Source organism: Gorilla gorilla, chromosome 13, assembly GCF_029281585.2.
Source record: "Gorilla gorilla gorilla isolate KB3781 chromosome 13, NHGRI_mGorGor1-v2.1_pri, whole genome shotgun sequence".
In the NCBI taxonomy this organism is placed as follows: domain Eukaryota; kingdom Metazoa; phylum Chordata; class Mammalia; order Primates; family Hominidae; genus Gorilla; species Gorilla gorilla.
In genome coordinates, this window is record NC_073237.2 from 57,158,754 (window position 1) to 57,230,842 (window position 72,089).

The 72,089-nt window shown below is 39.9% G+C and overlaps 1 long non-coding RNA gene across 1 annotated transcript; it reads left to right on the top strand.

The window, feature by feature from the left end:
- The first annotated feature begins 36,340 nt into the window (after positions 1–36,340).
- Positions 36,341–39,526, top strand: LOC129524582 (uncharacterized). Its single transcript, XR_008668413.1, has 3 exons — positions 36,341–36,389; positions 36,600–36,694; positions 39,403–39,526. It is a non-coding gene; the product is annotated as an uncharacterized lncRNA (long non-coding RNA).
- Positions 39,527–72,089: the final 32,563 nt, after the last annotated feature.

Sequence of the window (72,089 nt, forward strand, 5' to 3'; positions counted from 1 at the left end):
TGACATGCTCCACCCATCCTGTGCCAAGATCCTGGTTCAGAGAAGCCGTCTTTGCTTCATGCCCAGGCAGATCTCCAGGCATTTAGAGCACCCACTCATCTGATTCAGCAGCCCATGCCACCTCACTCTTTCTGGACATAGATCGTGGTGCAATGAGACCCTCTCCACAGCAGCCCAGGCAGATCTGCAGGCATCCAGAACATCCACTCACCTGGATAAGCAGCCCAAGCTGACCCACCCTTCCTGTGCTGAGATACAGGCGCAAGAGGGCCCTCACCAATACACATTCAGGCAGATCTCCAGGCATTCAGAGTGTTTGCTTTCCTTGGTCAGCAGCCTAAGTCACCCCACCCTTCCTGTGTACAGATCTTGTTTTGGGGGCACCTCTCCACTCCACGTGCAGGCAGATTTCCAAGCTTTTCCCACTCACCTAAATCAGCTGCCTGACCCACCCCACCCTTCCTGTGCAGAGATCCTGGCACAGAGAGGCCCTCTCTGGTCAACGCCAAGGCAGATCTTCAGGCATTCAGAGCACCAGGTCTCCTGGATAAGGAGTCTAAGCCACCACACCCTTCCTGTGCAGAGATCCTAGTGAAAGAGGGCCCTCTATGCTACCTATATAGGCAGATCTGCAGGGATTCAGGTCACTTGCTTGCCTTGTTCAGCAGCCTGAGTTACCCACCTCTTCTGTGCAAAGATCTTGGTATAGGGGATCCCCTCTGCTCCACACCCAGGCAGATCTACAGCATCTGGAGCACCTACTCACCTGGATGAGTTTAGGCTGCCACCAATCCCTGTGCAGAGAACTTGGGACTGAGAGGAGTTTCCCAGTTCCATGCCTAGGCACACCTCAGGGCTCTTGGTGGCCACTCAGTGGATTCTTCCTCAGTTCTGGTGCTTGTGCCTGCCATTAACAGACCTGTAGGTGAGACTTTGCAGTCTTGTCCCACCATCTTGCCCCTGACAACCCCTTCACCCAACATACCAGGGAGCTTAGAGCATTGTGCACTCCATGAATCAGTCCATTGCCTGAGGCAATAGAGAGATTCTCCTGGTTATCAAGAATCAAATATATACCCAGCCATGTTGGCTGCAGCCAGCTTTTACCCACAAGCATCATCTACCAGCTTGTAGCTTGAACCACTTAGCCAAATATAAAACCTGCCAAAGGAAATACAAAGAGATATAAAAGCAAAGCCAAAAGATTCTACCCAGTAAAAGTAGGGGAAAGGGAAAGATAAGACACAGTAATAGTATAGGGGAAAGAAAAGAAAAAATCTTACCTACATGAAAATAATTACAAGAATTAGAATTGTCATGTCTCCAGACGTGAAAGAATTGGTGCAAGAATTCTGACATCATGAAGAATCTGAATATAATGACACCATCAAAAAAAAAAATCACACTAGCTCTCCAGCAGTGGTCCCTAAACAAAAAGGAAACTCAGAAAAGACAAAGAATTCAAAGCACGGATTGCAGGAAAGCTCAATGAGGTTCAAAACGATATTGAAAATCAATACAAAGAAACTTCTAAAGCAATCCAAGAAATGAAGAAAGAGATAAGCCTCCTAAAAAGAAATTAATCAGAGGTCTGGAATTGAAAAACTCAAACAATTTCAAAACATAACTGTAATATTTATCAATAGACTGAGCCAAGAAGAAAGAATCTCAGAGCTTGAATACAGGGTTTTTTTTTGAGCTAACTAAATCAGAAAAAAAAATTTTTTTAATAAAGAAAATCCTCACAAAATATAGGATTAAGAAAAGCAAACAAACCTATGAATTATTAGCATTCCTGAGAGAGAAGGGGGAAAAGTCAACAACCTGAAAAACATACTTAATAAAACAATTCAAGAAAATGTTCTTAATCTTTCAAGAGAGGTAAATATCCAGATACAAGAAATCCAGAGAACACCTGTGAGATACTATACAAAGTGAACATCACAAGGCATATTGTCACCACAGTGTCCAGTGTCAATGCTAAAGAGAAAATCTTAAAGGCAGCTGGAGAAAAAGATCAGATCACACACAAAGAGAACCCCATCAGGCTAACAGCAGACTTCTCAGCAGAAACTTTACAAGCCAGGAGATTTGGGGGGGCCTATATTCAGCATTCTTTAAAAGAGGAAATTCCAACCAAGAATTTTATATCCTGCCAAATTAAGCTTCATAGGTGAAGGAGAAATAAAATCTTTTCCAGACAAGCAAGCATGAGGGGAATTTGTTACCACTAGACCAGCTTTACATGACATATTTAAGGGAGTTCTAAACATAGAAACAAAAGAAAAAATACCTGCTACTACAAAAACACATTTAAGTATATAGCTCACTTACTCTATAAAGCAACCGCAAAATGGAAACTACAGTGATCAGCTAACAACTTCACAGTAGGATCAAAACCTCACATATCAATATTAACCTGGAATGTAAATTGTCTAAAGGCCCCACTGAAAAAGCAGTTGAAAGCTAGATTAAAAAAAAATAAGACCCATCCATCTGCTATCTTCAAGAGACCCATCTCACATGTAATAACACCCATAGGCTCAAAGTAAAGGGTTGAAGAAGGACCTATCACACAACAGAAAACAAAAAAGAGCATGAAGTCACTATTTTTATACTAGATAAAACAGACTTTGAACCAACACCTGTAAAAAAAAGACAAAGGGCATTACATAGTAAAGCATTCAATTCAACAAGACTTAATTATCCTAAATATATATGTACCCAACATTAGAGAACCTACATTCATAAAACAACTAATTCTAGACCTTTGAAAAGACTTAGCCACACAATAGTAGTGGGGAACTTCAACACCCCACTGACAGTGTTAGATAGATCATCAAGGCACAAAACTAATGAAGAAATTCTGGACTTAAATCAACATGTGATCAACTGGACCTAATAGACATCTACAGAATACTCCATCCATCAACCATAGAATACACATTCTTCTCATACACATAAGGACAATACTCCAAGATAGGCCACATGCTTGGCCATAAAGCCAGTTTCTACAAATTCAAAAAAATCAAAATCATACCTCTCTAAATCATTAGGCAAAGCCAGCATCACCTGGCAAAGACACAACAAAAAAGAAAAATGACAGGCCAATATCTCTGATGAATGTAGATGAAAAAATTCTCAACAAAATACTAGCAAACCAAATCCAGCAGCACATCAAATAGTTAATTTAACACAATCAAGTAGGCTTCATTCCTGGAATGCAAGGTTAGTTCAATGTACTCAAATCAATAAATATGATTCACCACATAAACAGAATTTAAGACAAAAATTATATCGTCTCAATAGATGCAGAAAAATCCAACATTCCTTCATGACACAAACCCTCAAGAAACTAGGCATCAAAGGAACATAGTTGAAAATAATAAGAGCCATGTATGTCAAACCCACAGACAACATCATACTGAATGGGCAAAAGCTGGAAGCATTCCGCTTGAGACCTGGAACAAGACAAGGATGCTCACTCTCACCACTCCTATTCAACATAGTACTGGAAGTCCTAGCTACAGCAATCAGGCACAAGAAAAAAAATAAAAAGGGCCCAAATAGGAAAAGAAGAAATCAAACTATCTCTCTTTGCTAATGATAATTCTATACCTAGAAAACCCAAAAGACTTCACCAAAAGGCTCCTTGCACTGATAAACTACTTCAGTAAAACTTCGGGATGCAAAATCAATGTACCAAAATTAGTAGCAGACAGAGGAGATAGAACAATATTGCCAAACAGAAACCTCCAGAGATCATTCCCTCACCCCAACAGGAATAACAAATTGAACAACTTGTCATACCAAAAAAGCACTTCTTGAGAACCCAAAATCAGATGAGGAATATAGTACGTGGTTTTAACATCACATTAGAGAAAGAGGTGCTGAAAAAGGTAGGAAAGACAGTCTTGAATTGCCTGCACTACCACTCCTCCATGCCCCAGCAGTGGCTGCGTGGTCCATAAGGAGAATCTGTGTGCTTGGAGGAGGAAGAGTACAGTGATTGTGGAAGGTTGCATTGGAACTCAGTGCTACCCTGTCACAGCAGAAAGCAACATGGGGTGGCACTCATCCATTGCCCACAGAGGGATAACTGAGATGAGCCTCAGCCAGAGACAAATAATCTATCCTAGTCATCAGAATCTGAGTTCCAGCAGGCCCCACCACCAATGGCTAAAATTCTCTGAGGTCCTAAATAAACTTGAAAGGTAGTCTAGTCCACAAGGACTGCAATTCCTAGTGCTGTGCTGGGCTCAGAGCCAGTGGACTTGAGGTGCATGGGACCTAGTAAGACAACAGCCAAGGCAATCATCGGAGTGCTTGTGTCACCATCCCCCAAACCCAGGCAGCACAGCTCACAGCTTTGAGAGATGCTCCTTCCTTTGGCTTCAAGAGAGGAGATAGGAGAGTAAAGAAGACTTTGTCTTGTAACATTGGTATCAGCTCAGCCACAGTAGAATAGGACATGAGGCAGATTCCTGAGGCCCCCACTCCAGGCCTTAGCTCCAAGATGACATTTCTAGACACCCTCTGGGCCAGAAGAGAACCTCTTTCCTTGAGGGAAAGAACGCAGTACTGGCAGGATTCATTACCTGCTGAATAAAGAGCCCTTGGCCCCTGAATAATCAGCAGTGGTAGACAGGCAGTACTTGTTGTGGGCCTTGGATGACACTGAAAGTTGTGATGGCTTCAGGTGTGACCCAGTACATTCCCAGCTATGGTAAAAATGGGGAAGGGCTCCTGCTTGAAAAAAGGAGAGAGAAGAGTAAAGGCAGCTGTCTTGCAGCTTAGGTACCAGCTCAGCCACAGTGAGGAAGACAACCAAGTAGGTTCTGGGGTTCCTGGGGTTCCCCATTCCAGGCCTGAGCTCTTGGACAGCATTTCTGGACCTGTTCATAGCCAGAGGAAACCCCCAGCCTTAAAGGGAGAGACCCAGGCCTGGCAGCATTCATCACAAGCTGACTGAAGAGACTTTGGGCCATGAAAGAACACTGACAGTAGTCAGGAAATATTCTCCATAGGCCTAGGGCAGCAGTGGCCACAAAGATACTCCTCTGCTTGAGGAAGGGGGAAGGAAGAATGGGAGAGACTTTGTCTTGTGGCTTGGATCCCAGTTCAGCTGCAGTAGAATAGAGCACTAGGTAGATACCTAAGGTTCCTGACTCCAAGACCTAGCTCTGGGATGGCATCTCTAGACTTGTCCTGGGCCAGGGGTAACTCAGCAACCGGAAGGAAAGGACAGAAGCCTGGATGGATTTTCTACCTGCCGACTGTAGAGCCCTTTGGCCTTGAGTCAGGAAGTGGTCACTGAAGGCCTTGGTTGAGACCTTGGCTTCAGGTGTGACCCAGTGCAGTCTCAGTGGTAGTGGCCACAGAAGTGCTTGTGTCACCCCACTTTCAGACTCATATAGGTACTACTTTGGTCATCCTGGCTAAGAGCCAAGAAATTCCTAGATTACCAGGCAGAGACTCTTTTTCTCTTCCATTATTTTCTCTAAAACAAATGGAGTCTCTCTGTCCTGAGCTGCCTGGAGTTGGGGAAGAGGTGAAACAAGACCACCAAGCTGGTGCCTCTATGAGTCTGCAAGAGTCACAGTGTTACTGGGCTTGGGGCATCCCCTAATGCACATATGGCTATCATGGCAAGACTTAGATCATAACACAAAAGTCGCTTTGAATATTTGGAAAGACTTCCCAGGAAGGACAAATACAAACTAGCCCAGACTGCAATGACTACAATAAGCACCTAAATCTTCAACACCCAGACACTGATTAACATTTCCAAATATCAAGACCATCCAGGAAAACATGACCTTACCACATGAACTAAATAAGTCACCAGTGACCAATCCCAGAGAGAGATACATGCAACCTTTCAGACAGAGAATTCAGAATAGCTGTTTTGAGGAAGTTCAATAAAATTCAAGATACCACAGAAAAGGAATTCAGAATCCTATCAGATAAATTTAATGAAGAGGTTCAAATAATTTTCATAAGTCAAGCAGAAATTCTGAGGTTGAAAAATTCAATTGACATACTGAAGAATGCAACAAAGTCTTTCAGTATCATAGTTGCTCAAGCGGAATAAATAATTAACGAGTTTGAAGATAGGCTATTTGAAAATACACAGTCAGAGGAGACAAAAGAGGAAAGAATAAAAAGGAATGAAGCATGCCTACAAACTTTAGAAAATAGCCTCAAAAGGGCAAATCTAAAAATTTTTGGCCTTAAACAGAAAATAGATCAGGGTAGAAAGCTGATTCAAAGGAATACTAACGGAGAACTTTTCAAATCTAGAGGAAGATGTTAATGTTCAACTACAAAAAGGTTATAGAATACCAAGCAGATTTAACCCAAACATGACTACCTCAAGACATTTAATAATCAAATTCCCAAAGGTCAAGGATAAAGAAAGAATCCTAAAAGCAGCAAGAGAAAAGAAACAAACAACATACAACAGAGCTTCAATACATCCGAAAGCAAACTTCTCAGTAGAAACTTTACAGGGCAGGAGAGAGTGGCATGACATATTTAAACTGCTGAAGGGAAAAAACTTTTATCCTAGAACAGTATATCAGCAAAAATATCCTTCAAGCATGAAGGAGAAATAAAGACTCTCAGATAAACAAAAGTTGATTTTGTCAACATCAGACCTGTCCTACAAGAAATAGTAAAGGGAATTCTGCCATCTGAAAGAAAAGAACATTAATGTGCAATAAGAAACCATCAGAAGGTACACAACCCACTAGTAAAAGTAAGCATACAGACAAAGAATGTTATACTACTAATTGTGGTATATAAACTACTCATATGTTGTGTAGAAAGACTAAAGAATGAACCTATCAAAAATAACTACAATGACTTTTCAAAACAGACATTATAACAAGATACAAATAGAAACAAAAAAAAGTTAGAGTGGAGGGAGGGTAAAGATGAAGTGAAAATGTATTTTTATTAGTTTTCTCTTTACTTTGGTTTTGCAATCAGTGTTAAGTTGTCATGAGTTCAAAATAATGGGTTATAAGATGTTTGCAAACCTCACTGTAATCTCAAATCAAAAAACAAAACACATACAAAAATAAAAATCAAAAGCAACAAAGTAACTCATACCAACAGAAAAAATCACCTTCACTACAAGGAAAACACAAAGGAGGGAAAGAAGAAAAGGCCACAAAACGACCAGAAACCAAATAATAATAGCTGGAGTAAGGCCTCACCTATCATTAATAACACTGAATGTAAATGGACTAAACTCTCCAATCAAAAGACAGTAGCTGAATGGATTTAAAAAAAAAAAAAAAAGACCCAATGATCTGTTGCCTACATAAAACACACTTTAGAGGGTGGGGCTAAGATGGCCAACTAGAAGCAGCAGCAATCAGAGACTTCCATCAAAAAGAATCATAAATAGCGTGTGAATCCTGCACCAGCAACCAAGGTATCCAGCTTCTCTCATCAGAAATGACTAGGAGGCTGGCATGATCCACAAAGAAGGAGGAAGAGCAGTGAGGTGCAGCAGTCCACCTCAGAGCCACATGGATCACAGGAGCTCCCATGCTGTGCATGCTACCCACCCAGGGAAATCGTGCTTTTTCCATGGAACTGTGCAACCCGTGGATCAGAAGATCCCACTCATGAACCCAAGCCACAGCAGCCAGCAGGGAAAGACAGCAGCCAGCACTGGGACTTATAACTGCCTAACACGCTAAGCTCCCTGGGTGTGGGAAGAGGAGCATCCATTTCTGTAGCTCCAGACCACACTTTTCCCCTGCTGGAGCCAGAGAGGCTGGATAGCTTAATCCCAAGAGATGTCCCCCACAGCCCAACATAGCAGCTGTGGCAGACTGTGGCCAGAGAGCCTCTTTAGGCCTGACCTTGACCCATCCTTCCTCACTGGGCAGGGCCTCCCTGCAGGAACTCCAACAACTCCAACCAGAGGTTCAAGAACAGAACGCTGATCTCCCTGGACCTGAACCCCTAGGGGGAGGAGTGTCCACAGACTCTGTGGGCCAGCAGACTTAGCCTTTCCTCCTAGTAGTTCTCAGGATCGGGCAGCCCAGACAAGTGGGCTTCTCCCCAGCAAAGTACACCCCCTCCACCAAGGGATAGTCAAAGTATTTTGTTAAACAGATCCTGTTCCCCGTGTCACCCAACTGGGTGAGGCCCTCCAACAGAAGCTGTCAGACACCCTGTACAGGAGCAATCCTACTGACATCAGCTTGGTGCCCCTGAGGTCAGAGATCCCAAAAGAAGGAGCAGGCACCCATTCTTGCTGTTCTCCAGCCTCCTTGAGTGACACCATGATTGCAGACAACATGATTCTATAATTAGAAAACTCCATCATTTCATCCCCAAAACTCCTTAAGCCAATAAGCAATTTCAGCAGTCTCAGGATACAAAATCAATGTGCAAAAATCACAAGCATTCCTTTACACCAACAATAGACAAGCAGAGACCCAAATCATGTATGAACTTACATTCACAATTGCTGCAAAGAGAATAAAATACCTAGTAATACAGCTAACAAGGGATGTGAAGGATCTCTTCAAGGAGAACTACAAACCACTCCTCAAGGAAACAAGAGAAAACACAAATGGAAAAGCATTCCATCCTCATAGATAGGAAGAATCAATATCATGAAACTGGCCATACTGTCCAAAGCAATTTATAGATTCAAATCTATTCCTATCAAACTACCATTGACATTCTTCACAGAAATAGAAAAAACTACTTTAAATTTCATATGGAATCAAAGAACACCCTGCATAGCCAAGACAATCCTAAGCAAAAAGAACAAAGCTGGAAGCATCATGCTACCTGACTTCAAACTATACTACAAGGCTACACTAACCAAAACAGCATGGTACTGGTACTAAAACAAACATATAGGCCATTGGAACAGAACAGAGGTCTCAGAAACACCACCACACATCTACAACCATCTTATCTTTCACAATCCTGACAAAAACAAGCAATGAGGACAGGATCGTCTATTCAATAAATGGTGCTGGGAAACTGGTTAGCCATATGCAAAAAACTGAAACTGGACCCCTTCTGTACACCTTATACAAAAATTAACTCAAGATGGATTAAAGACTTAAATGTAAAATGCAAAACCATCAAAACCCTACAAGAAAACCTAGGCAATACCATTCAGGACATAGGCATGGTCAAAGACTTCATGATAAAAAACACAAAAAGCAATTGCAACAAAAGCCAAAATTGACAAATGGGATCTAATTAAACTAAAGAGCTTCTGCACAGCAAAAGATACAATCATCAGAGGGAACAAGCAACCTACAGAATGGAAGAAAATTTTTGCAGTCTACCCATCTGACAAAGGTCTAATATCCAGAATTTACAATGAACTTAAATTTACAAGAAAAAAAACACACAACCCCATCAAAAAGCAGGCCAAAGACATAAATACACACTTCTCAAAAGACAACACTTACATGGGCAACAAACATGAAAAAAAGCTCAACATCACTGCTTATTGGATAAATGCAAATCAAAGCCACAATGAGAAATCATCTCACCCCAATCAGAATGGCAATTATTAAAAAGTCAAGAAACAGTAGATGCTGGTGAGGCTGTGGATAAATAGGAATACTTTCACACTGTTGGTGGGAATGTAATTTAGTTCAACCATTGTGGAAGACAGCATGGCGATACCTCAAGTATCTAGAACCAGAAATACCATTTGACCCAGTAATCCCATTACTGGGTATATACCCAAAGGAATATAAATTATTCTACTATAAAGACACATGCACATGTATGTTTATTGCAGCACTATTTACAATAGCAAAGACTTGGAACCAACCGAAATGCCCATCAATGATAGATTGGATAAAGAAAATGTGGTACATATACCCCATGGAATACTGGGCAGTCATAAAAAGGAATGATACTATGTCCTTTGCAGGGACATGGATGAAGCTGAAAACCATCACCCTCTGCAAACTAACACAGGAACAGAAAACCAAACACCACATGTGCTCACTCATAAGTGGGAGGTGAACAATAAGAACACATGGACACAGGGAACAATACACACGAGCACCTGTTGGGAGCTGAGGGGTGAGGGGAGAGAACTTAGAGGATGGATCAATAGGTGCAGCAAGCCACCATGGCACATGTATACCTATGTAACAAACCTGCAAGTCTACACATGTATCCCAGAACTAAAAGTAAAATTAAAAAATAGAAAGAAACACACTTCACCTATAAAGACACACATAGATGGAAAATAAAGGAATAAAAAAGATACTCCATGCAAATAGAAACCAAAAAGAGCAGGAGTAGCTACACTTATATCAGACAAAATTGATTTCAAGACAAAAACTATAAAAAGAGACAAAGAAGGTCACTATATAATAACAAAGGGATCAATTTAGCGAGAGGATATAACAATTTTAAATATATATGCATTCATTAGCAAGGCATGGTGGTGCATGCCTGTATTCCCAGCTACTTGGGAGGCTGAGATGGGAGGGTCATTTGAGCCTGGGAGACGGAGGTTGCAGTGGACTGAGATCAGGCCACTTCACTCCAACCTGGGTGACAGAGCGAGACGCTATCTCAAAAAAAAAGTATATATATATATATATGTATACACACACACACACACACATACACATATGTGTATGTATATGTATATACACACATATATACATATGTATGTATATATGTGTGTGTGTGTATATATATATATGCATTCAACATGGGAGCACACAGATGTATAGAGGAAATATTATTATAACTAAAGAGAGAGACCTTAATGCAATAATAGCTCAAAACTTCAACATTCCACTTTCAGCATTGGACAGATCCAGACAAAAAAATCAGGAAAGAAACTTTCGACATAATCCGCACTATAGACAAAATTAACCTAATATATTTGCAGAACATTTCATCTAATGGCCGCAGAACGCATATTCTTCTCAGCACATGGATCATTACCAAGGACAGATCATATGTTAGCCCACAATACAAGTCTTATTTCAAAAAAAAAGAGGAATTATATAAAGTATCTTCTCTGACCACAATGGAATAAAACTAAAAATCTCTAATTTTGGAAACATGCAAACACATGGAAATTAAACAATATGCTCCTGAATTATCACTGGGTTGCTGAAGAAATTAAAAAGGAAATTTTAAAGTTTCTTAAAACAAATGCAACTGGAAATACAACATACTAAAACCTACATATAGGATATAATAATAGCAGTACTGGGGAAAGTTTAAAAATTTATAGCAATAAATGCATACATCAAAAAAATAGAAAAACTTCAAATAAACAACCTGCTGATGACACACCTTAAAACGCTAGAAAAGCAAGAGCAATGTAAAATTGGTAGAAAAGATAATATCAGAGCAGAAATAAATGAAATTGAAAATTTAAGAGTACAAAAGATCAACAAAATAAGTCGTTTTTTGAAAAGATAAACAAAAGTAACAAACCTTCAGCCAGACTACCAAAAAAAAAAGAGAGAAGATCCAGATGAATAAAATCAGAGATGAAAATGGAAACATTATAACCAATAACATAGAAATCCAGAGGATCATTAGAGGCTATGAGGAGCAGCTATATCCCAATAAATTGGAAAACCCAGAAGAAATGACTAAGTTCCTAGACACATACAAGTTATCAAGATTGAACGATGAAGAAATTCAAAACCTGAATAGATCAACAAGTAATGAGATCAAAGCTGCAATAATAGTCTCCCAGGAAAGAGAACCTGAGGACCCAATGGCTTCACTGCTGAATTTCATCAAACATTTAAGAGAACTAATATCAATTCTACTCAAACTATTCCCATAAGTAGAGCAGGGAATACTTCCAAGCTCACTCTATGAGACCAATATTACCCTGATACCAAAACCAGACAAAGATACGTCAAAAAAAGAAAACTACAGGCCAATATCCCTGATGGGTATTGATGCTGAAACCGTCAACAATATACTAGCAAATTGAATTCAACAACACTTCAAAAGAGCATTCATCGTGACCAAGTAGGATTTATCCTAGGGATGCAGGGATGGTTCAACATATGCAAATCAGTCAATGTGATACATCATATCAACAGAATAAAGGACATAAACCATATGATCATTTCATAGGGTTCATATCAAAAAGTATTTGATAAAATGTAACATCCCTTCATGAAAAAAAAAAACCCTCAAAAAACTGGATACAGAAGGAACATACCTGAGCACAATAAAAGCCATATATGAACAACCCACAGCCACTATTGTGCTGAACAGCGAAAAACTGAAAGCCTTTGACCTAAGACCTGGAACACAACAAGGATTTCCACTTTCAGCACTGTTATTAAACACAGTAACAGAAGTCCTAGATAGAGCAATTAGACAAGAGAAAGAAATAAAGGGCATGCAAATTGGAAAGGAAGAATTCAAATTATCCTTGTTTGCAGATGATATTATCCAATATTTGGAAAAACCTAAAGACTCCATCAATGAACTATGAGAACTGATAAATTTAGTAAAGTTGCAGGATACAAAATCAACATACAAAAATCAGTAGTAGCATTTCTATACACCAACAATGAACAATCTGAAAAAGAATTCAAGAAAGTAATCACATTTGCAATAGTAACACATAAAATAAAATGTCTAGAATTAACCAAAGAAATGAAAGCCCTCTACAAAGAAAACTATAAAACACTGATGAAAGAAATTGAAGAGGACAGAAAAAAATGGAAATATATTCCATGCTCATGGATTTGAAGAATCGATATTGCTAAAATGTCCATACTATCCAAAGCAATCTACAGATTGAATGTAATCCCAACCAAAATACCAATAACAGTCTTCACAGAAATAGAAAAAACAACCTAAAATTTATATGGAACCACAAGAGACCGAGAATAGCCAAAGCTACCATGGGCAAAAAGAAAACAACTGGAGGAATCACATTACCTGACTTCAAATTATACTACAGAGCTATAGTAACCAAAACAACATTATACTGGCATAAAAACAAACAAATAGACAAATAGAATAGAATAGAGGACCCAGAATAAATCCTTACTGCACTTGTTTTCAACTAAGGTGTCAAGAACATACACTGGGTAAAGGACAATCTCTTCAATAAATGGTGCTGGGGAAACTGGATATCCATATGCAAAAGAATGAAACTAGACTTCTATCACTTGCCATATGTAAAAATCAAATAGAAATGATTAAAGATCATCCAGGCGCGGTGGCTCACGCCTGTAATCCCAGCACTTTGGGAGGCCGAGGCGGGTGGATCACGAGGTCAGGAGATCAAGACCATCCTGGCTAACACGGTGAAACCCCGCCTCTACCAAAAAGACAAAAAATTAGCCGGGCGTGGTGGCAGGCGCCTGTAGTCCCAGCTACTCAGGAGGCTGAGGCAGGAGAATGGCATGAACCCCAGAGGCGGAGCTTGCAGCAAGCCGAGATCACACCACTGGCACTCCAGCCTGGGCTACACAGCGAGACTCCGTCTCAAAAAAAAAAAAAAAAAAATCAAAAAAAGAAATGATTAAAGATTTAAATCTAAGATCTCAAACTACTGAACTACTAAAAGAAAACATTAGGGAAACTCTTCAGGACATGTATCTGAGCAAAGATTTTTTGAGTAATAACTGACAGGCATAGGCAACCAAAGCAAAACTGTACAAGTGGGATCACCTCAAGTTTAAAAGCTTTTGCACAGCAAAGGAAACAACAACGTGAAGAGACAACCCATGGAATAGGAGAAAATATTTGCAAACTATTCATCTGACATGGGATTAATAATCAAATACATACGGAGCTCAAACAGCTCTATAGGAAAAAAAATCTAACAATCTGATTTTAAAATGGGCAAAAGATTTCAATAGATATTTATCAAAACAAGACATACAAATGGCAAACAGGCATATGAAAAAGTGCTCAATATCATTGATCATCAGAGAAATTCAAATTGAAACTGCAATGAGATATCATTTCACCCCAGTTAACATAGCTTTATGCAAAACACAGGTAATAACAAATGCTGGTGAGGATGTGGAGAAAAGGGAACCCTCATACACTGTTGGTAGAAATGTAAATTAGTACAACCACTCTGAAGAAGAGTTTGGAGATTTCTCAAAAAACTAAAAATAGAGCTACCATAGAATCCAGAAATTCCACTGCTGGATATATACCCCAAAGAAAGGAAATCAGTACATCAAAGACATCTGCACTTTCATGTTTATTGCTGCACTATTCACAATAGTTAAGATTTGGAAGGAACCTAAGTGTCCATCAACAGATGATTGAATAATGAAAATGTGGTACATACACATAACTGAGTACTACTCAGCCTTGAAAAAGAATGAGTTCCTGTTATTAGCAGCAACATGGATGGAACTGGAGGACATTATGTTAATTACAAATAACCCAGACACAAAAAGACAAACTTCACATGTTCTAACTTATTTGTGGGAGCTAAAAATTAAAACAACTGAATTCATGGAGATATGCAGTAGAATGATAGTTACCAAAGGCTGAGAATAGTAGTGGGGGGAGGAGAGTAAATGGGATAGTTAATGAATACAAAAATATAGAATGAATAAGATCTAGTATTTGATAGCACAACAGGGTGACTACAGTGAAAATAATTTATTGTACATTTAAAAATATCTAAAAGAGTACAATTGCATTGTTTATAATACAAAGAAAGGATAAATGCTTGAGATGATGACTATCCCAATTACCCTTATGTGATTATTATGCATTATATGTCTGTGTCAAAATAGCTTATGAACCTCATGAATATATACATATATAACTACTATGCACCCACAAAAATTAAACATGAAAAAATAAGTAGCATTTCTAAACTTCAATAACATTCAAGTTCAGAGACAAATCAAGAATACAATCCAATTTAAAATAGCCACAAATATATACTTAGGGTTACATCTAACCAAAGAGGTGAAAGATCTCTACAGGGAAGACTACAAAACATTGCTGAAAGAAATCATAGATGATACAAATAGGAAAACATCCCATGCTCATGGATTCCACAAACCAATGTTGTTAAAATGGCCATACTGCCCAAAGCCATCTGCAGATTCAATGCTACTTCAAAGCAATCCTAACCAAAAACAACAAAGCTGGAGGCATCACAATACATGATTTCAGACTATAAGGCTACAATAACCAAAACAGCATGGTACTGGTACAAAAATAGACACATAGACAAATGGAACCAAATAGATAGCCTAGAAATAAAGCTGCACACCTACAATCATCTGATCTTTCACAAAGTCAACAAAAATAAGCAATGTGGGAAGGACTCCCTATTCAATAAATGGTACTAGGATGGCTGGCTAGCCATATGCAGAAGAGTGAAACTGGACCCTTACCTTTGACCACATACAAAAATTAACTCAAGGTGGATTCAAGATTTACATGTAAGACCTCAAACTATAAGGATTCTAAAAAATAAAAACACTAGGAAACACCATTCCTGACCTCAGCCTTGGTAAAGAATCTATGACAAAGGCCTCAAACAATTTCAACAAAACCAAAAATTGACAAGTTGGATCTAACCAAATGAAAGAGCTTCCGCACAGCAAAAGAAACTATCAACAGAATAAGCAACCTACAGAATGGGAGAAAATATATGCAAATGATGCATCTGACAGCACTTAAATAATTGAACAAGCAAAAAAAAAAAAAAAAAAAAAAAAACCCAAGCTGGGTGTGGTGACACACCTGTAATCCCAGCACTTGGGGAGGCCAAGGCGGGCAGATCACCTGAGGTCAGGAGTTCAAGACCAGCCTGGCCAATATGGTGAAACCCTGTCTCTACTAAAAATACAAAAATTAACCAGGTGTGGTAGCACACACCTGTAACCCCAGCTACTTGGGAGGCTGAGGCAGGAGAATTGCTTGAATCCTGGAGACAGAGGTTTCAATGAGCTGAGATTGCACCACTGCACTCCAGCCTGAGGACAGAGTGAGACTCTCCAAAAAAAAAAAAAAAAATTAAAAAGTGGGCAAAAGACAAATCACAGTAAGATATCATCTCACACCAGTTAGAATGGCCATTATTAAAAAGTCAAAAAAAAACAGAAGCTAGTGTGGCTGCAGAAAAAAGAGAATGCTTAACACACTGTTGGTGGGAATGTGAATTAGTTCAGTCCTTGTGGAAAGCCGTTTGGAAATTTCTCAAAGAACTTAAAACAGAGATACCATATGACCCAGCAATCCCATTACTGGGTATATATCCAAAAGAAAATTAATTGCTCTACCATAAAGACACATGCACTTGTGTGTTCATTGAAGCACTATTCACAATAGCAAAGACATGGAATCAACCAAAGTGCTCATCAATGGTAGATCGGATAAGGAAAATGTGGTATATATACACCATGGAATACTATGCAGCCATAAAAAAGAAGAAAATCATGTCCTTTGCAGCAACATAGATGCAGCTGGAGGCCATTTTCCTAAGCAAATTAACGCAGAAAAAGAAAACCAAACACAGTATGTCCTCACTTGTAAGTGGGAGCTAAACACTGGGCAGTCGTAGACAAAGATAGCAAAAATAGACACTGTGGACTACTAGAGGGGGCAGGAAAGAAGCATGAGGGTACTACACTTACTACCTGGGTGATAGGACCATTTATATCCCAAACCTCAGCATCACACAGTATGCAGATGTAACAAACCTGCTCACATACCCCCTAAACTTAAAAGCTGAAATTATTTTAAAAACTGCAGATGTAAGGCAAGCTATTAAACTGGTTGGCTCAATGACTCAGTGACACTCTCTATTCACTAATATTTCTATTCCACCATCCTTAGCATCTGCTTCTAAGGTTGGTTCTATTTATGACCATCAGATTATTTCAACAACAATGGGGCTATATCCTTTCTTTTTTTTTTTTTTTTTTTTGAGATGGAGTCTCACTCTGTCACCCAGGCTGGAGTGCAGTGGCGCCACCTTGGCTCACTGCAAGCTCCACCTCCCAGGTTCACGCTATTCTCCTGCCTCAGCCTCCCTAGTAGCTGGGACTACAGGCACCCACCACCACGCCCGGCCAATTTTTTGTATTTTTTAGTAGAAACGGGGTTTCTCCATGTTAGCTAGGATGGTCTTGATCTCCTGACCTTGTGATCTGCCCGCCTCGGCCTCCCAAAGTGCTGGGATTACAGGCGTGAGCCACAGTGCCCGGCCCGGGGCTATATCCTTTCTTATTCACAGTGGAAAATAGTGCTTCAGCATGAATCATGACTCAAAATTATTGTTTTGCTTTCTGATTGGGCCAGTGTGAGTCACATCATGCTTATCCTGGTCAATGTTAGCCTTGGACCTTGAACAAACTACCATTCATTCTATTCCTCTCCTATTGAATAAATGTCCCTGTTACTATACAATAGGGAGAAGGGGCATTGGAGAGTCAACAACGATGCATCTTTTATAGTGTTTCATAAGAAAAAAGGTGGATGTGTGACCATTCCAATAGAAGCCTAGAATATATACAGGGAGATATACAGAAGAGGGGGAAAAAAAGTTATAATGATAGGTTGGGTCCACACTATCAAAAAATTTGAGCATCATGGTGAAGTAATTAGTCTTTTAATAAATTAGGGATTATTTTAAAAATTCTAAATTTTTTAAACCGTTATTTTAGGTTCAGAGGTACATGAGCAGGTTTGCTATGTAGGTAACCTGCATGTCACCGGCATTTGGTGTACAGATTATTTCCTCACCCTGGTAATGAGCATAGTACCTGATAAGTAGTTTTTTAATCCTTTCCCTTCTCTTACCCTCCACCCTCAAGTGGGCCCCAATATATGTTGTTCTCTTCTTTATGTCCATGTGTACTCAATGTTTAGCTCCTACTTATAAGTGAGAACATGCAGTGTTTGGTTTTCTCTTCCTGAGTTAGTTGGCTTAGGATTATGGCTTCCAGCTCCATTCATGTTGCTGCAAAGGACACGATCTTATTCTTTTTCATGGCTGCATAGTATATTCCATGATGTATATGTACCAAATTTTATTTATCCTGTCTATCATTGATGGACATTTATGTTGATTCCATGACTTTGCTATTATGAAGAGTGCTTTATGGTAGAATGATTTACATTTCTTTGGGTATATACCCAACAATAGGATTGCTGGGTTGAATGGTAGTTCTATTTTAAGCTCTTTGAAAAATCACCACACTGCTTTTTACAATGGCTGAACTAACTTACATTCCCACCAGAAATGTATGAATGTTTTCTTTTCTCTACACCCTTCTCAATATCTGTTATTTTTTGACTTTTTAATAAGAGCCATTCTGACTGGTGTGAGATGGTATATCACCATGGTTTTGATTTTCATTTTCTAATGATTAGTGATGTTGAACATTTTTTCATATGCTTGTTGACTGCATGTATGTCTTCCTTTGAAAAGTATCTGTTGACATCTTTTGCCCACTTTTTAATGGGGGTGTTTTTTGCTTAATTTATCTAAGTTTCTTATAGATTCTGGATATAAGACCTTTGTCAGATGCATAGTTTGCAAATATATTCTCCCATTCTGTAGGTTGTTTGTTTACTGTTGATAGTTTCTCTTCCCATGTAGAAACTCTTTCATTTGATTAGTTTCAACTTGTCAATTTTATTTTTGTTGAAATTGTTTTTGGTGTCTTCATCATGGAATCCTTGCCAGGGCCTGTGTCCAGGATGGTATTTCCTAGGTTATTTTCTAGGGTTTTTATAGCTTTAGGTTTTACATTTAAGTCCTTAATCCATCTTGAGTTTATTTTTGTATATGAAGTAAAGAAGGGATCCGAATTCAATCTTCTGCATATGGCCAGCCAGTTATACTAGCACCATTTATTAAATAGGGAGTTCTTTTCCTATTGCTTATTTTGGTCAACTTTGTGAAAGATCAGGTGACTATAGTTGTATGGTCTTATCCCTGGGCTCTCTATTCTGTTCCATTGGTCTATGTGTCTGTTTTTGTACCAGTACCATGCTGTTTTGGTTACTGTAGCCTTCTAGCATAGTTTGAAGTCAGGTAACATGATGACTCTAGCTTTGTTCTTTTTACTTAGGATTTCTTTGGCTCTTTGGTCTGCTTTTTGGTTCCATATTAATTCCAGAATAGTTTTTTCTAATTCTGTGAAAAGATGATGTTGGTTGTTTTGTTGGGCTTTTTTTATTTTTTAACAAGGAAGGGTCAATAATCAGATAACTACTTTAGAACGATTTATTTGGAAACCATTTTCAGAATGTTTTAGAGTGAAAAGTAGTCAGTCAGGTTCTCAATATAATGTATCAGATTAAATGCACTAAATCCCTAAATTTGATAAAGACAATAGGGGGAAAACTCCAGTAACAGAAAGCCTTGAGGAGGCTGTGTCTAAGGGACTTTTTGAGTGATGTAAGAGAGAAATAAAGGCAAAGTTGAAAATAACTCAAAATCTGAGAAGACAGGAATGGAAGTTGGCTGGAAGGTGTTAAGGAGAGAAATGAGTTTAGTTTCTAAATTCTAAGGCATTGTATGGAAACTTCCAGTAGGTAGTTAGAATTCAGGTCTGAGAATTGAGTGAGAGGTGAGAATTGAATCAATGGGAGCTTGACAGGGAGAGTAAGGAATTAGACAAAGATGGAAAGAGGCCAAACACAAAACTTCAGGTGGCATCTACTTTCTATGAAGAAACCTGACTAAAATAAGGAAAGTGACTGAGCTAGCAGAGGAGGAGAAAGACAACTGACGTCAGAGGAGCTGGATGAGCATTCCAGGATGAAGCTCCAAGGTAAAGCATGTGGTAACTGCACAAACTTCAAGTAGAATGAAGAATGAGGAAATGCCTGTAATAAAACAGGCATTTGAGGGTATCTGGTGACATTTCAGAGCCCTAGACTCTTCTTCTGTGTATGGTAGCATCTAGATTTCCACTTTGACAAAAGCAGTGGCTGCTTCTTTCATCACTGTTATGGACTGAATTGTGTCACCCAAAATTCATATATCGAGCCCTAATGCTATGGTATTTGGAGATGAGACCTTTAGGAGGTAATTAGGGTTACATAGGGACATAAGGGTAGGGCCCTAATTTAATGGGATTAGTGCCCTCATAAGGAGAAGGAGCACAAGTCAGCTCTCTCTTTCCACGCAGTCACATAGAAAAGTCATGTGAGGACACAGTGAGAAAGTGGCCATCTGCAAGCCAGAAAGAGAGCCCTCACTACAAACCAGCAATGATGGCACCTTGACCTTAAGATTTGTAGCCTCCAGAACTGTGAAAAATAAATGTTAATTGTTTAAGGCACCCAGTCTGGAATATTTTGGTATGGCAAGCAAAAGACTGATATAATAACCAATAAAGCAACAAAGTTTGATTTGCCAGTTCTGGAAAATGCCCCCCTCAGGAATACTTAGACCTCGGTTCTATCCCTGGATCCTAACTAACTCAAAACCATTGGATTAGTAACTTAACCTCTCTGAGCTTCAGTTGCAGAATCCAGAGAAAGAGGACACTGAAGTAAACCATCTCAGAGGTTCTTTTGAACTTTTCTGGTGTATTTTTCCAAGAAGCAATTTCAATGTTGGAAGGTTGGTAAATTTTATCAAGCCCCCAAATAGCAACCACATCATCTCCATTACTAGAGATAGGTGGTCAGAAAATAGGCCTAGAGGACATTTTAAATACTTTTCTACTACAAAGATTCTTTGCTGTTTAACAAGGTTGTTGGCAGCCCCTCAGATGGTATAGTCAAGAAAAGACCTGGCAGGAAAGAAGTGCCATTCAGAGAAAACACCACTGATTTTTAAAATGTGAATTGCAGGCTTCTCCTCCCCTTTCCTTTATCAACTGTGATTAGGCTGTACTTTGCTCGAGTTTACAATAATGATACTTTTATACTCAGCACTGTGCATTCTGAAGAGTGGGCCTAAAAGTACTTTACCATCTCATAGAGAAGAGTTCTTTCCTAGCAGGGTGTATTGCCAAGCCCTCTCTGCTTTGCCCCTCCCTCCATGGTTTGTTAACCAGCAGGAATGCTTTTTAAGGCAGGGAGGCTAGGGTGAAAGCTCTAAAGAGGCATATTTCCACTGACACAAAAAGCAAGGAGGATCCAGGCAAAAGAGAGAAAAGAAATGAATTCCCATTGACTGAAGGTCTAAGGTGTGCCACATGCAATATTTGATATTTTCACCTGGGTTTATTCATTCTAACTTTATTCCATACAAATGACCACTCAAATACTCTATAAGAAAAGTTAACCTACTCCTGTGAGTTCCTCTGTGCCAGGCTTTTGCTGTTTTCACTTATTTTGACCCTATAGCCTCTGTACATGAGGCAAGTGAAACCACCATTTTGGAAGGAGCTAACAAATTCATGGTGAACAAAATGGCAGCACTTTATAATCAGGAGTCAGGGAAGCCACTATTCCAAAGCTGTCTCCTCTCTCCTAGAAATGAGGAATAGGGAGGCTTAGGAAGAGCACTGACTTTGAATTTAGAATTTCCAGGATAGAAAAGATACTGAATGCAAATTTTGATGCCACAAATTTGTACCAAGTCAATGTTATTCTATTTATCTCTGGATTTTCCGAAAGTTCACACACTATCACTCACTCTGGAGCACTCTTATATATCCCAGGATATTCAGACTTGTGTGTGATTCAAACCCATTTGTAGTTAAATATAAAGATGTGTCCTACATTTGTATGCAACTTCATAGTTTCAAAGCATTTTCAAGTGTTCATCTCATTTTATTCACATAAATATGTGATGTTCATTGTCACGTTTTATACGTAAGGAAAATGAAGTATAATATAAAGTTTAAATTATTTGGTCTAAATCAGCAACCCATAAAATATTAATAGACAACTCTCAGAGGGAACACAGTTGTATACAAAAACTTCCAACCCAATAAAATTTTAAGTTTTAACATACATACAAGAAAAGTCAAAAAAAATCACAAGCATACAGCTCATGGAATTTTCACAAAAAAAAAATTTAAAAACACACACCAGTGTAGCCAATGCACTGATTAAGAAACAGAACATTAACAGCACTTCAGAAGCTTCCCTCATACCCCTTTCATTTACCACTTACAGGAATCAATACTAGGCAAATATATAGGAAAAATGACTAACTTATAACCTGAGATGATAAAGTTTTTATTGCAAAGTTATTTAATATAGTGAAAAATTACAAACATTATAAGTGCCCAGTTCTTAAGGAAAGGTTAAATAAATCATGGTAGATTTATAGACCAGAATAATATTCACATTTGGCCTCCAATTAAAATATAGAAAGTGAAGAGTGTAGTTCTCACTCTAACAAGAAGAAACCACATAAGCTACAAAGTCATAGTTTTTTAAAAACCTGTCAGATATCTGAAAATAGAAAAAAACTTAAATGAACCAGATTTCAGAAAATGATAGCGTTTTGTAGAAGAGAAGAGACACATAGCTGCTTTCATCCTTAGCACAGAGGTAGGAGGAAGAGGAAGCCATCTTAAATAGGAATAAGGAGAAACAATCTGTATTTTTTATAAACGTTTAATAGCTGCATATGAGCTATAATGAAAAATTAAAATCCTGAAGATGGCCAGCCACACAGTGAGTCCATACCCATCTACCACCTCTTTTCTACTAGCCTTCTCAAAGTGAAAGGTTTAGTACACTAATGGATGGAGGCAGGGCAGGAGGGCTGAGAGAAATCCCGCATGAAGCATGTGGGAAGTTCCTCAAGTCCAAGTCTAGAGACAGAGAGAACCAACAGAAGTCCTTCAAGTTGCTCCAGTAGGCAGTCCACACCCTCACCTAGCACACTGAAGCTGTCCTCCTAAAGCTAGGAACAAAGCAGAAGGAAAGAGAGCTCGCTAAGTTCAGAAAGCCAAGAAAACAAATTCTCTGTGACCCAAAAATCTAGAATCCATGCAAGAATGCAGAGAAATGAATCACAGTTTAGAAATCTGGTGACTATCTTCTAAAACAGAGATAAATCTCAAGAATCTCAGACTCTCAAACCTCATAACCTGCTAATGGGAAAGTCCTAATCCCATCCTCAAAACATTTGAAGTAGATGGGGAAAGGAATCTAACATTGCAACAAAACCCAGAGCCACTTGCACAACTACTGAGTAGATTCCTTTACTAGAATCTGATAGATCTTATACCAGATCCCATACCAAAGACCTGACAGAAGAAGGAATATGTCCTTTCTTTTTTAAGGGTAAAAACTATTTAACTCAGTCTCCACTTTTTTGGGGGGGGGGCACACAATCTCAGCATACAGTTGAAGGTTAGAAGATATGTAAAGGTGATCCAAGCTTAAGAGAAGAAATATTCAATAAAGGCAGGTCCCCAGATAATTCAAACTTGGAAGTAAAAGAACTTTTTTATTTTTTAAAATAATTTTCTTTTTATTTTACATTTGGGGGTACATGTGAAGGTTTGTTACACAGGTAAACATGTGTCATGGCAGTTTGTTGTACATATTATTTCATCACTCAGGTATTAAGCCCAGTACCCAATAGTTATCTTTTCAGCTCCTCCCCCTCCTCCTACCCTTCACCCGCAAGTAGACCCCAGTGTCTGTTATTTCTGTCTTTGTGTTCATAAGTTCTTATCATTGAGCTCCCACTTATAATTGAGAACATGTGGTATTTGGTTTTCTGTTCCTGCATTAGTTTGCTAGGAATAATATCCTCCAGGCTTCATCCATGTTCCTGCAAAAGATATGATCTCATTCCTTTTTATGGCTACATAGTATTCCACAGTGATATGTACCACACTTTCTCTTTATCCGACCTGTCATTCATTGATGGGCATTTAGGTTGATTCCATTTCTTTGCTAATGTGAATAGTGCTGCAATAGGCATTCGTATGCATGCGTCTTCATGATAGAATCATTTATATTCCTCTGGGTGTATACCCAGTAATGGGATTGCTGGATCAAATGGTGGTTCTGCTTTTAGCTCTCTGAAAAATTTCCACACTGCTTTTCACAACGGTTGAACTAATTTACACTCCCACCAATGTATAAGCGTTCCTTTTTCTCCACAACCTCACCAGCATCTATTATTTTTTTGACTTTTTAATAATAGCCATTCTGACTGGTGTGAGATGGTATCTCATTATGGTTTTAATTTGCATTTCTCTAATGATCAATGATATTGAGCTTTTTTCATAGGCTTGTTGGCTGCTTGTATGTCTTCTTTTGAGAACTGTCCGTTCATGCCCTTTGCACACTTTTTAATGGGATTGTTTTACTCTTGTGAATCTGTTTAAGTTCATTATAGAAGCTGGGTATTAGACCTTTGGTAGATGCACAGTTTACAAATATTTTCTCCCATTCTGTAGGTTGTCTGTTTTTTCTGTTGATAGTTTCTTTTGCTATGGAGAAGCTCTTAAGTTTAATTATATCCCACTTGTCAATTTTTGCTTTTGTTGCGATTGCTTTTGGTGTTTTTGCCATGAAACTTTGCCTGTTCTACGTCCAGGATGGTATTGCCTAGGCTGTCTTCCAGGGTTTTTATAGTTTTGGATTTTTTTATGTTTTTAATCTATCTTGAGTTGATTTTTGTGATTGGTGTAAATAAGGGGTCCAGCTTCAATCTTCTGCATATGGTTAGCCAGTTATCCCAGCTATCTATCATTTACAGAATAGGGAGTCTTTTCCCCATTGCTTGTTCTTGGTCAACTTTGTGAAAGATCAGATGGCTGTAGGTGTACAGCCTTATTTCTGGCCTATTCTATTCCATTGGTCTATGTGTATATTTTTGTACCAGTACCATGCTGTTTTGGTTACTGTAGCCTTCTAGTATAGTTTGAAGTCAGGTAACATGATACCTGTAGTTCTGTCCTTTTTGCTCAGGATTGCCTTGGCTATTCAGGCTCTTTTTTGGTTCCATATTAATTTTAAAATAGCTTTTTCTAGTTCTATGGAGAATGTCATTGGTAGTTTGATAAGAATAGTATTGAACCTATAAGTTGCCTTAGGGAGTATAGACATTTTAATGATATTAATTCTTCCTATCCATTAGCAGAGGACGTTTTTCCATTTGTTTGTCTTCTCCAATTTCTTTGAGCAATGTTTTGTAATTCTTATTGCAGAGATCTTTTATCTCCCTGGTTAGCTATATTCCTAGGTATTTTATTCTTTTTGTGGCAATTGTGAATGGGATTGCCTTTCTGATTTAGCTCTTGGTTTGACTGTTGTTGGTGTATAGGAATGCTAGTGATATTTGTACATTGATTTTGTATCCTGCAACTTTACTGAAGTTTTATCAGCTGAAGGAGCTTTTGGGCCAAGACTATGGGGTTTTCTAGATATAGAATCATGTTGTCTGCAAACAGAGATAGTTTGACTTACTCTCTTCCTATTTGGATGCCCTTTATTTTTTTCTCTTGCCTGATTGCTCTGGCTAGGACTTCTAATACTATGTTGAATAGAAGTGGTGAGAAAGGGCAACCTTGTGCCAGTTTTCAAGAGGAATGCTTCCAGCTTTTGCCCATTCAGTATAATGTTGGCTATGGGTTTGTCATAGATGGCTATTATTTTGAGGTATGTTCCTTCAATACCTAGTTTATTGAGAGATTTTGAAGGGGGTTGAATTTTATTAAGAAAAGAACTTTAAAATAAATGACGTAATAAAGACTTGTGGAAAAAATGCATTCAAAATGGGAATTTCAGAAGGGAAATTAAGATTATAAAAGCAACCAATGAAAATTTCAGAAATGAAAAAGTATAAAACCAAAATGAAAACTTCTTCTAAGAGTGAAATAGCAGATAGAACACAGGACAGGAATCAGTGCACTTACATAGATCAATAAAAAATATCCAAACTGAAATTCTGGGGGAAAAGAAAGTAGAAAAAAATAGACCAAGCATCTGAGAACTGTCAGAGAATATCAAACCATCTAACTAACGTAAGGATAACTGATAAATATGTAGAAGATGACAGAGGATTTACAAAGAACATGGAACAAAAACTCATTTCATGATTCTGAAACTCCTCATCACATCTAGGACATATAAAAGAGTTGTGAATGGAGGATTGAAACAGAGGAAGAAGGACAAAAGAGTTATTTGGGATATTGTTTTTTTGGAGAGAGGGCAATACTGTGTGGCCCACATTGTCTCCCAGTCTGTGAGAGGTGGATACAAGAGAGTGTTGCATCCCAACTCTAAGCCTCATGGAAAAGGCTTCACCAAAACTACACAGAAAAATTTTTTAAAGAGGTAATTTGGTGGGTTGTATTCCTGCTACCCGCAGCCAAGCGCAGGGTATAAGGGACGCCTTCCCCTACCTAAAGAGAAATAGGCTTTGTAATTTGGGATACAGAATGAACTGTTCCTAACACCTGGCTGGAAATTCCAAAGGACCAACAATGGAGGGGCTGAGCTGCTTTGCTAGAGGTGAAGAGGCTGGCTGGGCATCCCGTACTTCCAGGGTGAATAACAGTGGGGTGCTCCTGGAAGAGGGGCAAAGAGAGTTTTTCATCATAATTGCTATAGCAACATTAAATAGTTGTTATTAGCTCAGAATATTCCATAAAGAGTTGCCTTATTTTAAAGCAGGTGAACTCTGTGCCTGTCCAATTTGGAGTCTGGGTGTATATCATTTAGCAGAATTGGCTGTCATTTCTAGCGGCCTCCCTTAGGTTGTGTCAGACAAACTGAGCTGTCTGTAAGTGGCTCTTAGGAAAGCCACCAGACAAAATCAGCTTAGGCATCAAAGGAGAGTAATAATCATCTTTTAGATTCATTTGTTCAGCAAATATATATTGGGGCCCTGCTATCTCTGATGCAAAATGCTAACTATTTTGGAGGCACAGGGGCATGCATATTGTTCTCAATGAGCAAAATAATATATGATCAAATGTGATTAGTATCACAAAGTAAATGTCATGTTCTCCAGATACTTAGAAAAATAAGAGACTATTCAGAGACTATTTTAGAAGAGTGGTAGTTGGTTGAGGAATAGGATGGAGAACATGGAGGAAATCAGGAAAACTCTTAATAGAAGATCTGATATTTGTTCTAAGTTAGAAGACTGATAGATGTGTAAGAATGAAGTGGATTAGGGGAAAGGTATTCCTAGCAAAGGGCAGAGGGAGGCAATCAGGTGTCTTGGAGATAGAGTGAACTGTGGTATCAAACTTCAAATCCCTACACCACTACTTTATGCTGTATAACCTGGACAAAATATCTTACTCCTCTAATCTCAACTTATCATTGGTAACATGGGACTAATAGCTCCAATTCTCATGCTTGGCACATAAGCACCTAGTAATACTAGTTGTGATTGCTGTTAGTCCTGAATAAAGTCATAGATGTAGGGACATGCACGGTTGTATAGAAGGGATCATAAATAATGACAACTACCAGAGGAACAAAGGAAAGGAACAAACCAGTTGTATCCAGACCATGGAGCATGCTAAAGGCCTGGCAAAAATAAAGAATCTGGAGTCATTCTTTAGGCAACAGAGGCATTTGGAGAGTTTTCAGCAGGATCAGAGCTGTGCTTCAAAAGAACTAATCTGTAACTTTTTAATTATTGTGCAGAAGAGTTTAGCTGCTTTCTGTCTAAAACCAGAATCCAAACTCATATTCTTACAAGGCCAAGCCAGATAAAAAAAACCAGTAAGGGAACACTCCAACCAAAAGAGAGCAACTCCTAACTTAGCACCCAGGTTTCCATGTGAGAACACCAGGATATGCATCAGATTGTTCTGATTTTTCAAGAAAAATGTGGAGCCTTAGATGACAGCTCCTAATTTTTATGTATTGCATACTTGTTTGTAAATATCATTGATGAATCAAAGATATGGATGGGGGGTGATCAGGCTGGCAGCCGCCCCTCTGAGACCGCCGGCCTGGCACCTCCACATACCTGAAAAAGATCTTTGATTTACCTTTGCATAATCAAGTTCCAGGAGAGGGCTTTCTTTGTTGTTTTGGTTGTTGGTGTTTCCTCAGAACAAGGAAGAAATCTGCCCTCAAAGGTGAATTCAAGTCTACACCTCCAGAGATATAGAAAAATTGCTGACACCTTCAGAATGGATGTTTCTTTTCCACTTCTAGCCATCATTTGAAAATAATATCAGGCTTTAGGCGTAATCAGAAAATTCTATTATAAATGTCAACATTTCTTTCTCTGATAGTTTTATGGCCTGGAATAGCCAGATTTCAGGCCAAAATATGGAGTTTTGGGCCAGAATATGGAGTTGTTTATTATTATTGACTCCATAGGATTATTTTTGGAAGTTTTTGAGAAATGATAATCCTAGAATGACTTCAGAATTCATCAGGACTTCAGAACATAGTCATCTGTTATCACAGTTTTGTCTCCCTTGCCCCCAAGATGTATAGAATAGAGGTAGTATCACTAATGCCAAGCCCTTATGTGCACTAATGACAATCCCCACGGTTACCATGAAGAAAACATTATTATAAGGCCCATTTTAAAGATGAACAAAGAGTGGCTCAAATAAGTTAATTAACTTGCTCAAAGCCTTGTACTAGTTAAGTGTCCAAATGGGATTCCAGAATTAGAACTCTTCCTACTACCCCATGATATGTCACTTATAGAAGCCACACATATAACAGGGCATTAAAGTAGAAATGTCCCTGAAGCCTCAGAATTTAAGAGCGATTACATTCCAAAATACAAGGTACAAGGTCTTTTTTTGTTTGTTTTTTTATTTGGTTTTTGTTTTTGTTTTTGAGACGGAGTCTCACTCTGTCGCCCAGGCTGGAGTGCAGTGGTGCAATCTCAGCTCACTGCAACCTCCGCCTCCTGGTTTCACACCATTCTCCTACCTCAGCCTCCCGAGTAGCTGGGACTACAGGCGCCCACCACCATGCCTGGCTAATTTTTTGTATTTTTAGTAGAGACGGGGTTTCACCGTGTTAGCCAGGATGGTCTCGATCTCCTGATGTCGTGATCCACCAGCCTCAGCCTCCCAAAGTGCTGGGATTACAGGCGTGAGCCGCCGCGCCCAGTGGTACAAGTTTTTTTTTGTTTTTTGGTTTTTTTTTTTGTTTTTTTTTTTAAAGGTATGATAGACTGTATTACTGTTCACAAATATTTACTGAACCATCCTGGGGTGAGAGGGAAATATACTCAGCCTCATTGACATTAGATTGTCCATGTAGTTTGCTCTGGTCAACAAAATGTAGGCAGAAGAATCCAGACAGCAGCCTTGAAAATCAGTAAGTGCTTTGCCATACTCATCTTTACCCTATGTCACAATAACTAACATTTCAGAGAGAGACTGTACTGTCAGCCTGAGTCTTGGGGTAGAGACATTGAGGAGCAAAACACAGCTGACCCTGAAAGATATGTAGTGTGAGAAACAAGCCTTTTTGTCATGAGCCAATGAAAAATGGCGATCATTTGTTACTGCAGCACAACCTACCCTACCCTGACTGATATGGAAGATAATAAAAAACCTGTCAAACAATTCAAGCTTTTCATCTACGTCAAGGGTACAAATAGTCAAAATTGAAGATTAAGACAGCATTTGTGGAGAGGATTTTTACAAAGGACAGTTGGTATGCTATGAGTTTTTCCTTCATGAAGAAAGGGTACCTGCCTCTTATCTTAAACCTCCTGAGAAGGGCTTCAACAGAACCACTCAGAAAGCTGACTAATGTGTTACTCACATCGAAGAATCTAAAAATCAAGAGATGGGTTAGCCAACTTCCCTAATGGTGGGAGCACAGGAAGGGTTGCAACTATGTGGATATCATCCTGCAACTTCCAAAGGCACTAAGGTAAAGAGTGAAAAATGCATCAGGATCAGAGACGGCTAGTATAAAGAAAACTAGTATCTCACAAAGTGAATGTTTCTTCACAGCAAGGAGCTGAGGGTAAAATGCTGTTCTGTGGGGCTGAAGAGGCAATTGTAAGGAATGAGCTAGAATAGAGGTCATCTCCTGCACCAGGGAGACTACAGGTGAGAAAACCCTAGAAATACAGATTCCCAAAGAACCTACAAAGTACCTCTTAAGCAAAAGAATCCACTTTTAAAACTTACCAGAACCAAATAATGACATCAGGTCACAATCATCTTAACTAAGTAAAAACTTTCCTGTTCTTGTCTCTCTCCACACTTTCTAGTCCCATCCACTAATCCTGGAGAGATTAGAAGTGTTGCTTAGCATGATGGTGGAGGGAAGAAGCAGAGCCTGAAAGCAGGATAAGGGAAAAGAGGCTGTCTCCTTCTCCCGCAGGAAGTGGGTGTCCTGCTGCAAGGTCTCCCAAAGAGAGAGGGAAAGTTTTACCCTTTAAGTCAAGTTAGAAATTTGGATTACATGGAGCTAGGAATTTTAATATCTGGCCAAGACTATTGGTAATACCTAAAGTATCTAGAAAATTTGTAGGGATGCCTGAGTTTGTATCCACAGAAGAAGTAAACCAAGAGAAGTGAGTTAAATGGACTTTGGGAGATAACAAATAAAGCCATTTGATCACATCCTGCAAGCAACACTTGTTCAAGACATGAGTTGGGTAGACTATATTCCGATAACTGGATGTTATAAATGAAATCCTAAAAATTCAAGATGGGCACAGATCCATGATTGTGAAACAAAGGCTATATGGTCCCAATTCTAGGTGGAAGAGAGAAATAGAAGTCTTAATCTTGCTGGGAATCAAATTTTCACTTCCTCAGAAGCACACAGATGTGAGCAATAGTGAAAATAAAAAGAATTAGTCAAGGGAAAATGAAACTCTGATCTGAATTTGCTATGTAGATGTGTGGACAAAAGTCATTATAGACTTCATCTTACTTCTTTTGAGGAATATATTAGTCCATTTTCACACTGCTATAAAGAAATGCTGAAGACTGGATAATCTATAAGCAAAAAAGGTTTCATTGACTCGTAGTTCCACATGGCTGGGGAGGGATCAGAAAACTTACAATCAGGGCAGAAGACAAAGGGGAAGCAGTCACATTCTTCATTAGGTGGCAGGAGGGAATGAGTGCCAGCAGGAGAAATGTCAGATGCTTATAAAACCATCAGATCTCATGAGAACTCACTATCACAAGAACAGCATCTGGTAAACCACCCCCATGATCCAATCACTTCCCTCCCTCAATACATGGGGACAATTCGAGATGAGATTTGGGTGGAGACACAGGGACAAACCATATCAAGGAAATTTAGATCTAAAATTCTATCATGTCTCAAGATTCTTAGGGTCACATATCATATTAAACGCAGACACACAGAGGCACATAGACACACACAATCTCAGCTTCATGTATGTGGAAGACATTTTGTTGGAGACAGGCTGTCTAGGATTCAGGCTCAGGCCCCACCCCCAACTTGAGGTATCTAGCAACCCACCAACAGTTAGCTGCTTCATTCTGACTGTTTATCTTAAGAATCTGATCTTCAATCAACCATCTATGATGAATGCAGCTCAGGCTGAAAGGTAGGACCCAGCTGAGGCATTTATTCCCAGAGAGATACTCTAATGTTGCAGCTAGCAGTCTTGGAAAGCAGGCCTTGGGCTATCTCAGTAACCATACGATTTAGAAGGGAGGACGGTATATGTGATGGCTGATCCCTTGGGAGACATGCACAGGCCACACATATTCCATCAGCCCCTTCTGTGTAACCCTGTTTAGCTTTCCCTCCACAATACCCCTGGTAATCACTTTTTCTTTTTCCACCTAGGATGGTGAGAAGGAATTATAGTTGAAAAATGAGGTTGTAATATGCTCTGAGGTCACTAAAAGTACATTTGCTACAGGTCAGCTCCAGCCACAACACAAGGGGCCGTGAGTACCACAGACGGTGCTACAACTACTTGGTTTCAAGCCTGAAAAAAATAATCTGATTCTGTTGCTCTGCTTTTGGAATTGCAGAGAAGGGTCACTCAGTGAATGCTTGCAATCTTTAAACCAACTGAAGTAAAATCACATCTTGATCCATTAGTGTCCTGGGAATTAAAAATGCTTTATCTCATGCGTCAGACAATGAGGAACCAGACACATGGAGAATGAAAGACTTCCATCTCTGACCATCCACTTAACTATTAGTCAACATTCATTTATTCAGCATATACTAGCGCCAGTCAGTGTGATGAATGCAAAGATAAAGACAACATACCCCCGGCCCGGCATGGTGGCTCCCGCCTGTAATCCCAGCACTTTGGGAGGCCGAGGCAGGCAGATCATGAGGTCAGGAGATCAAGACCATCCTGGCTAACACGGTGAAACCCCGTCTCTATTAAAAATACAAAAAATTAGGTGGGCGTGGTGGCGGGTGCCTGCAGTCCCAGCTACTCGGGAGGCTGAGGCAGAAGAATGGCGTGAACCCAGGAGGCGGAGCTTGCAGTGAGCAGAGATTGCGCCACTGCACTCCAGCCTGGGCGACGGAGAAAGACTCCGTCTGAAAAAAAAAAAAAACAAAAAAAACAAAAAAAAAAAAGGCAACATACCCGCCCCCCCATGAGCTCATAGTCTAGTAGAAAAAATAAAACAAATCCCAAAAAATTATCATGCAAGGAAGAATATGTTCTACATCTTTAGAGAAGGATAGATTGTGAGGTTTTCAAAGATAAATGGATTCTTGATCCACAGAAATAAAAGGAAGTATTCCAGGCAGAGGGAACAACCCTGGTGGAGATGGAAAAGCACAGGATATGTGCAGAGGACAGTCTGTAGCCCTGTGTGTGGAGCTAGGGTTGCATAGGCAAGATCGAGTTCCCCTAAAAGCAGACCTGAGGCAAGAATTTGGGCTCATATAGATTATTTTGGAGTGATTCCAGGAAACTAGTAGAGAAAGTAGTGAAATCATCCAGAGAAAGAAGGGAAAGCCAGTGAAGGGTGTGTTAACGAGGGGGATGCCACTGCTGGTAAGTGGAACACACTCCCCCCAGAGACCTACTGAGAGACTGCATGAAACACAATTCAGAATTGCCCTCCCAAGGGACAAGGAAGCTGGGGTTGTTACCCACCAACTCCCATCTGTCTTTGGTTGAGGGTTGCTGCTTCCTGGGGTGTAATTCCAAGGCACTTTCAGCTGAGCCTGCACCTTCATCTAGAGGAAGCCACCAAGCAAAGGGACACAGGCACTTGAGGCAGGAAGTCCTTCAAGTGTACAGACAACCGTCTACTGAAGCTGCAGGTGACTCTCAGAGACGAGCCATTAACAGCATCTGCTACAGGCGGAAAAACTAAAATACCAGATTATGAGATGACATCAAAGACCTTCCATTTCCTTCATTTGAATTCAAATGTTATTTTAGTGTCCTAGGCACCCTGAAAGTAAAAATGTGAATTAAATATGTTTTTTCCTTCAAGAGGCATCTAGTCCTTGAGTAAAGATGGACTTGATTGTCTAGTGAGTGGCCACTAAAGATTTACGAGGAGGTGAGGAGCCTGATCAGACCTAATCTCATAATGGTGAGTGCCCAGAACTGGCAGAAACAGATAGAGATCGGAAGGTATCAATAAACTCAATTGAATTATTGAATTTTGATAAAGGTCAGAGCTAGAGTGGGTGACAATGGAATGGAAAGACATGGGATGTGAGTGTGTGTGTGTGTGTGTGTGTGTCTGTGTGCATGTGACATGGAGACTTAAGGAAAATTGACAAAATAAGTGAAACTGGAAAAATGTGACTGATGATTGGCTATAAATGATGAAGATGAAGGAGGATGGAGAAAATTCAGATTTTTAGTCTTGGAGAAATGCTGGTAGCATAAAAAAGAAATTAGAAGAAGGTAATATATGGGGAAAAAGCAAATTTTTTTTTCTGTTTGAACGTGAACCCCCAGTACAACTCTCTCCCTTTTCTCTCTCAGCATTCCAGGCACTTCTCCTAGGTCTGGGCTGCGGGCTGCTAGCAGTTCACAAACCATTATAACCACTTCCAGGTCTTTCCAGGTCTTCTGGGCCCAGAGAACAAAGCTGAGGGTTTAAGCCAATCTATTGTTATCAGCTCACAATAAACTCCAGTCTGTTTTGTGTTTTGTTTTTGTTTTGTTTTTACCAGGATGGGCTTTCTTTTTAAGCACAAGTCTGTTCCCACCAGTGAGGCCAATCTGATCTGGGCAGAACATAAGCCTTCTTTCCAACCAGAGTTTAATGCAAAAGCAAGAAGAACACCTGACTTTAATGACCCTGGAAGCTGGGAGCCTTCTTTCCAAAAATGGTACCACAGGCAGCTCCCACATGTGCATCTGTCAATATAAAAATATCCTCAATCCTTGTCAGAACATTTATAGCATTCCTTGCTTCTATGTGAACCACAAATGCAGCTGAAAGAATTGCATGGTTTCTCCCCCACCTCTCCTGTCTCAGGTTTCATGTTTGCTATTTATTTGTTAATGAGAAGTAAAAGGAGAGGTGGAGAACTACCCACTAAAGGCATGTTTTCAGAAACTCCACCAAGTCACCAATGGTTTTAAGGGGTATGGATTCATAGCTATTGTGCTTTTCAACTTTTTTTCTTCAGCAGGGAGATGTATCCAGGGGATTACACTCCAGCAGTAGGATCTCCTTGGAAGCCAAAAGCACAGTGCAGAGCACTGGAACGCCTAGGATTCCCACCATGGGGGAGCCTAATACTTAGGCCCTAAGGCTACAAGAACATAAACTGTTGATTGCTTAGAAATTGGGAGTGAAGAGGCTATACTGGTGAATGAGTGAATCTCCAACCTCCAGACAATGGGTAAAGGGAGTTAGGGTTAGCCTGAGGGAATACCTATGAGTTGAAAGGACTCCCTCCAGGTGCCAAAGGGATACTGAATCTTACTTTGGGCTCTGTATCCTAGAGCCAACCGGCTGAAGTCAGCATCCATCTATACTTCCTCCACAGCCAGCTCACATTCCTGTTGGTAGAGCCGTGATCAGAGCTAAGAGTGCCACCTATAGACACTTTAGTGCTAAATATTTACTGGAAAATCTAAAGAAAGCCATTAGCTATCAATTGTACAAGATCCTAGGAGATCGTCAAGTGTCATTGGAAAAGAAGGGTGTGTGTGTGAGTGTGTGTTGGGAAAGGGGATGGGTGATAGAACAATAAAAATTTAAAATGACAAATATTCTGGACACGAGGGTAAATGGGAGGCTTCTAGAGGCATAAACAGACATAAGGAATTCAAAAGGGGGCTCTGGGAGTGAGGACACATTCATCTCTAAACTCCTCTTTCTGTCTCTGTGTCTGTCTCACACGCGTGCGCGCGCGCACGCGCACACACGCGCACACACACACACACACACACTCTGAGCATAAGCTGCTAGCCAGACTCCCTCTCCCCATTTTCTGCCAACATTTCAGATACTTCCTTGAGGTCTGTTCTCAGAGCTCCTGACAATTTGTGGTGTTTAGTGACAGAACTGTTACTTTCACATTTCTTGCTGTTTTAATGAGACTATCTGTAGCTGAGAAAAGTGACATGGTGGCTGGTCCCCTCCCCGGCTCACTGCTGGTCAGCATTGCCCTTGCTACTTCCAGCCTGCCCTGAATATTCCCATCTCTGCCCAATAGCAACTACCGATTTTCTCAAGATTTGGAGGATATGAAATTTACTCATCTTAGAAGAGAACTGGACATCGTAAACCAAAAAAGGTGGAGGCAAGTCTGAATCAATTTTGAAGTTTATTTTGCCAAGATTAAAGACACTCCTGGTGGGGGGTGGAATAAATCACAAGAGCCTGTGTGATTTGTGCCTGTGTGCCTTTTCCAAAGAGGGGTTTGAGGACTTCTGTATTTAAAGAGGAGAGAGGGGAGTGGGGGAGGAGGAAAAAAAAAGGGAGGGTAGGCATTGAGGCAACTGATTGTATTCTTGTAAGGCTTTGATTAGCACTCACTGAATTCACATTTTACATATGAAACAAAGGAGTAGAGGAACAGTCAATTATGCATTCATCTTGTGCTCAGTAGATCTACATTTTACTTAAGTAAACATAGAGTAGAAGAAGTCAATTATGCATTTGCCTGGGGTGGGAGGAAGGATGATTTCTAGTCTTGTTTTTGTCTAGTATCTGTGAAGATAAGCTATTAATTTACAATGTCAGTGTAAGATTCAACAGAACTCTATTTTAGGGTTAGGTCACAGGGGGCACATGTATTCTGAAAGATTTGGGGTCCGACAGGAATTTTTCCTTGTGAGCAATTTGTGAGGGAGGCCACCTGGGGAGATCTGTGGCCTTCTATGTTGCAGCTATCTAGAAACAAAAGGAAGGCAATTTTTGTTTGTTATTCATGACTCAGTTACCAAGCTTAAGTCTCCCTTTGGCATAGGGAGTTTGGGATCCTGAGATTCTGTTTTTCTCTTGCAACATCAAACCTTAAAAACATTGGGGTTTTACTGTGTGTTTTGTCTTCCAGATATTTTAAACAGTCAACATTTAACCCAAAGGAATACATCTTTAATGGTAAAATTTTGAACTGTGATATGGTTTGGCCCTGTGTCCCTACCCAAATCCCATGTTGAAGTGTGATCATGAGTGTTGGAGGTGGGTCCTGGCGGAAGGTGATTGGATCATGGGGGTGGTTTCTACTGGTTCAGCACCATCCCCCTAATACTGTCTCGTGATAGAGTTCTCAGGAGATCTGCTTCCCCTTCTCTTTTCCTCCTGCTCCAGCCATTTAGGGCATGCCTCCTTCTTCTTTGCCTTCTGCCATGATAGTAAGTTTCCTGAAGACTCCCAGCCATGCCTCCTGTACAGCCTGGGGAACTGTGAGTCAATTAAACCTCTTTTCTTTACAAATTACCCAGTCTTAGGTAGTTCTTTATAGCAATGCAATAACTAATACAGACTGGGTATAGAAGTTATTTTAGAGGGTGGATCCTCCTCTGCATTATCAAATTACATCACATAAAATTTGCCTATATGTGTTTACTTTTATCACAAATACTAAAATTAACACTTTGCCCTTTTATATGGTATAATGGTAACCCATCAGACAGAACCCAGTATGAAGCTCAGCTTTACCATCTTCCAGGCTATGGCAAATCATTGAACTGATCTGAGCCTCAGTTTCCTAGTCTGTAAAATGAGGGGAAAAAAAACTCCCTCCAGATGAATTATAGATCTAAATGTTTTAATGTCCTTCAAATAAATTCAATGGCTCACTCATAATGGGTACTCCATAAATGTTAATTCTCTTCCCTTGATTCTCCTTTTTCCAGGTGCAATAAGCACAATGATCAGTCATTTCTGAGCCAGCTCGTTTACTTGATATCACTCCATCGTACGTTGTCTTTTCCAATGTATCCCAGGTTATTTTCCCCTACTAATAGAAGGTCATTACATTAACTAAATACTTTCTTTTGCTTGTCAATGACATCTTAGTTTAAATCCAAGCTCTCCCTACTTCACAGAGCTTCCAGTAAAACAGATGAGAGGAAATCATAGACCTCTGATCACAGGGCCACCATTTCAGCAGGTACCAGCTGTTCTTAATGAAAATAGTACCAAGACAATGCACAGAAGAAAAAACATTTATGAGAAACTCTAAAATGCACGAGAGGTATTAAGGGGAAAGTGAGTTATAATCATGCTGTTGGATTCTTTTTCCATTTTATTTCTCCTGAGAGTGGAGTTCATTTTCCTGGCTCCCAGTACAATGACACCATATTAGACACATATTTTTAGAAAAGGTATATTATTGTTGACCTATTATATGTGCTGCTCTTAATCATCCAAGTAATGCCTGGGTGATGGGCCTAACACAACAGGGAGGCAATGGCTAGACAAAGAGCTACTCCCTGAAACGTGCAAGAAAATAATCAAACAAGGAGATTATCCAAAGTTCCATCGCTGTGTACAATACTTATCTTCTTGAGTCAGTAAGAAGGGGACAGACAGTCTTCAGTTTATTTCTCACTGAACTGATCCTTTGTTTCCCTCCCCCACCACCTACAGAATCTAAATTAGAGTGATTTCCTCCCGCAGAAAAGTCAGGCCATCCATCTTGACATATGCAGATTTGAAGATGATGTGGGAGAGGAAAGAAAGGGCGAGGAAATTTATGTTCTATCCTCAGAAGCTGACTCATGGACCAAGCAGGTAGAACTAAGGTGAGGGTGAAGGGAGCATCATTCTTACCCTCTCCTAATTCAGAGCCGAGGCTTATTTTCACTGATCACACAAGTGTGACTGAAAACAAAGTGTAACCCTCACTGCTTTCTGTAAAGACCTTTACCTTCAGCCTTTCAACATGGGCAGCTGTGGTCAGAAGGAGATGAGGGCAAACTGCCAAAGCTGATTCAAAGGAGAGAATTGATTTAAAAAAAAAAATCACTGCTTGAAGTAGTGATGTACTGCCATCATAGCCATGAGCCTGAAATGTGGCAACCAATACAAGGCACCACCAACATACTTACTCTGAGTATCTCCAGATATGGTCAGTGGGATGCTGCCACAGGGGAAGGAAACGTTTTATAACTGACCCAGGTAACCTGTGATTCACAGAAAGTTTGAGACTGAAATTAAACCACTTTGAGGTTAGCAAGGATCTTAGAGGCACACAATTAGTCCCAAGGTATGTTCCTAACATTAATTTGCTGAGAACTGAGCATATATTTCCCCATGGAAACAGGATTATTGTTATGGTTAGTACCGCATCCATCCTCATAATTTACACTGTCTTGAGAAGCAGGAGCAGCAGCAGGACTCCATCATTCCCTAACTGGGTGCTATAATCTGAATGTTTGTGTCCCCCCAAAATTTGTATGTTAAAACTGAATCACCAAAGCAATAGTATTAAGAGGTGGGGGCTTTAGCAGGTGATTAGGCTGGGAGGGCAGGGCCCTCATGAATGGGATTTATGTCCTTATAAAAGCAGCTGGAAGCAGCTAGTTCACCCCTTCTGCCATGTGAGGATACATAGAAGACACCACCTATGAAAAACAGGCCTTTACCTAACACTGAATCTGCTGGTGTCTTTATCTTGGGCTTCCCAGCCTCCGGAACTGTGAGCAATACATTTCTGTTGTTTATAATTACCCAGTCTAAAATATTTTGCTTAACAGCCCAAACAGACTAAGACACTGGGATATTCTGTAACATAGGTATAAGCCATAATGCACTGGATGCCCCAGTCACAGGATATACACAGTGTGTCTTCCTGGAGTCAGTTGTTCTTAATAAGTCATTTTAAACATAACTTGTATATGAGCGTATGGAATGGAAAGCTAAATTCACATGAATCTTTAAAATAAAACCCAGATGTGTACAGAAACTAAATGGCAGTTAACCCTGTGATCACTTCATATAAATTTGCATTGTTTGAGTTGTCTTTTTCCCACAACCATGACTATATTTGAGGGGAAAATTTGTTTTTTAAATCAATAAAGCACAGATGCTCTAAGAAATCTGTCACTGGGTAAATTCAGTCTGTGTCCCCAGACACAGTTGATTCATTGACTCTCCTCTCACACAGGGGTCTTTCCACAGCAAACCTGAGAAATACTGAGATAAAAATATCTCTGGACTGGACCCAAGATTCAGAAGAACTGCATTCAAGCCCCAGCTTCACCAAAATACCATGTGAGACTGAGTTTACTGTGTCTATTGATTGTTCATTCATCTAATAAACATTTATTAACCATTTACTTTGTGCTAGATCCTGTGAGATAGGGATGTTTCTCATCTGTAAAATGAGGATAGTAATACTAGCATACAGAATTATTAAGGTCAAATAAGATACTAAACACAAAATCATTTCATAACTATAGTTCTGTGCAAATATAAGGTACTTTCAGACTTTAGGCACGTTATTGATTAAAAAGAATTTTCTGTGTTAACCTTTGAACTTAATCATTATTTATAGCATTGTTTCCATGCGGGACACACTATGTTAGAGCACTGGGAAACACATCTGCTTCTCCTAGTGTCTTCCTCTAGCCACTCTGCCTCATCTCCTATAGAACCTACGGTGTTGGCCAGCCAAGGATAAAATGAAGCCACATCACAAATAACTTTCCCTTTCCCATTTAAGAGCCAACAGTCACTGATCAACTTTTAGAATAAAAAAGAGAATAAATTGGTTTCAAAGACCCTTCTGCTTCTCTAGGACCCCATGATAAATCCAATACTCTTAATGTATCACAAACAAAGTCTTCGAGTATAATAGACATGAATGTGTCAGTGACTGAAAGTCACTACATGAGGAACTCTGAAGAAGAAAGAAGCTTAAACAGATAGAAACAAATATTTTCCACAAGTATGCCATTGCCTTCTGGAGCTAAGGCAGCCCTGAGTTCTGCAGGGAGTTCTACCACTGGCTACTCATGCCCACATCTCAGGACAATGCAAAGTGTACAGTCTTCCTAAAGGAGCTCAGCCTTTGGGGCCACCATGCCAAAGAAAAGCCATTCTGCAATAGGAATAAAAAGTGGATAAAGTGGCAAAAGGAAAGCAACCTCTAACCGAAGAAAGGAGTAGTTTTCATCTCAAAGAAAGCACTTTCAGAAACTGGAGGCAAGAGCCACACTGGAAATTACTATTGTAAAGGATGGAAATGCTGCCAAGGTATCTGGTTGAAACCTGCCATTCAAAAGGGTTGAATGCAAATAATATTCCTTCAGGCCAAATAAAGTCACAGAGACTTTTAATTTTTTTTCTTTTTGGCTTTTAAGCCTTAGAAGAGTTATAGGCTACTTGAAAAATAATTTTGTCAAAATCATCTAGAAGCAAAGGAATCAGTGTCATGGTTTATAAGCTTATTCACAAGAGAATGAAGAATCTACTTCCTGACCACATCTGCACGTGGCCATAAAAATAAGCTATTTTTTTCAAATGAACACACATGTACTAAGTGCTCTATGTTTGAAATGCTGGAAAGGTGCCCAGGGTACTGAAATGAGGATGGATAACCCCCGAGCTCTGTTTGCTTACTATCTATTTGGAAAATAAATGCCTACACAGACTCCCTTTAGCAAAGCCTACAGAAAGAGCTTTGCAGAAGGGACTCTACGTCAAGAGGTACCAAACCATGCTGCGAAAATACAGGGGGAGACAGAGATTAATTCTGCAAAAAGATCTGAGACAGCAAACTGAAGGAGAAATATTTAAAGATAATAACATGAAAGTATAATATAAGTAGGCATAATTTGCAGAGGTTAGTAATTTGGTAAATAAAGCAGGAATATGGGTCAAAATGGCCAGCCACAAAGAGCAAAGAAAGAGGTAAGAAAATTTAATCAACAAAATATGCTTATACCAATTTTTGCACCATCCTTATTTTGTATCTTCCCAGTTTCCCTTAGTTTACCCAGCTAAGTTTGATGACAGGAGTTCAGCAGATGCTATTGGTTACTCCAACATCCACTGTTTTTCTTCTACTTTTGTTCAAGTGGCTACTCTGTATATGGCCTTTGACTTTAAGACAGACTAACCCCACAAGGGTGAATCCTCACTGGGCCATGCCTATCATGGTACCCTTAAACCTCTTCCTGCCAGTGGTTTGTTTGGGAGTGAACATGCAAAAAAATTTTGGCCAATGATGCTGGAAGACTTTGAGGAAAGATTTCCTTGATTTCAAAAGTGAACCCAAGGGAAAGACCTGGGGTTTTTTGTTTTCTTACTTCTCTCTCAGGATATTTTCCTGTCTAGATGTGGTGCCTGGAGCTGCTGGTACCATGTTAGGATGATAGAGTGGGAAAATGGAAAAAGGTTGATTCCTACTACCACTGAACTAACCAGCCCTGAAACCCCTACTTCTCCACTTCATGCATGTGAGAAAATAAATGTCCTCACTACTTTAACCAGCTGTTTCAGGTTTCTGTTACTTGTGCTGAGGGAATCCTAACTGACAACAGGAGATACCATATCTTCGCTCCGCTCTGGCTGGGAAACAGACACACACATGGATCCTAGGAGATGGTTCACTGCCATTGAGTATTGCATGAAGAAAAATGTAGTACAGCTTCCTATAAAACTCCTCACTGAAGCTCAGATTTGATTCTGATTAGAGGCCCCTCCACTCATCTCTGTGGGCTCCCCAGCGTGGCTTGCCTGTTGAGTCAGGGACCTGTCAGGCTCTCACATTAGATTCAGCTGGCCCTAAGATTAGACAAAAAGGAGCCACTATATGGGATAATTTTGAGAAAAAGAGAGGGGAATGTGACCAGAGTTATTACACAAGCTGATCAACAAAACTGTAGTACCTGCACCAGCCAATGCCTTCTCCCTGTATGTGGCATCTAAAGACCAGGAATATCTTACACTTCTCCGGCACTTCCTATTTCCAAAGAACTTACAAACATTGTACCACATGTATTTTATCCTCAAGAAAACATTTGGGGGTAGTAAAACAGGTATTTCTGCCTTTATTTAATAGATAAGCAAACTAACACCCAGAGAGATTAAATGACCTTTGTAAAGCCACACATTGGTGTTAGAGAAGGTACTCCGACTTTGGCTTTCTTGCCCTAAAAAGATGGAAAATATAGAAATATAAATATGTATATATTTAAATATATTTGTTTATATTAATATAACTATATTATTTTGTAAATATATTAGATATAAATTGTATATAATTAAATACAAATATAAATTAAAAAGGATTCAGGCCACAGGAAGCTTGTACGTAATAGGAGGGTTCACAAAAAATTTTGACGGAGATTTTGAGGAAAGAGTTTTACTCCCAGGTTTTCTGATTTGCAATCCAAGGAATTTTCGCCATATCATACTCAATATAATTCAACAGGCTTTTAATTTCTACTTATTTATTTTTTAGCCTCTGCTACATAGAAGCTGCCCCTTGGGCAAAGTCTTAAAGGAGAGGTAGAAGACGGACAGGGAAGCTGCAAGGCGGGAAGCAAACCCCTAGCAGAGAGAACAGTCTATGCTACCATGACAAAGAGGCATTAATCAGCTTGGTGCTGGATAACTTCAAGTGGCTTCATATTGCTGGAGCGTTGGATACAGCAAACACCAAGGACAAAGCACAAGAGGGGAGCACAATAAAACTACTGTCTGCCTAAGACTTGGTCCTGTCTGCCACAGAGCCCTTTGAAAGCCTGGTTGAGTTTGGGCTTTCTTCTGTAAGTCTGCAGTCCTTAAATTTACTCTGTTCATTACCCCCTAAATCACTGAAAATCTATCTGCCTGCTGTCTGCAACTTACTTTGAACTGCATGGAAAAACAATGTGGGTTTATGGATACGTAGATGAATAGCTACGTAAATAGATATGCAATAAGGCAAATATATTGAAAAGTTTAGCCAGGCACGGTGGCTCATGCCTGTAATCCCAGCACTTTGGGAGGCTGAGGCGGGCAGATCACCTGAGGTCGGGAGTTCAAGACCAGCCTGACCAACATGGAGAAACCCCAAGTCTACTAAAAATACAAAATTAGCCTGGCATGGTGGTACATGCCTGTAATCCCAGCTACTCGGGAGGCTGAGGCAGGAGAATTGCTTGAACCTGGGAGGCAGAGGTTGCAGTGAGCCAAGATCGTGCCATTGCACTCCAACCTGGGCAACAACAGCAAAACTCCATCTCCAAAAGCAAAGTTTATAGACTCTCAGTGGTGCATATGTGAAAGTTCACTATACAATTCTTTGATCCTCTCTGTATGTTTAAAATTTTTTTCATCATAAAAATGTTATGGGAGAAAACACTATATGCCTGTCATCTATTTAAGGTTTTTCATCATAGGTTTACTTTTTTTTTAGACAAAAGGACATAGAAAATGTTAAACATTTTATAAAATGAAATAAGATGAGAATTGACTATTTAAGAAACAAGTATTACATTTTAGGTATTAAAAAATCAATTTTTAACTACCTTGCTATAAAGCACACTGAATCTGAGAGAAATCATATAAATTATTTATCCTTAGTTTTTATACAATTATCTTGAAAATGTGATAGTCTTCCAGAACACTCCAGTTACATTTGAAAGAATCATAATCATTAAGCTTTACCATTCCATCTGTTTTGTATTCAGACCATCCCAACTCCAGCCAAATCCAAGCTCTACCCTTAACAGAGAGATGTATAAGAAAGGAAACACAGGAAGCCCAATGGGATCAAGGTGTCACAAAAACAAGAAAACTTCCCTAAAAACCAAGATTTCTGGCCAGGCGTGGTGGCTCACACCTGTAATCCCAGCACTTTGGGAGGCCGAGGCAGGCCAATCACCTGAGGTCAGGAGTTCCAGACCAGCCTGGCCAACATGATGAAACCCCGTCTCTACAAAAAATACAAAATTAGCCGGGTGTCGTGGTACATGCCTGTAATCCCAGCTACTCCGGAGACTGAGGCAGGACAATCACTTAGAACCCAGGAGGTGGAGTGAGCGGAGATCACACTACTGTGCTCCAGCCTGGGTGATAGAGCGAGTCTCGGTCTCAAAAAAATAAATAAAATAAAACCAAGATTTCCATGTATCCCTTCTTTTGGTACTCTGAGGTTTTTATACCTTAGGGCGATGCACAAAGTAAGATTTAGGATGGTTAAAAAGCCTACCTTTCTTTTGCAAGGGGTACAGAAATCTTGTGATTGCTAGCTCATTCAAGATATTGAAGATCTGGACATTGATTTTTTAAAATTTATCCATGCACATGTACCCCCTAGAAAGTCTGTGTTTAGCCCAGTTTGGAGACCATTCTGTAAATGAGGAGAAGTTATTACCTACAAAATGTGCTGAGAAAGGAGAGGATCAGTTTTGGACCATTACCCTGGAATGAGTGTGGAAGACAGATATATGGGTGTCAAGAGTGCAGGGCACAGAAATACCAGCGAAGAAGCCACAGCAGTCATTGGGATCTGAAACAGGAGAGATTTTAGAGCAGACACTGGGTAAAGAATTTGAGAAACTCTTCCAAGATGCAATGCTCAGCAGGATTGATGACCCACCAGATTCAGGGAGAAAAGGTAAGTAAGTAAAAAGTGACTATCTGACCCATTATAGTAAGGAATAAATATGCCCTTTAGAAATTTAATATGTAAGCAGCCTTCAAGGATAACACATTACAAAGTTATAAAAATTTCTGCAACCTTCAATTTTACCTTCTTTTAGTTATATTATTACCTGACAGTTCAGCCTAGAGACTGTCCCTCAGTACTGTGGCTTCTGTTCCATCACGAGAGACCACACAATCTTTGCATTTGCTGGGCCATGGGGGTGGCTACTTGATCCCAAGCTACAGTCAGGGCAATTGAGAGAATGCCCAATAAGGATTAGGAAGTAAAGAGTCTAGGCCCAGCTCTGCCTCTACTTTTCTGTGTGACTTTGGACAAAACACTTAACCTCTCTGACCTTTACCTTTTTTCATCTGGAAAACAGAAGATATCAGTGAGATGATCTGCAAGGTTCCTCGCCTCTCTAGCCTTATTATAAGGCTCAAAAATCAATTGACTTTGGATAGGTCAACTCTGTAAGAGGAGTGAGAGAGTTAAGAAGTTGAGTGAAGAACCTGACAGATCATGAAGATGAATTAGCTGCAGGGAGAGTCATAGGTGTAAATTGCTATAGGCTTGGGGGCTTTCTGCAGCCCCTTGTTAGCACCTGGAGGAAGAAGGTGCTAATGATACTTTGGGGACAAAACTGCAGATTATTATTAAGCAGTAGGCAATGGAAAACCCAAATTTACACTAATGTGATCTGAATCAATGCCAATGTCAGCCCTGATGAAGGTCTTCGGGGGTGGGTGACAGCACTCTGAAAACTTGAAAATGATGGGTAATAATGAAGCATGGAGTCAAACTAATATACGCGTTTCTCATTTTGTTCTTTATAAAAAGACTGCTGTATGATCAAGTGCCTCTTCCCAGCTAAGGAATAGTGTAACTTATTCCCAAATAGTCTATAAACAAATGGACCTGTCTTCTTTTTCAGCAAGGCAAAGAAAGAGCATTAGTAGAAAGTGCATTGGTAGAGGTCTTTTGCATGCGCTACCCAGGCTGACATTCAGACTTAAGGGAGGATTAGCTGACACAGAGCAAGAGGCTGGATTATTCAGTAAAAGAAACAGAGGCATAGAGCCAGTAAACTGAGGCTGGAATCCCAGATACCTAAGTAACAGTTCAATTAGGACCGGTGTTCTAGACAGAGAATCCATGAATTCAGAGTAAAAGAGCCAGACAAACTGATCGTCTGACTCCACTGGGGGTAGGCAGAGCAGTTTTTTTTTTTTTCCACTTTTTCAAGTTCTGTAATCTCACTCAGCAAAGCTCTGTGATCTCCAACCTAACCAATTCCATTCCCAATCAGATATTGCATGTGAATGTGGTTGGAAAACAGATGTACTATGTTTCTGTAAGTGGATTATTCCTATTTGGCCCATGTGGAGCCCTTTGAAACAGCATGGACAACATTCCTCATACCCTTCTTCTCCTGTCCATCTGGAATGTTCTTGCCTTTCTATCCAAATCCCCCTTCCTACTTCATGTTTCGAATCTCGATGTCGTTTTGAAACTACCCATCTCAACAAAAGTTTTGTAATTGTAATTGTTTACATTCCTGCAGCTGAGAGACATCTCCTACTGTTTGTTTTAATCCCCTGTCATCCAAAGGACAGTTTGAGACACTTGTAGACACTCTTAGATCTGATTGGTTGATTGAAGAATATCCTATACCAATGGCCTCAGGACCCTGTTTACCAGGATTCAGAAGTGGCAGACTTATTTCTCCCATCCTGCATCCAGACCCAAATACTGATACAGCAGTCCCAGGAACAGAAGTAGCTTTCCCCCAGCATCAACCTTCTCTGCTACCAAACCAGCCATCACCTAGTGTGGCCTCAGCTCCCAGCATCTGACTCCAGTCAGGATGCACCAGAGAAAGCTCTCAGAAATTCCTCCGGTAAGAGCCATGGGAGACAAAGCAAGACTCCTGTGTGTGTAGGAGAGGGTGGCACTCATGAAGGAAGAAGAGGAAAAAGATGGTGACTGAGAATAAGGAGACAAGGACATGTTTGCACTGTGCATTGAGTCCTGCAGGGTAGGGTGACAGCCCGCAAGGCTGCTGAGAAAGTGCCTCATGAATCAAGGCACCTCAAAAAGAGGAGATATCACAGTTTGAACACCAGAAAAATGGAAACATAGAATCGATCACAACTCAGGCATCAGGAATTTAAGCACAGTCACCAGCAAAACCATGAACTAGAACATGTCTAATCTTCAGTCATCTCAAGTGAAGTCACTCCCTTAAATGCACCAGAGTGTGACAGAGTCCAGGTGTGAACAGCAAATTTTCCAGAATCATGTAGCAATCACTGAGTTCATCTGAATAATGTGTGCTTTTCATAAGTTTCAATATATAAACACCATCTGGCATCAGCAATGCCTCCAAAGTAGTTGTGGGAAAAGAATACAGTCCATGTATTATAACAAATACCTGTCTTTATGTGATGCATGGCAAGTGGAGTGAGATACTTACACAGGTCATTATAACTTAGTAGCCCACACATATATGAAGCCAACTTCAACATGTGAAGTTAATATGTGCCAAGCACTGTTTTCAGTCATTTGCCAATATGGCCTCTTAACTCTCACATCAACTGTTATTATTAAATATTATCCCCAATAAAACTGCTTAAATAAAATAAATAAATAAATAAATAAATAAATAAATATTATCCCCAAATAAGAAATTCAAGTCACAGGCAAATTAATGTCTTTCCAAATGTCACCCTTTCATAAGGTCAGCTAAGGTGGAGTTACGATTTGATCCCAGAGTATTTGGCTTCAAGGTGCATGATCTTAGTTGCCTTGCCACACCCCTATGCCACCATGCCTTTTAAGGAGCAGGTGACATAGAGATGACAGCAGCAGCAGCAGACATTTCTCATCTGTCTTCTAGCTCCCTCTCAATCCCTTTCATCCAGAGCCTAGCTCCCAAGATCCTCCCAGCTTGAACTCCTTAATCAACCTTATGCTTCTGCTCTCAGAAAGCAAAATTTGAAGAAATATTTATAGGCTTATTAGTCTATTGTAGATAAATGATCTATAACACTCTATCTGCCAACTCTGTCTCTGAAATCATAATTACTGCTAATAGAGATTCTTTTACTGACAATGAAAGAGCATGTTCCTTCCTCCTCTTTGGACACCAGCTGGCATAGGTTTCATTTCCCACTCCCACCAAGCCAGGGACTGCCACAGTCTCTCAGCATCTCAGAAAAGCAAGGGTCATCCTTCCTGGCTGACATCCTGAAAATCCAACACCTGCTCATTGATCTGCTGACCATGCAAAAGTCAGTGAAAATGTGAATGTTTTCCAGGACTCTCAATATCAAATACTTTTCCATATCCACAAATGAGGGGTGGAAGGGGGAGAATCTACAAAGCTTATATCCAAATTTGGGCTTACTTTTCCTAAATGCATATTATGAACATGCCATTTTTCCTAATTTTTGATAATCAGGAGAAGAATCATCCCAGGCTCCTGGAGCTTCAGGAAGATAATGCCTTTATTTCCCCATTGCTCGTTTTCTGGACTTCCACCCATGACAGCCTCCTTCACTGCCCCTTGCAGCCCTCCTCCTATTCCTGATGTTCTTTCCTTCCTTCTCTCTCTCCCAGACTGGTGGCGTCCGGAGCTGACTGCATCCTCCTTAGTTGCTCTCCCTTGCCTTAATGGATACAATGTCACTTCAGGTGCATTTGCATAGACACTCAGTCTATGTTATTTACTTTGTTAAATAAGAAATAGACTCCCCTGGATTGGGGGTAAAAATATGCTTTTGAAGAAGGAGTCAGTGGAGGCCCATATTTACAGGACATTTATTGCTGCCATTTTATGGGGAAAATTAGTCTTTTATGCTTTCAGTAATGATTCCCGAGGCCCTCTTTTCACACCAGCATGCTCATAAATTCCTTGTTTTTACAGCAGGGCAAAAATTTCTAAAGCGTTCTCTTCCTCACTTACCAGGATCAACTGGCAGAGGATGGAGAGGCATCCCAGGAAGAGGATAGCGTTCTGGCTAGGGCCACGATGCCAACAGGCCTCTGGGTCCTCTCTGGACACTATTTCCAGAGGTGAAGGGAATGTTGTGTAACTGAGGAAGCCCTTCTGGAGAGCCCACATTGGCTAGAAACACAGCTGGCTCTTTAAACAAGAGAAAGCCCAGGCGTTGAGCAGGAAACGCCTGCATGAGCTCTCTTGGGGCTTTACTGGAGTTGAATGATGCTAGCCAGACACATGCTGTTGAAAAGGTCCTCCTCATTCAGGGCATCCAGACGCAGCACATCCCATCTCAAAGTGAGCCAGAAATAACTGCTTTGAACCTGGACAAGGTGCTCAGAGAAACCAGGCTATGGATCCTGTAGCACCTAAGATGTGCTTTACAGGACTAGGTGACTTCCTATTTCCATGTCCAGTGGCTGGGCCCCCTTTCCTCCTGGCTTAGCACTACTGGCTGAGCTGCATCTACCACCTCACCCAAACTTAGTCATTTTAGACTCCCCAAAACATTACCCAAAGGCACCAGCAAGCGAAAATAAAACAAGAACTCCTTATGCCTGCTAGTAAGTCAATTCCTATTTACTTAAAAGGGGAAGGGGGCCGTGTTGAGTTGGAAAGCTACTACATTCTTACTTATGGGCAGCCTTGTGCTTTCAGGTGAATATAATGTTACAGATGTGAGAGGTCACATCACCTAAGAATCAACTCTTCTCAGAGAAGATAATATGTTCAAATTACATGACAGTATTGTTAAACTATAGATTTGGATTCAGTGGGTCTGGTGTGAGATAGGAGATTCTACATTTCTGACAGACTCCTCATAGCAGCCCACACTCCTAGTTCACGTACTGTTCGTTGAGTATCAAGGTCTCAGGTAGAGAGCTATAGCATTGGATTGGACAGATTCAAGCTTGAATTCAGCTACTTATTATCCTCAACATATTGGGTAAATTCTTCAACTTCTGAGCTTCTATTTCTTCAACATGAAAAGTAAAACAAATAGTAATAATACTCATCCATCCTTCTTCCAATAGTTGATATGAGTTTTGGGTGAAAATGTATGTGGAGGAGCCCTGGAGGCCCTAAAATGGCTTATACAAATGTTAGTTATTACTATTGACTCCCTTCAATGACACTCACTGTTTTATGTGCTGAGTTACTCCCAGAGTTTGCTAAGCAATAGAAAGAAATGCTTTTTGCAATATAATCAATTGCAGAGATAGAATAAGCGAGGAAGAAATTCCAAGAGCCTGTTTTTCTTCCATTGCCCCCTCAAAGGCCAGTGATAAAACAGACAGAGACAAATTACCTGTCCAGCTTTTAGAGCATTCTAGGGGAGGGAGATTCTACTACATTCCTTGGCAGGTTGTTTAATTTTAAGTAGAAGAATTTCATGGTTGAATCATTACTGGGTCTATACCATCCATATAACGAGTTGATTCAACAAAATCATCAGTTGCATCTTGGATTTGGTATGGAGTCAACAAAATAGCAAATAGATGGGTTACATTTTTTTTTTCTAATCTCATTCAATGTACATTGTTCAATTAAGCAGAAAAGGCATGGGCTTTAGGGTCAAATATGCCAAGTTTAATTCTGGAGTCCACAGCTTACTAATTATGTTGACTCTGTACAAATTGTTTGACCTCTCTGAGTCTTAATTTGCTCTTGTATAAAATGGGACTAAGAATTTCCATCATATAATATTCTGGGAAATATTAGAATAAATAATATGTAAAGTTCCTGACACCTAAAAGATGGCCAGTAAATGTTAGATTCCTCCCTCTTTGTTCTGATTCTGTAACAAAAACAAAGAACAATTATAGAAATATTAAAAGTTAGCCAAGTTTTTAATACTGTCTATATAGAAGAGCTTTACTAAGCATTTTTAAAAGATTTTCTCATCTAATCCTCATGACAAGCCTTTTACTATTATTATTCCCATATTAGAGAAGAGAAAACTGAGTTGCAGAGAACTGTCTTTGTCTGGTCTCCATAGCCAGGAAGTACAATGTTGGAACAAGGTCCAAGGGGAACTAACTCCAAGATGTTCCCCCTTATCCATGCATACTGATTCCCAGCCACCCCCTGAAAATAAACCTTCTATGAGAGCAGCATACAATTCAGTTTTTCCCCACTCTCAAGACTCTCTCATTTACTGTTTGTCTTGCAAGATAGTATAAAAGATGGCACATTTTGCAGTTGATCCTGTAGACTGTTGTTGACCATTAGCGCAATTTTGTGGAAAAGCCACAGGCCAAGGGCCATTCAAATACAGCAAACAAAACAACAAACCTGTAAAGCAGGAAAATGACCAGTATGTCAACGTGTCTCATCTTGCGTCCCTCTGTAAACAGCAAACTTTAAATACATTGTGTGCTTTTTAGCAAAATAGATAGAAACCAGTCATTGTATTTTATATAGTTAGTCATAAAACCCATAGCTTTAAAATGGATAGAAACTAGTCATTGTGTTTTATATAGTTAGACAGTTTCCTTTATTTGGTTTTCTATGTTAAAGTTATAGGTTTTATTTTTAAATAAATCCCCAAATTCTTTGGATCTTCCCACCTCCTACAAAAAATACTTTACCCTAACTTCTCTTTCTTCAAAAGGCAGTTCAGGAGAAGGTAAGTTAAAGTTGGTTTTTAAAGAGTTCATTTTCACCATCACATATATGGAGAAACTGATGGAGAAGTAGGTTAATTTGACATCATGGGGGTCTCAAAACTATATGAGCAGAAGCACAGGGATGAGTTCTTATGTACCCGAACTCAGAATTCCAATTACTTACCGATTAATGGATTGGTTGATTGACTGACTGACTGATTACACTAACATTTATTGAGAGTCGATCATGTACAATTTGCCACACAAAGTACTTAACATATTTTACTTTACTTAATCCTTCATAAAATGTCGTGAGCTAAATGTTATCCCAATTTACAGATGAGGAAACCAACTGTCAGAGAGTTTAGGCAACTTGCATCTACCTCTGACTGATTCTGAAGGCTCAGCTTTTAGCCACTCTGTGACAACTGCCCTTAGACTTCCTTTTTTTTTCTTCTCTTTTCTTAAGCTTATAAAGGACTATAACACACACGTGTACAAATGTACACACCCACACACACATACCCCAAAAAATAATCACAGTCACTAATTCAGACTCAAAATAGCATAGTAAGATTTACTGTCACCCTTGTCCTGTTCCTAGAAGTGGATCATATAACTGCTTTCTACTAATTCCCTCAACTCCCAAACTCTATAAACCTACCAATAATGAAGCACAAGTTGAATCCAGGAGTTGCTCAAATAAATTAAACAATTGTTTTTTTTATAACTTTAACACATCAAAGCTAAATCCAATACACAAGAGCTTTCCTAGAACAATCTCTTCTCTGTATATTAAGCAAAGGTAAGAGATAACTCTTATGCAACCCAGGAAAAAGACACAGACATGAAAATGTTAGACTGTCGTTGAGTATCAAAGGCACTTGGCTGAGTTCTCCAAAGACAATTTGCAGCTGGAATTCCGTCCCCAGTGTGAATCAAACCCAAAATACTCCGTAAGTCTTACTACCCAGCCTCATTTCATTGTACTTTGACACCCTTCCATCAAGTTAGGGTCTAAAAGTTAAATGAATTTTATCCTCTTTTATTCTCCATAACATTTCTGATCTCTCACCAACAGAACTGAAATGGAAAGCCCTTATTACAGAGCTAGGCATATAGAAAATGTGAAATTGAAACTTGGCTGTGATACTTTTTTAGGGTGATATGGTAGTTTAAACCATATCTGAAAATTTGACACTCCTTCCATTACTAGATAGAGGCTATGACCCTCCCCTTGAACCTGCAGCTTTCTCAATGAATAGAACACAGGGGAAGTGATGCTGCATGATGTCCACATCTAGGTTAGAAAGGGCCACGCAGCTTCCAATACTTTCTCTTGCAACAATCATTCTGGGGTCCTTTGGATTCCATGGAGGTAGTTTAGCTACCCCCTGAGAGAGAGAGGGAGAGATAGATGCTTCATCAGTCAGCCCCCAGATTCATGAGGAAAAGTAGATTAGAAGTAAGCTGTGGGTTTGGGGCAGTTTGTTACGTAACAATGAATAACCAGAACCAGTAATACATGTGGCCCATCTGTGTCCTCTTGAAGTTAAAAAGGTTCAGAAACACTAAGAAAAATCTTAGGCCCTTTAGTATATCTTTCTTTAGAAATTCCTTCACATGGAGAAATATCTGTCCACAATTGGAGAGAAGGCAACAAATGAGAATGTCCCTGAGAAAACTTAGATTTGAAAAGAGCACTGGATGAGGAGAGTCAGAATAACTGCTGCTCTGCCATTAATTAGCTGAGCGAACTTGTGCTGAGTAATTTTCCTTTTTGGGCCTGGACTTCCTCACCTGCCAAACGAGTGGATGGATTAGATTTCTTCACACTCTAACATTATACCATCTAAATTCATACTAAAGTGTGAATGACTGACATCAGATGCTTTCCCTGAAAACAGACTTTGACCAGGGAAAGAATTGGAAAGGTGAAAACAAAGTAGAGGCTGATGGAGCTGACAATCGACTTGTCCCTTGTGACAGTTTAGCCAGTTCTTTGATCCTCCTTGGACACTTGCTGCTTGGATTCTGGGCATGAAACAGATAGTATATTGAAGATCAGAGGCCCCAAGGCCTGGCCAAGGCAGCAGTGGAAAAGAAAAGAAACTTCCCTGCTTACCTCTTCGTTGAGACAATGTCCAAGTGAGAAGTTCTGTGTGCCCAGGGAAGAATATTCATCCTTTCTGGATGTTAGCATCTTCACCTCTAAAATGGGATGATAAATTCCAAATTAGCTTATGGCAAAGGATTGTGGGGAGAATAGTGAAACAGTAGATACGAACATACTCTGAAAGCTCTAAGGGCTGCACAACAATAAGACTGGCTGGGATTTACTAAACCCTTACTATGGACCAGGTAGTGCACTAAGAAACTGAAATAAAATTGCTTCTTGAATCCTCCCAACAACACTGCAAGGCAGAATTTACTACAGGTGAGGAAGCTGAAGGCCAGAGTGCTAAAGTAACCTCCCCAGGACTACGCAGCTAGGAAACTGGAATTCAAGCCCATGTTTGTTGTACCACATAACACTTGTCTCAGGAATAACCACTTAAAGCCTGCAAAAAAAAAAAATAATAATAATAATAATAAAGCCTGGGGGAAGGGGTACTGGAAAGTTTCCATTTCTACTGACTGGTTCTGGTTCTGAGGCAAGGCTGGTTCATGTAGAGTTTAGGGGCTTGAGCTACAGTGATTCTCAATCTTGCATGTACATTGGAACCATCTGGGCAGCTTTCAAAAAATTCTGACACCTGGGTTCCTCCCCAGAGATTCTATTTTAATTGGTTTCATGTGTGACCCAGGCAGTGGGCTTTTTAAAAGCTCCCAGGTGATTCCAATGTACAGCCAGGATGGTAAGCCACTGCCCAACCCTGGCAGAGCCCTACAGATAAAGAAACTACCAGCATGCTCAGATCTCAACTCCAAATGCTCCCTTCCCATGTGAGAAACAAGATGACAGGATAGGGTGGGGGAAGAGAGAAATGGCTAAGGATTGATGGAATCCAATATTCATTGCTGCATTCTGAATGGAGACTTTCCTGGCAGATACATTACCAGTCAGTCATATCTCAGCCATAAAACATAGAGCTCTCATTTCCTCAGCGGCCTTATATACTCTGAGTGCTTTTCAGCATTATTAACCTCCATGATCAAAATAGATAGGGAGGCTGAAAGCCAGGGAAAACCTCTTTACATCTTCTGAATTGCATAGCCAAGCCACACAGTAAGAAAGAAGTCAGCTTGCGTGTGAGCATTCTTGCTGGAGTCAGACAAACCCAGAGCATGGACAAATTCACTTTGTGTAAATAACAGGTTCAGGAGGGCCATGGATTTTGAAACATAAAAGTGTCATAATTAGAATCATTGACATTAGTGTAACAGCATGCGTTGCTTGAAGTGTTCCATACGAATGAGGCTATCTCAGCTTCCTTTAGGCACATTTCTATGCTAAAACTAGGTATCTAGAGGAAACATCCATCACTTAGTTGCGCCCATTATCTAAATGCCCCTCCGATTTGGGCAAATCACAGAAATGGTAGGAGACCGAGTTCAATTCCTACTGGGGGAGTCAGAAAAAGACAGATGGTCCCTCTCCCTCTTGCCAAGAAGACAGAGTGTGGCCCTATGACAGCATAGCCACTCAGATGCTCCCACCCAGACCACGGATCTTTGAGGGAAGTGTGTGGAATCGGTCAGAGATTTTCCATGGTAGCTTTGGTGAAGTAGAGGACCCAGAGGCAGGGCAGCAAATGTCCAAGGCAAACAGAGCCCAGCAGCATGGGGCAAGTCTGCTCACCAGGGCCAGCAGGGGTGGGGTCTCCAGGTGGCAATGAACGTGTCTTCAGCAGAACCCTCCTGGGACTCTGCCTCATCCATGCCTTGCCTCCCTCGATTACTTCCTAAACCTGTTATTTAGCCTTCCTCAATTCCACAGCTGCCCCATTACTTTCTAAGAAATTCACTTTTCCCTTAAATTGACCAGAGTAGGTTTTGGTTGTTTCCAACCAAGAATTCTATTAGTGCAAGGTAACATAAGGGGATCTTATCGCTGCTCCTTTAACTACTGGTGATCTGGTAATACCTACGTGGTCTTCCACCTACAGGTATTTATAAAATGGCATTGTCTAAATACAAACACTTCTCCAGCAGGGTTTATATCTCTCACTTGAAAAAAATTTACATATAAGCAGATTTACTTCTGTATTCTTCTCCACCATGGTGATAATTTTGGGTTGAGGACACAAGAAGGATAAGTCATTTCTTTATTATTTGAGAAGAGTTAATGTCTTAGTCTGAAGAATGGAAATCAATATAGGGCACAGTCTCACTCAGAGGTCATAATAAGAGTTAAGTAGCATGAAGCAAGTTGTTAAAGTGCCAAAATTTAATTCAGTAGAACCCCCTTATCCAGAGAGATACATTCTAAGATGCCCAGTGGATGCTTGAAACCACAGAAAGCACCCTATCTATAACTTTGTTTTTTCCCATATCCATACCTATGATAAAGTCTAATTTATAAATTGGGCACAGTAAAAGATTAGCAACAACATATAATAAATAGAATAACAATATGCCAGCTTAAATACTCTTGTCCTTTGGGGCCATTAAGTAAAACAAGGAATACTAGAACACAAGCACTGAGATAGCCCAACAGTCATCGTGATAACCAAGATGGCTGCTAAGTGACTAATGGGCAGTAGTCTATACAGGGTAGATTAAGCCAGACAAAGGAATGATTCACGCCCTGGGTAGGACAAAGTGGAATGGCAGGAGATTTCACCACAGTACTCAGAATGACGGGCAATTTTAAACTTATACATTTTTTATTTCTGGAATTTTTCATTTCATAGTCTTGGACTGCAGTTGATCACAGGTAACAAACTTCAGAAGCAAAACTTCAAAGAAATGGAGTCTACTGTATTCCATTTTTGACTTATAGATAATCCTAAACTCCACATCTGTCAAATCTGGTCTTTGGATGCAGTACTCAGGTGCACCACATCCAAGATTATCTCTAAACATTTTTAACATTTTTCCCGGAGGTAGGGAGATCAAGTGTTTTGACCTGATAGATCTTTTTGTGGTAACTGAATTGAGGGTGGGATAGGAAAAGAAATCCAAACTCATTCTTCAGCTTTCTGCTGTACTGCATAAGAGTATCAAACTGCATTTCAGATTAGGAGTTGAAAAGGTTTTCATAGATCATCCAGGGTGCCAACGTAAATGTCACCAAAGGAATCGAATAGAGAGAATGTACTGTCACCTAAACCAGCAATTTCCAAGCTAAAGACCATCTACCCAGCCCCTGATAATCTCTCACTCCCAGAATAGTGTCTCTGCTCACTCCTCATTCACATGTAAACAATGACTCCGATTTAAAAGGAGATATGGGACAGTTGAAAATTTGTGGGGTTTGGAACCAAAGTGGTTTGAATATTGCTTCTACTGCTATGAGCTCTATGACCCTGAACAAATTCTTTACCCTCTCCAAGCCTTAGTTTCTTCTTCTGCAAAATGTATAAAGTTATAGATTGCCCAGCACAATGCTTGGCAAATAGTTCATGAAAATGGTTGACTTCATCCAGATAGGTAATTAAAGAGGTATGAGGAATATCAACATTTATTCATTTATACAATAAACACTCATTATGTGTTCATCATGTGTTAGGATGTATATATACAAAAACAAATAAAACCCAGAATCTGACCTCAGAAAACAGATGATTAAAACATTGGCTGGAGTATAAAATTATTAGAAATATCTGATGCAAGTTCCACTGTTCCCCATCTTTTCAGAAAAAAATCCTATCCTCCCTGCAAAAAAAAAAAAAAAAAAATTAAAAGCCTTCAAATTCCTCTCTCCTAAAAAATCCAACAGTGGATATTTTTTCTAACTGCTTTACAAGACTCAGCCCAATAATGTCTTTCTCTATAATACCTTTCTTTATACCACCTCTTCTTCTACAGTCTTTCCCCACTCCCAGGCAGGAATAGGCTAGTGAATGTCTCACGGCTGGTTCTCTAGGGGGAAGAAAAGCCCTCAGTAATAGTGTTTGCCAATTTCTGTAGTAGTCTCCCCATGGCTGATTTTAAGCTAATACCATGATATCGTTGAACATATACTTCGGAAGACATGTATACAATAAGCTCTCACAAGCTGGTGCAAGCTGACTGCAGCACACCACTGTGGCACCATGTAAAATCAACTCTCCTTCCCATGGAGTCCTGCTGTGCTTGGCACTGCTCTACCTCATGTGTTCATTTGGTTATATGTCCATCCCATCCACCTCTGATAAACTGTTAAGCTCCTTGATGGCAGGAACTTCAATACTTTATTGTTATAGCTCCAGCACTTGGCACCCTCCCTGGCCCAGAGTGGTCCTCAGTGAATACCTGTGGAGGAAGCAAAGTCACAGGAAGCTTTCCATTCTCTTTGGCATTCCTGCCTCTCCGGAGATATTGTGAACAGGTCTTATAAAGTTCATGAGGTTTGCAATCACCTTCCCAAATTCCTTTTTGGCTTCTCGTTGTCCTCTCTCTTTTCCTTTCCCATCATCAAGTACAGCCAGGAAAGGTTCCAGTAGCAGTCATTTACATCTCTGAATAATTTAAATGTCTTGTTTCCAGAACAGTGCCATGATTTAGCTCTACCTGAGCAATGAATCATTGTCCTTAATTAAGATAATTTCAATGGCAGCAGGCAGAAGTAAAAATTTGAGGGCAGCTAATTATTTTGTATGTATGTAGGAACAGCCTCGTTGTAGAAATACTAGTATTGAAAATGACATTTCAAAATGTATAAATACTCAAGGTCTGAAAAACTCATTAGAAGTCTCTAATATTTGGACCTAAACTAAGGCAAACTGACCATTCACTAAGCCCAGAAGTCCAGGAAATCATCAATTCAACTTGTTCTTTTTTAAAGGGAGGTCTCAAAACTCTTGTTTTAACCGTCTCAGTCTAAAAATGAAACTGTCCTTAACCTTGTTTTTTTCGTATAAAAGTTGTATCCCTGACAAATATTATCTAATTCAGTCATTATATCAAGAGTTCTAAGAAAGGCCATATTTAAAGGAACATTAGTAAGAATAATAATGAAGATAATAACATTGTAACTATTTACAGTATGCCAGTCACTAAGCAAAGTCTTTTTTTTTTTTTTTTTTGGAGATGGAATCTCACTCTGTCACCTAGGCTGGAGTGCAGTGACACAATCATGGCTCACTGCAACCTCTGCCTCCCAGGTTCAAGTGATTCTCCAGCCTCAGCCTCCCAAAGAGCTGGGATTACAGGCACGCATCACCACGTCTGGCTACTTTTTGATTTTTAGTAGAGACAGGGTTTCACCATGTTGGCCAGGTTGGTCTCAAACTCCTGACCTCAGGTAATCCACCCACCTCAGCCTCCCAAAGTGTTGGGATTACAGGCATGAGCCACTGCACCAGGAGCAAACTGCTTTATGTGTGTTCGTTCCTTTACAACCTTCTACAAAACAACAACCAAAAAAACATTGATGATGTAAACAATTGTCCCCTAAATTTTTCTGTAACTTTGAGATTTCTTTTTTTAATTTTGGACTTTCCTAAATGCTATCATTTCAGAGCCCTAGTGCAGGTAGACTGATTGCATGCAAGCCTTTGTGTATTTATAGCAGATATATTTGCCTACTCTACCCTTCAACTGGCAAGAGCCAGGCCAAGCCCCAGGAAGCATTAATTAAAGCATGGCATGAAATAATATCCACATGAATGGATTATCTCATATTCAATCACATTTGTTTCAGTATTTATTTAATTAAAAACACAACTATATTTATAATGGCAGCTTCTGACTTCCAAGATCTATAGCCTTATTTCTTTCTGGAAACACTCACTGAAGAGTGAAGATTTCTCTTCATAGCTAAATATATCCTATTTTCATTAGCGGTGCCTGAGCACATAGACATTCACCATAGTTTTATTGATAATTGCACCTGATTAACCACAAACTCCAATAAAAAGAGGACTGAATGCTTTTTATTAATTAATATAGTCAAGTGAAGGAAAACAGCCTACATGAGGGATAGCTTGTATAAAAATAATTGACTCATTAATCTTAACCATATGAACATGTTCACATTAGCAAGGTCAGTCGCTAGAAAGGATTCAAACCAGAATAGCACATTCATGCAAGTATGATTTTGTAGTTCTTTCATTTGGACTAGCGTGGAATTCCTTAGGACAGTGAAGGTTTTCAAAAGGACATAGCTACAAGAAAGGCAAAAGTTTCATAATGGCAATCTTTGCTTCAGTTTTCAAGCCGTCAGAGCATTTGGGGGAAAAGCCTGGATTCCAATTTATTTTTTCCAGCACATAGGCAGTGTTTGCAACCTAAAAGCAATCCCATACTTCCTCATGCTGTGATGCTGAAGATACGACCATCAGGCGCACCTCCACAGCAGCAGAAGCGTGCGGGCCAGGGGCTGTGAGCCAGGCAGACATTGCTTCCTGGGGACGATAACCAGTTGGGAAGGAGATTTGGGTAGGGGAGCACTTAGGCCTGGAAAGCAGTCATTTAGAATAATAACCAAAGGAAGTACGCCTTCACACAGCAGGTGGTAAACATGTGGAACTTGTTACTCTCCAAGAGTTGAACAAGCCAAGAAATGTAAATAGTTTCAAGAAGGGTTTGAAAAAATTTCAAATGCCCAATCTTTTGCCAGTTGCCAAAGAGAGGTTCAGGGTGTTTGGATGAATTCCCAATTTTTGATGTTAACAGAGGCAGCTGCCACCTCCTTTACATCATATCTCTGGCTCTGAAGAGTTAAAATGAAATATTTCGTGGGGTAAACCATTAGATTGACCCAATATGCCGTATCTTTTGTTCTAGTGCTCTTATGTTGGTGTGGCTTTTTAGAAGCTACATGATTGAAGAAAACCCTCTAAACCTCCATGAATTCATCTGTGAAATGAGCTTGATTGTAGCTCTCCTCCCTACAGCATGGTGTTATTGTGAGGATCAAGTGAGATAAAGCTTTCTCAACTGCAAAATGCTGTGCACACGGTGGTGTAGCATTTTTTTCAATAATTCAAATAATCTGGATGCCTCATGGGAAAATCCTAAGAGTGCCACATTCCTCAAAAAAAAAAAAAATCAGCTCTGAAAAAGCTTCGACAGTTATGACACAACTAATGTCTAACGGATTCTCTTTTCCTCTCCACAGCTCCGATCTAGTCATCATCACAGCTGCACCAAATCTGCTCTCCCTGGCCCCAAAACTCCAGATGACTTTTCCCTGTCCCTCTCCAATTCTCTTTTGGAGCTGTATTTGGGAAACCAGTTGTGTGTCTCTTCACATCACCCATATCCCATTGGTAAAATGAAGTCAAGGATCTGAATGAAGTAACAGAAGGGTGTCTTACCTGGGAGTATTTATATGTAAGGATTTTTGTTCCCTCATGATTATCCCCAGCTTTAGAATGGTGATATGTTATATTATAAATTTTCACTGTCTCACGTAAGTTGTATCATACTAGGATTAGGTTTAGAAATCAGACATCTCAAATCAACAAATACTCTCTCAAACACCTGCTTTTTTCTGTGGACACTGTGACAGTGACAAAGATCAGGGGAATCCATGTCAGCTTATAAGGGCTTCCATCCCCGCGGGTGTCACCAAAGCTGACATTCTTTATCTCATCATGTTTGTGCCCCCACAATGATTTGCTTGTAGAAAGTTGCCTGTCCAGCTACTATATGTGATTCCTCCAATCACAGTATGGTGAGTATTCTAATTCAATGGCTTTGGAACAGAAAGAATCAGTGTTTGAATCTTAGTTCCATCATTTAAAAGCTGTGTGACCTTGAACAAGTCACTTGTCCTCTCTGGGCTACCATTTCTATAAAATGGAGATTCCAAACACACACACCTCTCATTGGAATTATATGATATAATATCACTTAAAGTGACATAAGGCACTTGAATACATGGCCTGGTACAAAATAAACACACAATAAATGACAAATATGATGCTCACAGAGCCCTCTAAGGTTCCACACAGATCTATAGGGTGCCACAGAAACTGGGAGTAAACTTGGTGGTGTGAAAACGGCAGCTGCTGTAAGTTGCACAGTGTCATCCCCAGTGATGTGGAAGATGATCACCCAGGGAACAACCAGATAGTTGACTCATTTTTCCAGCGTTCCACCTCAGCTGGCTGTTCAAGATACTGGAAAACTGCTTTTGTTCCAGAGGAGACTATAGCCTGGATCTTCCCCTGGAGTCACTGTGGCAGGTGGCGTTTGTCTTGTCTTCCATAAACTGTTGTTCTCTTCAAGGATCATTGCTTGCCTAAGCCACGTATTAATTTCTTAATATTCTGGCATGGTCTCCTTCCGATTGTTATAGGCTCTCATGTAAGCAGACCACTGCGGGCCTGTTAAATACTGTATTTGCTTAACTGCCAAATAGTCACTGTGTAAACATGCTGTGAAAAGGGATATTTTCAATGAGTTGTATTAGAGGTCAGTGCATAGAGAGTCTCATTAGTTCATGAGGAACCCATAACTCTCTCACTCCTGCTCCTCACATTTCAGGGAGGTTGGAGAGATGTCACAACAAATACACTCCATGCGATCCTTTTTCTCAAACCACACAACCCTTAGGTCTTCCAGAAACTAAGCTTTTGCCTTCATTATCTGAATAAGTCAGAAATTAGCATTCACTTTTTTCCAAAAGAGAACAATGATTTCCATTGTAGCTAGTACTGTAAAATATTCCCTGAAACCAAGCAGCCCCATTTTTATCTCAGCAGCAATCAGATGCCATGTAAGGAAAAGGAAGGGGTGAGGGGGGATTAATTTCAGTATCTCACAGCCACTTGTATTGATTTTTCCCAAGTTTATACAAAAGCAAAGATTTCCCAGCTGAGCTGAGATCAAAAGTGGCACATTTAGCAGGATCTTGAGCATCCATAAGGCCATCTTGTTTAAATAGCTTTAAGAATCAACAGTATGATTCCTTAAACCTGTGTCTACAAGAGGTCCAAAATGTTATTGAAGAAGGTGGCGTGTGAGGGAAGCTGTCTCCTAAAAGGCAAAGCTAGTAAGCCCTGCAAAACCTTTCAGGGAATCAGCGTATGATTGCTACAACTAACGAGTCATAACCTCCCTGTCTCTCTCCTCACTTCACTATATGCTTTCCAAACATCAAGAAGAAAATGAGAGACTTATGCAACAGGCAGCAATGTGAATGTGGTATTATGAGAAAATTCCCACAACCTAACTCCATGGAAAACAGCTCCATTTTGAGGGTTTGGATTAACAATGAGGACAATTTGAGAATGCTGCCAAGATCATAGTAAGGACAGTTGAAATTATTTTGTGTATTTTTTACGTTTGTTTCCTATTGAGAGGTAATAATCATATATATTTATGTAGTACAATGTGATGTTTTAACCTATGTATATTTCTGCAATGGTAAAAAGATTAAATTAGCTAATTAACTTAATAAGCACCTCACCAACTTGTGATTTTTTTCATGGCAACAATGTTAAACATCTATTATTTCAGCAATTTAAAAATATACACGTTATGATTAACTGCAGTCAACATGCCATGAGACATTTCATTTAGTATCTGCTTCTAGAACATCAGAAAGTCCTACAACCCCTTAATCAAGAAATAGCATAAATGTCAAAAGATCACATGAGGAATAGAGACTAGGGTATGAGGGGTATAAGTGGTTAAATTTCACCAAATATTCTGAGTCTGTACCATATACAAGTATTTGGTACTTGGAGGCAGAAAAATATAAAGGTGAAGAAGGCATTAATACCTGCCCCAAAGGAGCTCAAGTGGAAGAAAGACAGTAATTAGGGAAGGAGATATTAAGGCCTACAAGGCAGATTTGTCAACAAATTTGTTAACAGAGGTATAAAAATATCTTCATTTATTAGTGGAAAGCTTTATGGTTGGGGTGAAATTGAAGTTGGGTTTGGAAAGAAGTATTAGAAAAAAAGAATAATGGCAGAGGTTAATCTGTAGTTCCTATATTGGTCACTTTGTAGATAGTGATGCCATTATCTAGGCTACAGCAATGTAAGTCTTAGTCCTGTGGGGCTGCTTAACAAAATGCCATCAACTGGGTGGCTTACAAATGATAGAAATTTATTTCTCACAGTTCTGGAGGCTGGGAATACCAAGATCAAGGTGTCTGGTGAGGACCCACTTCCTCACAGATAGCCACCTTCTCACTGTAACCTCACATGTAGGAAGGGGTGAGGGAATCTCTCTGGGGCCTCTTTTACAAGGGCACTAATCCATTACAAACTTCCCACTCTTGTGACCTAATCACCTCCCAAAAGCCCCACCTTCAAATACCCTCACACTGGGGATAAGATTTCAACATACAAATTTTGGGAACACAAATATTCAGACCATAACAACAGAGAAACAACTTTGGGAGAGAATTTCAATTTGAGATGAACATAGGATTCCTTCCTTCATCCATATGACAATATCAAAAAGACACTTGAAAATTCAGGCCCAACTCTTAAGAAATCTGGTTTGCACTCTCAGGTGATTTGTGTGTGTAAAGGCCAGAACTATAGCATGCAGAACTGTTGTCTGAACCCACATAATGCAGGTGACTTGCTTCTTATAGCCCAAGCCTTATAGAACCATAGCTTTTAGTCATTATCCTCTGAAGTTATGATTTATCTTGAGGGAATTTCACATCAAGGAACACATCTACCTTTTCAGAGTTATGGTAGGAAAGACATGAGATCATTTTTATCTTGAAAAAAACTAAGAAGGTAATTCTTGCCCTTCTTCCCAAAACGTTGACCTTCTCTGAGTCTATCTTCTAAGTCCTGAGAGGGCAGAGAACTTTCACCATGGTTTTGGTGGAAAGGGCTACTGTAAGGGCTTCTTAGCCTGTTCTAACAAAAGGAAATACCAACCAATGGGCAAAGGCTCAAGTTTTACAGCAGCTTTGTGGAGTTAAAAGCAATGAAGTTTTCCCTTCTAAGAACAGAAGACCTTCCAGGAACCACAGTGACTCCTGGAGTGCTTCTATGACTCCAGAGAAAGATAGAACAGGCCTCCAGAAACATGCACTCTTAGCAGTGAGCATAAGTGAAAACTGAGCATTGTCTGTAAATTGTAAAATGCTATTCACATGGCAGGCATTGTTACTACTCAATGCCATCTCCTCATTAGAAACTGCTCTCAGGGAAGCTTCTTATTTCACACATTCATATAAGATGGGCAGAAGCTAATGCACAGCCCCCTCAGGCACTGTGTCTGATTAAAGGAATTTCTGGCATGAATGAGCAGGTGGAAACGAGCATGGGTCAGCATGCATGTGTGTGCACACATATGTGGGAATGTGTGAAGGATACATGGTGACTCCACCTTGATTGAGAACATCATACAGCTACAGGGGAATCTAATCATGATAGAGCCCACAGGCAGAAAAATAGGACATGCTGTAGTCAAGCTCAAGTCATTGTGCAGTCACTATTTTTCATTTCATAATGATGCAAAACATAAATAGACCCTAATTTTAACAATAGCAACGACTATATATTATGTATGATTATGTAATCAGATATGTAAATAAATACATGCATATACATATGTACATGTGGACACACACCATCAAATTCATCAGCCAAGACCATCAGATCAGCCAAAATACACTCTTAATAGCCAAAGACCCTCTTTGTCAGCCTCCCTCTGAAAGCATGACTAGCAAGAAAAGAAGGACTTTGAAAATGGAAGTACCACCTACAAAGCACACAGTATCCTAAAGGCAAAGTGAAAATGTGAAACATAGCCATTAGGGAAGTACAGAAGACAAATATGTTTCTCTTATGCACATACACACACACACACACACACTCTCTCTCTCATTCCCTACCCTCTCTCACAATCAAATGGCAAGTAGATTTAGAACACAAACTTCAGGACCCTAATCAGAAGACCTGAAACAGAAAGGAAAAAAATAGGTCACCCCGCTGCTTCCAGCATTCCCCAAAGAACTCCAAGCCTTCCAACAGCAAGCCTGTCTGCTTCTATTTCTGACTCTTCCTTTAGGAGGCCCCTCAGGGCTTGGCTGCTTCCTTCCAAGAGTACATAACCCAGAACTCTCTGGCAACTTGCTCCAGTTTCTATATTAGATTCAGCATTTGTGTATTGATATTCCTTCTCCCAATCCATTTTCCATCATTAAGAGGCCTGATGCTGGCAGCCAGAAAAATCTGCCGCCCTGGTTCTCTTCCTGCCAAAGTCCATCCATTCGATATTTCACTGAGAAAAAGTAATTGAAATGATTACAAAATCTACAAACTTTAGAATGAGTTATATATTCATATAAGGAAAAAAAGCTTTAACCTTTCCTTTCGCACTCAACTTGTCTTGAGTTTGAGAAAGACTCAAACTCAAGAGGGTCTTACAATAAGGCCACACAGTTGTTGTTCCTTTCTATTGGAAGAAGGGTGGACATTCCACTTCAAGAACAAAATAAGAGAGCCCCTTGACTGAGGAGGGAGCATTCACCTTCACACAGCAAACACCTGATCTCATCTATTAGTCTGTATTAAGGCTTTGTTCAAGTCTAAATTGATACCAATCTCTCAGCCCATCCATCAAGAAGTTGGGGAGAGGGAATTGTTAAGCCTAGCTCAGGGATGCTAGGCTGGACAGTTCCAGGAAAAGGACAATGGAAAAATACAGTGGCTGACTGGGTGGAAGAGCTGGCTGAAGGAGAGGGATTGTCCAGGATGAAAGTGCAAATCCTTTGGATGAGGCCCCATAGCCTCCCTTCCAACAAGTTTCTCAGGAAAATAGCAGCTGATTTTAAGTTTAAACATTCACTCAACTTCAGGCTTCAGGACCACAGCGAGCCAAACAGACAACCAATTTATCTATCTACAGTTACCTTGCTTTCTCCTTTCTTCTTTCCTTCCTTCCTTCTTCCCTTCCTACTTTGTTTTTCCTTTTTTTTTTTTTTTTTTTAATACTTACATATTCTTGCTCCCAGAAAGGTCTGCATTGGCTTCTAAGGAAAAAACTAACCCTCTTGGCATATAATAGAACCATTAAAAGGAGGATAAAAAGAACAAGATACAAGGAATGAAGAGAGAGCATGGTGAGGAGAGATCACTGCTGCAGAAAATTTAGCCAAGTATATTTATGGCAACTAATTTATAATCTAACTTTGAACTACTCTGCAGACATAATGATTTGCACAATACTCATGAACTAATGAAAATAAAGCATAACTTGTATCAAGGAAAACAAAATTTAATGTTAAGGAAAAGAGTGACCTAGAGGTTTGTTATGTTCAACTTGAAACTAACAGTTATTGAACATAACAATAGGCCAGACATCTCCTCCCTTAATGCTCACAGTAAGCCTACCATATGGTCATTATCACGCCCATTTTGCAGACGAAAATACGAGCTCTGAGAGTGAGAGTGATCTGGAAATTAAGCAACTTCATGAGCCATTTATTCAATGACAACCTGATACATGCCACAAAGTTGTTCTTCATTTGACCAAAGGCCTGAAAAAGCATAGTCATCATTAGCAGCACATTCTTCAAAAGGCAGCTGGTGTGACAAGTGAGCAGAACCTCTCCAACCTGGGCAAGGAAGATAGTTCAGCTGGCATCAATGGACTATTTGAGCTCTACCCACAGGCACAACATGTCACAGAACCAACTTTAGAACACTACTTTACTACTAGTATTTATACTGTTGCGTAATCTTATATCCAGGAACAGAATCTATGAGGCTACAGCAGGAAACAAAGTCTGTAAACTTTGGACAGTCTTGTCCTAAATTTTGTCTTTTGGAGAGGTGATAGGGAACTGTCAAGGTTCAGTCTCTTGGAGTATGTGCCAGGCTCCCTGGGTCTTCCCAACAATAATGAAACAAGAGCTCCTCGGCCAGCCATTTTGCTGTCATATGTCTCTTTCGTATGAGACTTCATTTGATCCTCATGGCAATCCTGGGAGAGATATATGATGGTGAAAACATCCCATCATCCCAAATGAAAATTCCCATCTTGTAGATCACAAAACCAAGGCCATGAGAAATTAAGCTTTTGTCCAATAAGTGTCATAATTATGACAAAACCTGGATCTCCTGGTGCTGAAGCCTGGGCTTTTTGCCCTACATCCCATTCCACTCCCAGTAAAAAATGCTCTCTCAGAGGATAAAGGACAGCATTATATATTGTGCAGAAAATCCAATTTGAATTGTCTATGTGTCTGAAGAGCTGTACACCTGCCTGATAATTTGCCTTCTTCTCTTACATAATCTCTAAGCAATAATTTATGGGCTTCAGAAAGTCGATTTATACAACTAAGCAACGAAAAATTCTGCAATTAATTTTACATTTGTGCCATGCTTCCTGCATTTCCCACTGTTGTCTGGTTCTGATTTTCTACATCCTGTTCCCAAACTGGGACTCATTCAAAAACAGGCACCTTCTTTGTAGCTTCTACCCAGCTCCCCATTTGCAACAACCTTCAGAGGCCTGAGAAATCATTGTGCCATTATTGCTGGGAAGTCCCAAGGAGACTGGCACAGAGTCATGGACTGAAACTTGACAGCTGCCCCCCATCCCTGCACCCCTCTGAAAGGCAAAATTTAGGACAGGAGCTTAAGAGAGTTTACAGGCTTTGCTTCCTGTTCTAGCCTCAGATTCTGCTCCCGGATATAAGATTAAGCAACAGCAGAAATTCCAGAGTTCTGAAAATATACTGTCAGCTGAGATGACAGAAAACAGATGCTTAAAGTTCAGTTTCTTATGGTGTCTGGTGAAGAGTTAAAGACTTTAACAAAGGATGGGAGTGAGAAAAGCCACAAACTAGCCCCCCTTGAAATCTTGGCTTGGAAGCAACAGTTAGAGAATTGTAGTGATGTCATACTCTTTTGTCCCTGTTAAAAAGAAGTAAAATTTTAAAGTTTAAGAAAAGGAGTATGCAGAATAACATTTTTCTTTTTATTTCCTTTTTAATGTTATTGACAATTGACAATTTATAATTGTATATATTTGTGGGCTACAAAGTGATGGTATGATTTATGATTACAATGTGGAATAATTAAATTAAGCTAGTTAACATATCCATCACCGCAAATACTTATTTTTCATACTGAAAACACTTGAAATTCAGTCTCTTAGCAATTTTGAAATATACAATATACTAATAGTAACAGTATTAACCACACCGTGCAATAGATCGCAAAAAAAAAAAAAAAAAATTATTCCTCCTGTCCAGCTGAGATTTTATACCCTTTGATCACCATCTCCCCACTCCCCCTAACCCCCATCCTCGGTAACCATCATGCTACTATCTGCTTCTATGAGTGTGATTGTTTTACATTCCACATGTAACTGAGAACATACAGTATTTCTCTTTCTGTGCCTGGCTTCTTTCACTTAGTATAATGACGTCTAGGTTCACCCATGTTGTCATAAATGAAAGAATTTCCTTTTGTTAAGTCTGAATGGTATTCCACTGTGTATACATAACACATCTTTATTCATCTGTTGATAAATATTTAATGTTGATTCCATAACTTGAATAGTGCTGTCATGAATATGGGCATGTGGATATCACTGTGATACACTGATTTAAAATGTTCTGGGTAAATAAATACCCAGAAGTGGGATTGAAGGACCTGGAATATTAGTTCTCACTGGCACTAGGCAGACTGCTCTATTGTGCTGATGTCCGGCTTGGAATTGAGGAAACCTGAATTTTTACCATGTTATTACTTCTCATAACAGATATGCAGGAATCTGGGTTCAAATGCTAAAAGTTTTTAATATAACAGAAGTATATTTACTTTTTTTTTGAGACAGAGTTTTACTCTGTCACCCAGGCTGAAGTGCAGTGGTGCAACATCGACTCACTGCAGCCTGCGCCTCCAGGGTTCAAGTGATTCTCATGCCTCAGCCTCCTGAGCAGCTGGGACCACAGGCACGCACCACCACACCCAGCTAAATTTTTGTATTTTTAGTAGAGACAGGGTTTCACTATGTTGGCCAGGCTGGTCTCAAACTCCTGACCTCAGTGATCCACCCGACTCAGCCTCCCAAAGTGCTGGAATTACAGGCGTGAGCCACCGCACCTGGCCTAATATTTACTTTTAAAACATAAATTCACCTAGGCCTTATATACCTGAGAGTATCATAACAGTTAGTGACAATAAAAACTGAAGTGGCATAGACTCCTGCCTTCACATGCTAATATACAACCATAGTCCTTCATGAAATAACCTCTATTTTCTCATATGTTTCCAGCAATCCCAAGGAACTTTATATGTACTCACAAACCAGTCCATTCCTACCAGGCACCTCTATTTCTACTGAACCCAAACCCTCATGGTGCCAAACCCTGTGATGGGGAAAAGATGCCACTCAGCCCTCTGCTATGTGAGCTAGACTCTCTCAGAGGAGCTAGAAAGCAGTATCGCTTCTGCCCTTCAGCTTTCCAATGTTTTCAGTGGAATAGCTCTGCCATGTTTAACCTACATCCCTTTATCTTCATAGAACCAGGAACAAATACCCAAGAGATAGATGTGAGTGGCAGCCTTCACATGGTACCAGGATGTCCCTTCTCTCTGACTACCAAGACTTAGTTACAACTGAACCAAGCTCCTCATACCAGTGCCCTTTTCCTGAGGGTCCTCAGTACTTCATGAAAACAGACTTCTAGCAAACTACTTCAAAACTACCAGTCACTCAACAGATGCTTACTGAGTGCCTGCTATGCACCAAAAATAACTGACCTCAACTTTCTAAGGCATTGGCTCTCTTTAGACCCCAGACAAATCCTACATCATCTCCACTCCTGCCAAAATGTAAGCATCACCAGCAGTCACTGGTACCTGGATGGATTTCCAACTGTATCACCATTTGAATGCCTGTAATATTAATCATTCTGCACTCAAATATCTCTTTTCTAAAGAAGTACTCAGGCTTAGCTATACTTAGAAAGCTTCTATAGGCAGTTGGGAAAATGAAACAATCCTGCCAACAGAAGACTCCTTTACACCAACATAGAAAAAAGAATAGGCATTACTATTAAAGAACAGGCATTATCAGATTTGCACACATGTAAGATAGGACAGAAATGACTACAAAGGCTGAATCAAATTTCACCAAAATTTAGGCAGTGGTGTGAAAGAAGGTACAATGAAAAACTGTCTTATCTCCTTGAGAGATAAATAGATGCACCTTGTAATTGTCTCCTGTGTACCTTGAGAGGAAGTGACTTAGAAGGTATGTATTTACAGCTCTCAATCAGAAAGCCCACCATCCATCATCTTACACTATAAAATCAAAAGGTTGGGCTTCTCATTGAGCCTCTTTTTTTTTTGAGACGGAGTTTTGCTCCGTCCCCCCCAGGCTGGAGTGCAATGGTGCGATCTGGGCTCACTGCAAGCTCTGCCTCCTGGGTTCATGCCATTCTCCTGCCTCAGCCTCCCGAGTGGCTGGGACTACAAGCGTCCGCCACCACGCCCGGCTAATTTTTTGTACTTTTAGTAGAGACGGGGTTTCACCGTGTTAGCCAGGATAGTCTTGATATCCTGACCTCATGATCCGCCTGCCTCGGTCTCCCAAAGTGCTGGGATTAGAGGCGTGAGCCACCTCGCCTGGCTACCTATTATGTTTTCAAGGAAACACCCTGAAGAAGAGTCACCTCTTTCCTAAAGAAAATTTTGTCATTTTATTCTTATATGGCTTGAAGGTCCAAATTGTAAAAACAACCCACACTACCAAGTTAAAGATCACTGAAATTCTTTTTTATCCCGTGGTTCTGTACAGGATATTTTACATAGGACAGACAAAATTTTAAGCTTCCAAAGAAGAGCAATTTGCCTTAAAAATTTATTTAATCCACAGGTTACTCACTATCATGAAACAAAAAATCAGGCCTAAATGGAAATGATATCTGGAGAAGGAAAGAGGGCAGATTGGGGCTTACCCAGTCTGGAAAGAAAAGGAATGGCAAAAAATAAAATGGTTTAGAACAGTACCAAACATAAATTTCGCTGGTTTTATAAGTTTATTAAGAATCAACACTATTCAGGATGCACGCATGCACACACACACACACACACCCATGTGCTCAGATATATGCCTCATGCATATATTGTATCTCATGCATACATCACTTGTAAATATTTATACTTTTTAAACATTTTATGATATCATAATTTATTGACCTGATAGTTTTTTTGTTTTTGTTATGCTAAGATGAGAAAGAATGAGAATGTAACATAAGAATGGAATTTGGTCTCAGCATTCTCCTCTGGTCAAACTTTCTGTCATTTTAGTATCTCTGTAGGACCCAACACAGAATTTGCTTAAAGACAACTGCTTTTTCAGCCTTTTGTATACCTGAGTGGACCTCTACCTCCAAAGCTGCTTGAGTCAGCCAGAAAATTATCAGTGAAATCATGTTGTGGGGATAGCAACTTCTTAACGCCAAGCAACAACTCAGGTGAAGCTGTTTGAGAGAGGAGCTGAGCCCCTGCTAAAGCTGAATTTCCCATTATGCACCCTGAATTAGCATTGGTGCCAAAAGGCAA